The following is a 61824-nucleotide window of genomic DNA, read 5'->3' as shown; positions in this document are numbered from 1 at the left end:
TCCGTTTGGCTCTGTTTGGCTCTGTCTCACTGTGTTTTGCTCCGTTTGGCTCTATTTAGCTCTGTTTGGCTCTGTTTGGCTCTGTTTAGCTCTGTTTGGCTCTGATTGGTTCTGTTTGGATCTGTTCGGCTCTGTTTGGCTCTGTTTGGCTCTGCTTTCCTCTGTTTGGCTCTGTTTGGCTCTGTTTGGCACTGTCTGGCTCTGTTTGTCTCTTTTGCCCTCTGTTGGGTTCTGTTTTGCTACGTTTGGCTTTATTTGGCTCTGTGTTGCTCTATTTCACTCTGTTTTGCTCTGTTTGGCTCTGTTTGGCTCTATTTGGCTCTCTTGTGCTCTGTTTGGCTCTGTTTGGCTCTGTTTGGCTCTGTTAGGCTCTGTTTGGCTCTGTTTTGCTATGTTTGGGTCTCTTTAGCTCTGTTTGGCTCTGTTGGGCTCTGTTTGGCTCTGTCTCGCTCTGTTTTCCTCTTGCTGGGCTCTGTTTTGCTCTGTTGTGCTCTGCTTGACTCTATTTGGCTCTGTTTGCCAATGTTTGGCTCCGTTTTGCTCTGTTTGGCTCTGTTTTGCTCTGTTTCGCTCTGTTTGGCTCTGTTTGTCTCTGTTAGGCTCTGTTGTGCTCTGTTTGGCTCTCTTTGGCTCTGTTTGTATCTTTTTCGCTCCGCTTTGCTCTGTTTGGCTCTGTTTGGATCCGTATTGCTCGTTTTGGCTCTGTTTTGCTCTATTTCACTCTGTTTTGCTCTGTTTGGCTCTGTTTGGCTCTATTTGGCTCTCTTGTGCTCTGTTTGGCTCTGTGTGGCTCTGTTTTGCCCTGTTTGGCTGTGCCTGGCTCTGTTTGGCTCTGTTTGGCTCTGTTTGGCTCTGTTGTGCTCTGTTTGGCTCTGTTTGGCTCTGTTTGGCACTGTCTGGCTCTGTTTGTCTCTTTTGCCCTCTGTTGGGTTCTGTTTTGCTACGTTTGGCTTTATTTGGCTCTGTGTTGCTCTATTTCACTCTGTTTTGCTCTGTTTGGCTCTGTTTGGCTCTATTTGGCTCTCTTGTGCTCTGTTTGGCTCTGTTTGGCTCTGTTTGGCTCTGTTAGGCTCTGTTTGGCTCTGTTTTGCTATGTTTGGGTCTCTTTAGCTCTGTTTGGCTCTGTTGGGCTCTGTTTGGCTCTGTTTCGCTCTGTTTTCCTCTTGCTGGGCTCTGTTTTGCTCTGTTTTGCTCTGTTTGACTCTATTTGGCTCTGTTTGCCAATGTTTGGCTCTGTTTTTCTCGGTTTGGCTCTGTTGTGCTCTGTTTGGTTCTGTTTGTCTCTGTTTGGATCAGTTTGGCTCTGTTTAGCTCTGTTTGCCTCTGTTTGGTTCTGTTTGGATCTGTTCGGCTCTGTTTGGCTCTGTTTGGCTCTGCTTTCCTCTGTTTGGCTCTGTTTGGCACTATCTGGATCTGTTTGGCTCTGTTGTCCTCTGTTTGGTTCTGTTTTGCTCCGTATGGCTTTGTTTGGCTCTGTTATGCTCTATTTCACTCTGTTTTGCTCTGTTTGGCTCTGTTTGGATCTGTTTGGCTCTCTCGTGCTCTGTTTGGCTCTGTTTGGCTCTGTTTTGGTCTGGTTGGCTCTGTTCCGCTCTGTTTAGCTGTTTTGCTCTGTTTTGCTCTGTTTTCCTCTCTTTTCCTTTGTTTGGTTCTGTTTGGCTCTGTTATGCTCTGTTTGGCTCTGTTTGGCGCTGTTTGGCTCTGTCTGGCACTGTTTGGCTCTGTTCTGCTCTATTTGGCTCTGTTTGGCTCTATTTGGATCTGTTTGGCTCTGTTTGGCTCTGTTTTGCTCTGTTTGGCTCTGTTGTGCTCTGTTTGGCTCTGTTTGGCTCTGGTTGGCTGTGTTTGACTCTGTTGTACTTTGTTTGGCTCTGTTTGGATCTGTCTGGCTCTGTTTTGCTCTGTTTGGCTCTGTTGGGCTCCGTTTGGCTCTGTTTGGCTCTTTCTCACTGTGTTTTGCTCCGTTTGGCTCTATTTGGCTCTGTTTGACTCTGTTTGGCTCTGCTTAGCTCTGTTTGGCTCTGACTGGTTCTGTTTGGATCTATTCGGCTCTGTTTGGCTCTGTTTGGCTCTGCTTTCCTCTGTTTGGCTCTGTTTGGCTCTGTTTGGCACTGTCTGGCTCTGTTTGTCTCTTTTGCCCTCTGTTGGGTTCTGTTTTGCTACGTTTGGCTTTATTTGGCTCTGTGTTGCTCTATTTCACTCTGTTTTGCTCTGTTTGGCTCTGTTTGGCTCTATTTGGCTCTCTTGTGCTCTGTTTGGCTCTGTTTGGCTCTGTTTGGCTCTGTTAGGCTCTGTTTGGCTCTGTTTTGCTATGTTTGGGTCTCTTTAGCTCTGTTTGGCTCTGTTGGGCTCTGTTTGGCTCTGTTTCGCTCTGTTTTCCTCTTGCTGGGCTCTGTTTTGCTCTGTTTTGCTCTGTTTGACTCTATTTGGCTCTGTTTGCCAATGTTTGGCTCTGTTTTTCTCGGTTTGGCTCTGTTGTGCTCTGTTTGGCTCTGTTTGTCTCTGTTTGGATCAGTTTGGCTCTGTTTAGCTCTGTTTGCCTCTGTTTGGTTCTGTTTGGATCTGTTCGGCTCTGTTTGGCTCTGTTTGGCTCTGCTTTCCTCTGTTTGGCTCTGTTTGGCACTATCTGGATCTGTTTGGCTCTGTTGTCCTCTGTTTGGTTCTGTTTTGCTCCGTATGGCTTTGTTTGGCTCTGTTATGCTCTATTTCACTCTGTTTTGCTCTGTTTGGCTCTGTTTGGATCTGTTTGGCTCTCTTGTGCTCTGTTTGGCTCTGTTTGGCTCTGTTTGGCTCTGTTCCGCTCTGTTTTGCTCTGTTTTCCTCTCTTTTCCTTTGTTTGGTTCTGTTTGGCTCTGTTATGCTCTGTTTGGCTCTGTTTGGCGCTGTTTGGCTCTGGTTGGCTGTGTTTGACTCTGTTGTACTTTGTTTGGCTCTGTTTGGCTCTGGTTGGCTGTGTTTGACTCTGTTGTACTTTGTTTGGCTCTGTTTGGATCTGTCTGGCTCTGTTTTGCTCTGTTTGGCTCTGTTGGGCTCCGTTTGGCTCTGTTTGGCTCTTTCTCACTGTGTTTTGCTCCGTTTGGCTCTATTTAGCTCTGTTTGGCTCTGTTTGGCTCTGTTTAGCTCTGTTTGGCTCTGATTGGTTCTGTTTGGATCTGTTCGGCTCTGTTTGGCTCTGTTTGGCTCTGCTTTCCTCTGTTTGGCTCTGTTTGGCTCTGTTTGGCACTGTCTGGCTCTGTTTGTCTCTTTTGCCCTCTGTTGGGTTCTGTTTTGCTACGTTTGGCTTTATTTGGCTCTGTGTTGCTCTATTTCACTCTGTTTTGCTCTGTTTGGCTCTGTTTGGCTCTGTTGTGCTCTGTTTGGCTCTGTTTGGCTCTGGTTGGCTGTGTTTGACTCTGTTGTACTTTGTTTGGCTCTGTTTGGATCTGTCTTGCTCTGTTTTGCTCTGTTTGGCTCTGTTGGGCTCCGTTTGGCTCTGTTTGGCTCTGTCTCACTGTGTTTTGCTCCGTTTGGCTCTATTTAGCTCTGTTTGGCTCTGTTTGGCTCTGTTTAGCTCTGTTTGGCTCTGATTGGTTCTGTTTGGATCTGTTCGGCTCTGTTTGGCTCTGTTTGGCTCTGCTTTCCTCTGTTGTGCTCTGTTTGGCTCTGTTTGGCACTGTCTGGCTCTGTTTGTCTCTTTTGCCCTCTGTTGGGTTCTGTTTTGCTACGTTTGGCTTTATTTGGCTCTGTGTTGCTCTATTTCACTCTGTTTTGCTCTGTTTGGCTCTATTTGGCTCTCTTGTGCTCTGTTTGGCTCTGTTTGGCTCTGTTTGGCTCTGTTAGGCTCTGTTTGGCTCTGTTTTGCTATGTTTGGGTCTCTTTAGCTCTGTTTGGCTCTGTTGGGCTCTGTTTGGCTCTGTCTCGCTCTGTTTTCCTCTTGCTGGGCTCTGTTTTGCTCTGTTGTGCTCTGCTTGACTCTATTTGGCTCTGTTTGCCAATGTTTGGCTCCGTTTTGCTCTGTTTGGCTCTGTTTTGCTCTGTTTCGCTCTGTTTGGCTCTGTTTGTCTCTGTTAGGCTCTGTTGTGCTCTGTTTGGCTCTCTTTGGCTCTGTTTGTATCTTTTTCGCTCCGCTTTGCTCTGTTTGGCTCTGTTTGGTTCCGTATTGCTCGTTTTGGCTCTGTTTTGCTCTATTTCACTCTGTTTTGCTCTGTTTGGCTCTGTTTGGCTCTATTTGGCTCTCTGTGCTCTGTTTGGCTCTGTGTGGCTCTGTTTTGCCCTGTTTGGCTGTGCCTGGCTCTGTTTGGCTCTGTTTGGCTCTGTTTGGCTCTGTTGTGCTCTGTTTGGCTCTGTTTGGCTCTGTGTGGCTCTGTTTTGCTCTGTTTGGCACTTTTTTGCTCTTTTTGGCTCTGTTTGGCTCTCTTTCGCTCTGTTTTGCTCCGTTTGGCTCTATTTTGCTCTTTTTCGCTCTATTTTGCTCTGTTTGGCTCTCTTTCGCTCTGCTTTGCTCTGTATGGCTCTGTTTGGCACTGTTTTGCTCTGTTTGGCTCTGTGTTGCTCTGTTCGGCTTTGTTTCGCTCTGTTTTGCTCTGTTTGGCTCCGTTTGGCTCTGTTGTGCTCTGTTTGGCTCGGTTTGGCTCTGTGTGGCTCTGTTTTGCCCTGTTTGGCTCTGATTGGCTCTCTTTGGCTCTGTTGTGCTCTGTTTTGATCTGTTTCGCTCTGGTTGGCTCTGTTCCGCTCTGTTTAGCTCTGTTTTGCTCTGTTTTCCTCTCTTTTCCTCTGTTTGGTTCTGTTTGGCTCTGTTATGCTCTGTTTGGCTCTGTTTCACTCTGTTTTGCTCTGTTTCACTCTGTTTGCCTCTGTTTGGCGCTGTTTGGCTCTGTCTGGCACTGTTTGGCTCTGTTTTGCTCTATTTGGCTCTGTTTGGCTCTTTTTGGCTCTGTTTGGCTCTGTTTGGCTCTGTTGTGCTCTGTTCGGCTCTGTTTTGCTCTGTTTGTCGCTGTTTGGCTCTGTTGTGCTCTGTTTGGCTCTGTTTGGCTCTGGTTGGCTCTGTTTGACTCTGTTGTACTTTGTTTGGCTCTGTTTGGATCTGTCTGGCTCTGTTTTGCTCTGTTTTGCTCTGTTTGGCTCCGTTTGGCTCTGTTTGGCTCTGTCTCACTGTGTTTTGCTCCATTTGGCTCTGTTTGGCTCTGTCTGGCTCTGTTTGGCTCTGTTTTGCTCTGTTTCGCATTGTTTGGCTCTGTTTGGCTCTGTTGTGCTCTGTTTGGCTCTGTTTGGCTCTGTTGTCCTCTGTTTGGTTCTGTTTTGCTCCGTTTGGCTTTGTTTGGCTCTGGTTTGCTCTATTTCACTCTGTTTTGCTCTGTTTGGCTCTGTTTGGATCTGTTTGGCTCTCTTGTGCTCTGTTTGGCTCTGTTAGGCTCTGTTTGGCTCTGTTAGGCTCTGTTTGGCTCTCTTTTGCACTGTTCGTCTCTGTTTAGCTCTGTTTGGCTCTGTTGGGCTCATTTTGGCTCTGTTGTGCTCTGTTGGGCTCTCTTTGGCTCTGTTTCGCTCTGTTGTCCTCTTGCTGGGCTCTGTTTTGCTCTGTTTTGCTCTGTTTGACTCTATTTGGCTCTGTTTTCCAATGTTTGGCTCTGTTTTGCTCTGTTTCGCAATGTTTTGCTCTGTTTTGCTCTGTTTGGCTCTGTTTGGCTCTGTTTGTCTCTGTTTGGCTCTGTTAGGCTCTGTTGTGCTCTGTTTGGCTCTGTTTGGCTCTGTTTGGCTTTGTGTGGCTCTAATTGGCTCTGTTGCACTCTGTTTGGCGCTCTTTGGCTCTGTTTTGCTCTGTTTGGCTCTGTTTTGCTCTGTTTGGCTCTGTTTGGCTCTGTTTGGCATTGTTTGGCTCTGTTTGGCTCTGTTGTGCTCTGTTTGGCTCTGTTTGGCTATGTTTGGCTCAGTTTGGCTCGGTTTGGCTCTGTTTTGCTCTGTTTGGATCTGTTTGGCTCTGTTTAGCTCTGTTTGCCTCTCTTTGGTTCTGCTTGGAACTGTTCGGCTCTGTTTGGCTCTTTTTGGCTCTGCTTTCCTCTGTTTGGCTCTGTTTGGCTCTGTTTGGCACTGTCTGGCTCTGTTTGGCTCTGTTGTCCTCTGTTTCGTTCTTTTTTGCTCTGTTTGGCTTTGTTTAGCTCTGTTCTGCTCTATTTCACTCTGTTTGACTCTGTTTGGCTCTGTTTCGCTCTCTTGTGCTCTGTTAGGCTCTGTTTGGCTCTGTTAGGCTCTGTTTGGCTCTGTTTTGCACTGTTTGGCTCTGTTTAGCTCTGTTTGGCTCTGTTGTTCTCGGTTTGGCTCTGTTGTGCTCTGTTGGCCTCTGTTTGGCTCTGTTTGGTTCAGATTTCCATCATTCACAGTAGTTTGCTTTTATCTTTTTAATTTGAAATCTTGCTGCTTAAATAAAACACCAACTGATTACTGCGGCTCCTGTGAAACTTACATGGCAGACATTCATCACTGAAAGCAACTGACACACGTCAAATTCAAAGTACTTTCATGTCGCATCTCTTTCTGCTTCTGTCTCGCCCCCAGCTCCCTCTGCCCGTCTAGCTCCCAGGTCAATTAGCTGCTTCATGCAGACACGGTGAATTCGTGGGAATGGGTAAAACTCGTGGGGTAAAGAGACTCCTGGATCTCATCTTCCTGGTTCTCCCAGATACTGATTACAGGAATGTGCACAGTGCCGATTATCCACAGTCACTCCCCTCCAAGTTGTTCAGCTTTTTATTTGATTTTCACACTGGATTTCAATGTGAAGAAAGCAGAGCTGTGATAAGCTTTATATTGTTCAGCAGATGTAGTGCAAGAAGATACATGACAGGCCGATGATAACAGTGCTCTTTGGATGTGGTAAGCACCAGGGAAGGATTGGCACCATTACTGTGTCGCTCAATTAGTCTCGTGACAAATCTCGTGCTGGAAATGACAAGAAAACCCATTGAATTTGGTCCGTGTTTTGGTTTCAAAAGAGCCGAATACAAGGTAAGAAAGTGCATCTCGCTCGAGTGAATTATAAAATGGCAGAATGACCCGTGCTGTTGCTATAAAATTATAGAAAGTTACGGCACAGAAAGAGGCCATTCGTCCGGGCGTGCTGCTTTCAAAGAGCAGTAGCGATTGTTTGATCCATCAGGAGTGATATTTGTGCCGGTGCAAACAGTAGGTAGCAATATTCGTACTTGTCCCACCCATGTTTTGCTTCACACCAACATGTCTATACTCAGTGCTTTGCAACTTTTCCTCTTCCTTCATTCCCTCACTCCACTTGAACCAAGTGTGATGTTTTCCAGCTCTGAGGCGAAACTTAAACTCTCACTTCTCTGATTCTGGTGGAGCTTTCAAACGTTTCCAATCAATGAAAAATCAACATTCATTCCAACAAATTCAATAACTCGACATTCTCTGACCGGGAATCGAACTCGGGACGCGGCCGTGAAAGCGCCGAATCCTGACCACCAGACCACCAGGGAAGCTACGCCAGCAGTTTTTGATTTCGCTTATCTGCGCTGCTTTTGCCTATTGTTTTTCGGTTCAGATCTCCTTCACCACAAAACTGCCTGTTTAGGTTCAAGATAAACGACTTCTTCAGCCAATGAAAACAACGGTTTCTATGATCTGGAACATGAAATTGACAGTGAGGTGAAATAGCCCCACAAGCTGCTCATGTATAACTTTCAATTTCCAAACCCTCCACCCTATTCGCTGTTGATCCAATGGAAGCGCCGATTCCCAGTCACTGGACATCAGGGAAACTACCAACAAGGCTTGACATTTGGATTATGGAGGCAATTTATGACATTTTCTTTTTCATTCCCGATCTCTTTCACCAGAAACAACTTTCTCCGACCAATTAGTTTGTTTGGGTTGAACACAAGTGACTTCTTCACCAATGAGATGAACCATTGCTGATGGCTGGAACATGAAATCGATAGTTTCCTCCTTTAAGACACTTCTTAAAGCCTCCCCCTTTGACCGAGCTTTTAGACATCTGACCGGATATGTGTCTCGGTGTCACACTTTGATATATAATGCTCCTGGGGAACGTCCTATGACGTTTCATTAGGGTAAAGGCGCTTTATAAATCTAAGCTGTTGTTTTCGGATATATATGGAAAGGTTCAGACTTTTATCTTTTTACTTTTAAAATCTTGCTGCTTGAAATAAAAAAAAACACCAACCAATCACTGCGGCTCCTGTGAAACTTACAAGACTGAAAGCATCACTGAAAGCAACTGACACACATCAAATTCAAAACACTTTCATGTCGCATCTCATTCTGCTTCTGTCCCTGTCTCGCCTCCAGCTCCCTCTACCCGTCCAGCCCCCAGGTTAATTAGCTGCTTCATGCAGAGACAGTCAGTTCATGGGAATGGGTATAACTCGTGGGTAAAGAGACAACTGGATCTCATCTTCCTGGTTCTCCCAGATACTGATTACAGGAATGTGCACAGTGCCCATTATCCACAGTCACTCCCCTCCCAGTTGTTCAGCTTTGAAATTGATTTTCACACTGGCTTTCAATGTGAAGAAAGCAGAGCTGTGATAGGCTTATATTGTTCAGCAGATATACTGCAGGAAGGTACATGACAGGCTGATGATAACAGTGCACCTTGGACGCGGTGAGCTCCAGTGAAGGATTGGCACCATTAATGTGTCGCTCAATTAGTCTCGTGACAAATCTCGTGCTGGAAATGGCAAGAAAACTCGCTGAATTTGCTCCGTGTTTTGGTTTCAAAAGAGCCGAATACAAGGTAAGAAAGTACATCTCACTCGAGTGGATTATACAATGGCAGAATGACCGGTGCTGTTGGGAAACATAAAATTATAGAAAGTTACAGCACAGAAAGAGGCCAATCGGCCGGGCGTGCTGGTTTCAAAGAGCAGTTGTGATTGGTTGATCCATCAGAAGTGACATTTGTGCCGGTGCAAACATTAGGCAGCAAAATTCGTTCTTCTCCCACGCATATTTTGCCTCACACCAACATTTCTATCGTCAGTGCTTTGCAACCAGCCCTTCTCCTCTCCTCTTGCTTCATTCCACTTGAACCAAGTGTGATGTTTTCTAGCTCTTGAGGTGCCCTTGAACCCTCACTCCTCTGATTCTGGTGGGGTTTAAAACGTTTCCAGTCAACGAGTGATCAACGCTCGTTCTAAAAAAACTCAATAACTCGACATTCCCTGACCGGGAATCGAACCCGGGCCGCGGCGGTGAGAGCGCCGAATCCTGACCACTAGACCACCAGGGACGTTAAGCCAACCTATTTCGGTTTGGCTGATCTCCGTTGCTTTTGCCTATTGTTTTTCAGTTCAGATCTCTTTCACCATAAAACTGCCTGTTAAGGTTCAAGATAAACGACTTCTTCAGCCAATGAAAACAACGGTTTCTGTGATCTGGAACATGAAACCGACAGTGAGGTAAATAGTCCCACAAGCTGCTCATGTGAAACTTTAATTTCCAATGCCCTCCAGCCTATTCGCTGTTGGTCCAATGGAAGCGCCGATTCCCAGTCACTGGACATCAGGGAAACGACCAATAAGGCTTGACATTTGGATTATGGAGGCAACTTTTGACATTTTTTTTTCATTCCGGACCTCTTCCAGAGACAACTTTCTCCGACCAAATGGTCTGTTTAGGTTGAACACAAGTGACTTCTTCACCAATGAGAAGAACCATTGCTGTTAGCTGGAACATGAAATCGATACTTTCCTCCTTTACGACAATTCTTAAAGCCTCCCCCTTTGACCGAGCTTTTAGTCATCTGACCGAATATGTGGCTCGGTGTCATACTTTGTTGTATAATGCTCCTGGGTAACGCCTTGTGACGTTTCATTAGGTTAAAAGCGCTTTATAAATTTAAGTTGTTGTTGTAGGATATATATAGAAAGGGCCAGTCTCCTGTTTTATCTTTCATGCTGATACTTTTTGTCTGTGACATTTTAACATGAATTCGCACAACTAATGTGAATCAAGTTTGCGACGTTAAAAACGTTTTAACCCCCTGAGGGAACTGAACCACATTGAGAATCACAGAGGAAGAGACACAGAGAGAAAAACATCGAGATTAACAGAGGCGTAAAGAGAGACACACACCCAGAAAGCAAGGGTGTCACCAACTTGGCTCAGTGTTTGTTCCATTTCTGAAAGCAAATTTCCTGAATGTTGACAAATGAATGAAAATCAGAAAATACGGACGTATTTGGATGGGTTTCCTTGTAATTAACTGATAGTTAATTTGGTTAAAATCAAAAATGGTGAAAACTTTAGTCAGCAGGATTGCAACCGTCGTGTTCATATTTACAACAAACGGAAATTATTGAACTTTCACTCACTTAAATAAACAAGCTTGGATAATGCTCTTGCCAGCTTTCAAACCGCAGCTCCATCATATGTGAAGCGAATATGACCTCACTCGCCTCTATAAACCCTGCGCTGTAAAGAGCCCAATGGAGCTGTCTGGAATGTTAAGCGGTGACGTCATGCAGCAGCACTTTGGGTCTTTGTTTTGAAGAAATGGAATTCGGCTGTTCTCATTAGGAATGCTGGAGACAGACTGATCAACAATGTCATCATCAAATGGCACAGCTCAGTAAGAGGACCTTCCACCATGCTGTCTGTGTCAGTTTTGGACAAAGAGCTTTATAATTAATGACAATTTCCTTCTCTTTCTCCTTAGCCCTGTTTTTTTCGCTTTCAAGCCATTGAACAATTCCCATTTGGAAACTCGGTGTTAAGAAGACCAATATTAAAAGCTTCAGCTGGTTCCTCACCCGAGCAAATATGTCAGACTTGCTCCAGGGACTGACGTTTGCAGTGCTTTACTTTGGTCAGAAGTTCAAGGCAATATAATTTGCAGGTAAACCTGGATCTTGTTTTTTTATTCATTCACGTGATGTGGGCTTCGCTGTCTGGGCCAGCATTTATTGTCCATCCCTAGTTGCCCTTGGGAAGGTGGTCTGCCTTCTTGAACTGCTGCAGTCCATGTTGTGTAGGTACTTCCACTGTGCTGTTAGGAAGGGAGGTCCAGGATTTTGACCCAGTGACAGTGAAGGAACGGCGATATATTTTCAAGTCAGGATGGTGAGTGAATTGAAGGTGATGGTGTTCCTATCTATCTGCTGCCCTTGTCCTTCCAACTGGTAATGGTCGTGGGTTTGGACGCTACTGTCTAAGCAGCCTTGGTGAATTCCTGCAGTGCATCTTGTAGATGGTATACATTGCTGCTTCTGTGCATCGGTGGTGAAGGGAGTGAATGTGGATGTGGTGCCAGTCAAGTGGACTGCTTTGCCCTCGACGGTGTCCAGCTTCTTCAGTGTTGCGGGGGCTGCACTCATCCAAGAAAGTGAGGAGTATTCTATCACACTCCTAACTTGTGCCTTGTAGATGGTAGACAGGATTTTGGGAGTCAGGAGGTGAGTTACACGTTGCACGATTCCTAACCTCTGACCTGCTCTTGTAGCCACCGTATTTATATGGCTAGTCCAGTCCAGTTCCTGGTCAATGGGAACCCCCAGGATGTTGATAGTGAGGGATTTAGTGATGGTGATGCCATTGAACATCAAGGGGTGATGTTTGGATTCTCTCGTGTTGAAGATGGTCATTGCCTGACACTTGTGGGGTGCGAATGTTACTTGCCACTTGTCAGCCCAAGCCTGGATATTGCCCAGATCTTGCTGCATTTGGACATGGACTACTTCAGTATCTGAGGAGTCGGGTATGGTGCTGAACATTGTGCAATCATCAGCTAACTTCGCCACTTCTGACCTTATGATGGATGGAAGTTCATTGCTGGAGATGGTCGGGCCGAGGACACTACCCTATGGAACTCCTGCAGTGATGTCCTGGAGCTACGATGACTGACCTCCAACAACCACAACCATCTTCCTTTGTGCTAGGTATGACTCCAACAAGCGGAGAGATTCCCCCTGATTCCCATTAACTCCAGTTGTGCTCGGGCACCTTGATGCCACACTCGGTCAAATGCTGATCTCAAATCATCTCGGGAGTTCAGCTCTTTTGTTTATATTTGAACCAAGGCTGTAATGAGGTCAGGAGCTGAGTGGCCCTTACGGAACACAAACTGCGCATCAGTGAGCAGGTTATTGCTGAGTCTGTGCCACTTGATAGCACTATTGATGACACCTTCCATTACTTAACTGATGATGGAGAATAGACTGATGGGCTGGTAATTGGCCGGGTTGGATCATTCTCACTCTTTCTTTCCCAGTTTGGTCAGGAGAACGAGGAGAGACAGCATAAATTGCAGGGTTCCGGGGAAAAGGTCAGGTAATGGCAGTGACAGGACGGGCAGAAAGACCACGTTCTCCGCTGTAACCATTGCATGATTTCATACAAATAATAGTAGTGCGGGGTAGTTCAGTAGTCGTGGCCGAGTGGTTAAGGCGATGGATTAGAAATCCATTGGGGTTACCCCGCGCAGGTTCGAATCCTGCCGTCTACGCTTCTCATTATTTTGGATTTTATCGGCGCACAGACAGAGCTTATTATCGTTTGAATCAAGGGAAAGTGATCCAAACACACCCGTGTTCTCTTTTTTCCGTTCATTTGTCAGCCTTCTGCAAATCTCCAGTCGGAAATGGAAAACAAAACGGAGCCAATTTGGTGACATGATTTCACTCTGGCATTTGTCTCTCCTTGGACATCTGTCACTCTCGGTGTATACCTGTCTGTGTTCCTCTGTGTGGGTCAATGTGGTTCAGTTCCCTGAGGAGGTGAACACATTTTTACGAGCACAAACTGTATTCACATTAGTGGTACAAGTTCACATTACAATGTTACAGTGAAAAATATCAGGATGAAAGAGGCAAGAGTAGTTTGTCTCTTTCTGTGCATGGACTACAACAGCAACTTATATTTATAAAGCTCCTTTTTCCTAATGAAACTTCACAAGGCGTTCCCCAGGAGCATTTTCTGACAAAGTGTGACACTGAGCCACATATTCGGTCTGATGACTAAAAGCTCGGTCAAAGGGGGAGGCTTTAAGAACTGTCTTAAAGGAGGAAAATATCGATTTCATGTTCCAGCGAACAGCAATGGTTCTTCTCATTGGCTGAAGAGGACACTTGTGTTCATCCGACACAGACCATTTGGTCAAAGAAACTTGTCTTTGGTGAAGTTTGTAAAAGTAAACTCCAATACAGTTTGGCGGCCGATACACAACTCCCACCAAAGTTTGCTGCCTCTTGCTGTTTCTTAGCTCCACCCAAACTGATTCTACAGGTTGATCCTTCAATCTAAGTTCCTCTCTCACTAATGTACCGATCTCGTTCCTTATTAACAACGCGACCCCGCCTCGTGTTCCTTTTTGCCCATTCTTCCTAAATGACGAATATCTTTGAATATTCAGATCCACCAATCACACTGCCCTTTGAAAGCAGCACACAGGGCCGAATGGCCTCTTTCTTTGCTGTAACTTTCTGTCATTTGTTGTTTCCTAACACCACGGTTAAGATAACTTTTTTATCTTCCATGTGATGCTTTGAATTCAAGACAATAAGCAAATTCAGCGAGTTTTCTTTTTCGAGCACAGCATTTGGAACCGGACCTCTTGAACGACATTTAAATGGCCTCAATCGCAGAGATACAGCTCACCGAGTCCAAACAGGCACCGTGAGCATCAGCCTGTTATGTACCTTCTTGCTGTGCATCTTCTGAGCCATAAGCTGATCACAGCTCCACTTTCTGCACATTGAAAGAAAGTGTGAAAATATTCACAATTTCAAATCTTAACAACCTGCATATTTGTGATTTTCTGTGTGTGCCACTGTGGTTCAGTTTCCCATTTTCACCACCCAAACATTATCCATGTTAGTTCTCTGACTTCATATCAGCAAAAAAAAAGCAGTTAACAGGACATTTCTCTCTTTATTTTGAGTGGAGACTGTTCAGCAACTAAACTTCTGGATGTTACAAAGCGGAGGATGATTGAAGTTTTCAGATGATCTTATTAAGTAACTGAGAATGCTCGAGGGGCCGATTGGCCAACTCCTGAACATTATTTTTTATATCCTAATTCAGTGTCAATGTTTGTGCCTAATCTGAATGTGGTAGTGAGGCCGAGCGGGATCAGCCGCTGGTTCAGGTTTCGATCTCTCGAGTGATTTGGGCTTTACTCCCACTGCTGCCAAACTTTCTGGTGCTTTGTTATTTGAGACGCTTCCCAAAAAATCTCCGTGCGGTGAAGGAGCAGCTGAGCTGTGCCGTGTTGTATTTCAGTTGGAAGAATGAGGAGAGACAGTGTAAATCCCAGGGTGACTGCGAAAAGTTGGGGCAATGGCACGGACTGGAAGACCTTCTCTCACTGGAACTCCCTGTATTCATTCTATTCTGTTAAACAAACAACATGCAGCATTTACCCAGTTGTCCTGGCCGAGTGGTTGAGGCGTTTTTCCACGTGGTTCCGATCGTGCCAACTCCCCTTCTTCCCATTCCTGATTGACACAAACTGTCTGCAGAATAAATTATCAGTCAAATGAAAAAGAAAACCACCCAAACACCCCCGTGTTTCTGACTTCAGTTCATCTGCAAACATTCACTAGCAGTCTGAAATTGAACAATAATTGGCCAAGTTAGTGACATCCTTGCTTTCTGGGTCTTTGTCTCTCCTTCGGGCTCTGTCACTCTCGTTGTATGTGTCGGTGTTTGTTCCTCTGTGTGTGTCATTGCGGTTCAGTTCCCCGAGGGGATGGACACATATTCACCAACACAACCTTGATTAATATTGGTTGTGCAACTTCATATTCAAATGTCAAAGAGAAAAATATCAGGATGAACGATGCAAATGGAGTTTGCAGTGTTTGGAAAGAGGTGGAAGATGTGAATGATGTTATTGATGATTGAGAGGAAGGCATTACAACCTCGAGGATTTTGTAGGTCGATTACCTTCCACAGTTTGAAATTCAGAACAAGCTGAGGCTCCAGGAGGAAACAACATTGACCTCCCTGAATTTTCACATAGGAAATAATGCGCGTGCATGCCCGGCTAGGTTGTGACAGAGACAGGGCGGGCAGAAGGTCCTCTTTGTCTGCTGTAATCATTCTATAACTTCATATAAATACTACAGGCCTATTGCCAACATCTATAGTCGTGGCCGAGTGGTTAAGGCGATGGACTCGAAATCCGTTGCGGTTGCCCTGCGCAGGTTCAAATCTTGCGACTACGTTTTCCATTATTTCTGATTTTAACCCTTGTAAATGGGATCGACATTTTCACAACACCTGCAGTAGCAAAGATTGACCAGTGGGTGGCAGTGGAACCGTGATTGCTCACATCTCATGAAGCAGACGCGGTCTCAGTTATTACTGCATTTGGCACTGTCTCTGTTCATATTAACTTAGATGCCGTTTCTGTTTCTATTACACTAGGACATGTCTCTAATCATATTAGAGAAGGTCATCTCTCAGTTGTTTCTGTAATTGGTTCAATCTCAGTTGTTAATGTACTAGACTATGGCCATAGTACAGTTGGCACTATCTCAGTCATGACTGCACTGAAGCAGGTCTCGACCAAAGTTACAATAAGCCATGCCCCAGTTGTCACTGCACTAGAGCTTGTCTCTGGTTATAGAAAACTAGAACATATTTTTATTTGCATTTCACAAGACCCTGCCTCAGCTATTACTCCAGTAGAACCTGCCACGTGTCTATCAAACTGGACCCTGTCTCAGGTGATGCTGCAACAATACATGCCTCCATTCATATCACACAATTCCCTGTTTCTGTTGTTATTGTCCTAAACCATTACTCTCTTATTGCCGTACTAGTGCATGACTCTGTTTTTATTAATCTCGTACCTTTGCCGGTATTTAATTCATCAGTCACTGCGTCAGTTGTTGTTAAAAAGAGCCCTGAATTATGTGAAGCTGAACGAGACCGTGTATCAGTTTTCTTAAATTGGATCCCGTCAGTGTTATTGCTACACCAGGCTGGTTCGTATTACACAAGATCCTGTCTCAATTATTACTGCACTCGGCACTGTCTCACTTATGTTTCACTAGGTCGCGGCCCTGCTTATAACAAACTCAGCCATGTCTGCACTTATATTCCTCTAGACCGTATTTCAGAACAATTTACACTAGACTCTGTATCAGTCTGTATTACACTCGAGCTTGTCTGTCTTTTTAATTAAAATGGATCCTGTCTTTGCAGAGACGTTGTCTTTGTAACTCTGTCTCTGCTTCTATTCCACTCTCCCTTTCCCTGTTTTTACTCCACGAGATCATATCTGTCTCTCTTACACTGGTGACAGTCTCCGATATTACGGCCTTAGACTCTCTCTAGGAAGCAATTACTCTGTGCCCTGTCCCTGTAATAACTGCCCTATTTCACTTGATGTTGATCCAGGCCCTGTATCGGTAATTATTGCACTAGACCCATCTCCGCTATTACAGCAGTAGACCTTGTCTATGATAATATAGCACTCGTCCCCGCCCTTGTTATTCGTGCACTAGGTCACGTCTTTGCTTAAGTAACATTAGATGGCCTCTCTAGTAATGTCTCTGCTTAAATTGCACTAGCCCCTGTCTCAGTAATTACCACACCAGGCTCTGTCTTTGTTCTTACTACACTATTCTATGTCTCTATAAGGTGAGCGTTGAGTTAGAAATGGGCCTGTGACTTTGGCCTAAAACTACAGGTTTTGACTGTTTATTCCTCGCAGCTCTTAATATTCAGTTTCATTACAGCCAGCAGTATTACATATGAGACATCGCCTGTTCTGTGTGTCTGTGTGAAAAGAAATCATGCTGCGTCATTCCACAAAGATGAAAGATGTATCTTCACCAGAATGTTTCCTTTTATTTTATTTTCCCTTATTCAAACTGTAACTACAGATCGTCAAATTACGTAAATATTCATTGATAGTATATTCTGTTGTGTGCTCTTGTTTAGAAATTCATGTCATTCCAACCATTTCTTTGCTAAGACGGGCACGTTTGTCACCACAATCACTTAATGTCAGTCATATCTCTATCTGAGATAGCGTCTAACTCACTGAAACGTATTGATTTCTCTCTCTCAGAGAAAAGCAAAATACTGCGGATGCTGGAAATCTGAAACAAAAACAAAAATACCTGGAAAAACCCAGCAGGCCTGACAGCATCTGCGGAGAGGAGCACAGTTGACGTTTCGAGTCCGTGTGACTCTTCTTCAGAACTAAGGAAATGGACAAATGCGGTGAAATATAAGCTGGTAGTGGGGGGTGGGGCAGGTTGAGCTGGATAGAGGGGCAGTGATAGGCGGAGGCAAAGAAGAGATGTCATAGACAAAAGGACAAAGAGATGTTGACGGTGGTGATATTAGCTAAGAAATGTGCTAATAGGTGACATTAAGGGTAGAAATCAGGACGAGCAAGGTAGAGATAGCCCTAGTGGGGGTGGGGTGGGGGGAAGGGATCGAAATAGGCTAAAAGGTAGAGATAAAACAATGGATGGAAATACATTTAAAAATAATGGAAATAGGTGGGAAAAGAAAAAAATATATAAATTTTTGGAAAGAAAGGGGGATCGGAAAGTGGGTGGGGATGGAGGAGAGAGTTCATGATCTAAAGTTTTTGAACTCAATATTCAGTCCGGAAGGCTGTAAAGTGCCTCGTCGGAAGATGAGGTGCTGTTCCTCCAGTTTGCGTTGAGCTTCACTGGAACAGTGCAGCAGGCCAAGGACAGACATGTGGACATGAGAGCAGGGTGGTGTGTTGAAATGGCAAGCGACAGGGAGGTCTGGGTCATGCTCGCAGACAGACCGAAGGTGTTCCGCAAAGCGGTCACCCAGTCTGCGTTTGGTCTCTCCAATGTAGAGGAAACCGCATTGGGAGCATTAAATGCGGTAGACTAAATTGAGGGAAGTGCAATTGAAATGCTGCTTCACTTGAAAGGAGTATTTTGGCCCTTGGACGGTGAGGAGGGGGGGAAGTAAAGGGGCAGGTGTTGCACCTTTTGCGGTTGCATGGGAAGGTGCCGTGGGAGGGGATTGAGGTGTAGGGGGTGATGGAGGAGTGGACGAGGGTGTCACGGAGGGAATGATCCCTGCAGAATGCCGCAGGGGCGGGGGTGAAGGGAAGATGTGTTTGGTGGTGGCATCATGCTGGAGTTAGTGGAAATGGCGGAGGATGATCCTTTGAATGCGGAGGCTGGTGGTGTGATAAGTGAGGACAAGGGGGACCCTATCATGTTTCTGGGAGGAAGAAGAAGGTGTGAGGGCGGATGCGCGGGAGATGGGCCGGACACTGTTGAGGGCCCTGTCAACCACTGTGGGTGGAAAACCTCGATTAAGGAAGAAGGAAGACATGTTAGAGGAACTGTTATTGAAAGTGGCATCATCAGAACAGATGCGACGGAGGCGAAGGAACTGAGAGAATGGGATGGAGTCCTTACAGGAAGCGGGGTGTGAGGAGCTGTAGTCACGTTAGCACTGGGATTCTGTAGGCTTGTAATGAATATTGGTGGACAGTCTATCACCAGAAATTGAGACAGAGAGGTCAAGGAAGGGAAGGGAAGTGTCAGGAATGAACCATGTGAAAGTGATGGAGGGGTGGAAATTGGAAGCAAAATTAATAAATTTTTCCAGGTCCAGGCGAGAGCATGAAGCAGCACCGAAACAATCATCGATGTACCGGAGAAAGAGTTGTGGGAGGGGGCTGGAGTAGGACTGGAACAAGGAATGTTCCACATACCCCATAAAGAGACAGACATAGCTGGGGCCCATGCGGGTACCCATAGCCACACCTTTTATTTGGAGGAAGTGAGAGGAGTTTAAGGAGAAATTGTTCAGTGTGAGAACAAGTTCAGCCAGACGGAGGAGAGTAGTGGTGGATGGGCATTTTTCGGGCCTCTGTTCGAGGAAGAAGCGGGGAGCCCTCAGAGCATCCCGGTGGGGGATGTAGGTGTAGAGGGATTGACGTCCATGGTGACGAGGAGGCGGTTGGGGCCAGGGAACTGGAAATTGATGATATGATATAGGGTGTCAGAGGAATTACGGATGTAGGTGGGAAGGGACTGCACAAGGGGAGAGAGAGAATGGAGTCAAGATAGCAAGAAATGAGTTCCGTGGGGCAGGAACAGGCTGACACGATTGGTCTGCCAGGACAGTCCTGTTTGTGGATTTTGGGCAGGAGGTATAAGCGGGCCGTCCAAGGTTGGGAGACTATGAGGTTGGAAGCTGTGGAAGGAAGATCTCCAGAGGAGATGAGATCAGTAACAGTCCTGGAAACAATGGCTTGATGTTCAGTGGTGGGGTCATGGTCCAGGGGCAGGTAGGAGGAAGTGTCTGCGAGTTGACCCTCAGCCTCTGCGAGGTAGAGGTCAGTGTGCCAGACAACAACAGCACCACCCTTGTCAGCAGGTTAGATGACAATGTCAGGGTTGAACCTGAGAGAACGGAGTGCAGCAAGTTCAGAGAGAGACAGGTTAGAGTGGGTGAAAGGAACAGAGAAATTGAGATGATAGCTTCCCCGATGGTCTAGTGGTCAGGATTCGGCACTTTATCAGCAGTAGCCTGGGTTCGATTCCCAATCAGGGAATGTAGATTTTTTTATCTTGTTAAAATGAGTATTAATTACTTATTGATGGAAACCATTTAACAGCTCCACCAGAATCAGTGGGGTGATAGTTGAAGTTTCACCGCAGAGTTGGAAATGTCATATTTGGACAAGTCGAGAACAAAGACAGAAGCGGAGTGAAAGAAGGAGAAGAGAAGGGCTGGGTGCAAAGCACTGACCACAGAGATGGTGGCGCCAGGAAAAATATGGGTGGAAGAAGGGCAAATTTTGCTGCCTACTGTTTGCACTGACATAAATATCACTCCTGATGGATCAACCAATCACTACTGCTCTTTGACAGCAGCACGCCAGGCCGAATGTCCTCTTTCTGTGCTGCAACTTTCTATAATTTTATGTTTCCCAACAGCACGGGTCATTCAGCCATTTTATAACCCACTCGAGCGAGATGTACTTTCTTACCTTGTATTCGGCTCGTTTGAAACCAAAGCACGGAGCAAATTCAGCGAGATTTCTTGTCATTTCCAGCACGAGATTTGTCACGAGACTAATTGAGCGACACATTAATGGTGTCAATCCTTCACTGGAGCTCACCGCCTCCAAAGAGCACTGTTATCATCTGCCTGTCATGTATTTTCTTGCAGTACATCTGCTGAACTATATAATCTTATCACAGCTCTGCTTTCTTCACATTGAAATTCAATGTGAAAATATGAGCATTTTCAAAGCTGAACAACGTAGACAAGACTGGAAGGGAAGTGTGATTGTGGATAATCGGCACTGTGCACATTCCTGTAATCAGTACTTGGGCGAATCAGGAAGATCCTGGTGTCTCTGTCCGTTGCTATCTGTAAACCGATCACGTTCTGTTTTACGTTCGCACCATCTGACTGCGTTTGAATCAAGCAGCTAATTGACCTGGATGGGCAGAAAGAGCTGGAGGTGAATATCTGTCCTGCACAAGTTTCACAGCTAATTCAACAGCCCCGCCTTTTCTCCACAGCCATTTATATTTTATTGTGTCTCAGTATTTCTGTTAAAGTGAAACACCGCACACCTGCTTTAACTGTGAGTTGCCACTTTTTCGACCAATCGGGCAATTTTAGCAGCAGTGGAAGTGGTATTTGAAACCAAGCTTCATTATTACTGCCCATCGCCTTTCCTAGCATTGCTACTCAAATAGAACAGAAGCAAAGCAGCAACAATACGTCATAAGGCCCCACAAGCCTCCTCCGTCACTTTACAAGATCATGGCGGGTCTCCAGCCTCAACACCAATTTCTCACCCGATCCCGAGAGCCTTTCATTCCCTTAGAGTCCAAAAATCAGGAGAAGTTTTGGATGTTTTTTCTTCCATTGATCCGAGAGTTCTGTGGACACCTGGTTGAAATCAGCAATAATAAGAAGAACATTCGGTAAGATTGGAACTTTCCTGGGAAATCCCCAGTGGATTTTAAAAGCATCGTTTTCACCACTGGGACACGATGATTGACCAAGGGCCCCAGTGCTTTCCACTCAATCATCAATAACATCATTCACAGCTTCCGCTTCTCAGCTGCACCTCCTTCCAAACATTGGGATCCATTTTCCTCAGGATTTTCTCCTGGATTCAATATTTAGCCGCTTTGTAACCTCATTTTGCAAACAGATTCGCTTCAATATCCAACACAAATTGAATTGCAAGCCTGAAGGACAATCAGTGGAAAACAAGTCACTCGGTTACACAAACCCCATGGTGCTCATTTTCAGATTCACAACAGTCAGCTTTTCAATAAAATGAAGGAATTTGACAGTGAAAAGATTTAGAAAGTTTTGTGTGACTTTTATTTGTGACTCACTCACTCGGGTATTCTGTAAATGCTGCTCCGAGGTTTAGTAACCGGGATATAATCTACCTGTGTTTTCCTGAGCCTGTGGTCGGTGTATTGGGAGGTTTGGCCCGGGTTGGAGTATCTTGTGTCCCAGGGATGGGCAGTTACCCGCTGATTGAAGCTGCAGTCGCCGCTTTCTGCTGGCAGCGGGTGATTGGAGAGAGCGGGGCCGGAATATTGCTGCTTTTCTGCTCTTCCCTGTCTCACTCACTGTGGAGCTGAGGAAGAGGGTAGAATTGATGGGTTTGTTTGAATCCAATAAATCCATAAATTTCCAGTATGTTGGATATCAGTGCATGGTAGGTCTAAATGTTTTCTCATTATATTTGAAATTAATATTCGAAAAAAAGCCGCTTACCTGGGAGCTCACTGGATAACAGTGGAACCGGCAACATGTCCGGGGTCTTGACATTCAGCTCAAGTAGCCAATGACAACCGGGAACTGAGTGACAATGAACGCTGATGGGGGAAAAAAAAATGGGAAGCTTCGTCCCTGGGTGGTCTCGAACCACCAACCTTTCGGTTAACAGCCGAACGCGCTGACCAATTGCGCCACAGAGACTGACGAAAATTTTATGCAGGATATCAGTGAGGTAAAGTTTCAGATTGCTGCTATCGGAATGACAATTGTCTCTATCAGTTTTACTCTTCCAAAACAAAGAGTGGAGAATTCATTGTGGATACATGGAAACAGTCTCATCCCACCCACTGCAGACACATCCATGTCACCGGGAACCAGCTCTCCTACAACCGGTGCCGTCCCCCTTCGAGCCTTTGCGTGTCTTGACTGTTACCAAGTATTCTGATTGTCCCGAAGCTGATATTAGGTTTGAATTCCTGATGTGCAGTAACGAGAATCATTTCAATGTCTCAGATCAGTTAATTTCACTGATAACATCAGAGTCAATGTTCCAACGTCTTAAAGAAAGGAAAGATGCCTTGACTGTCTCTGGTCAGTCGGGCAGTTCACCCTTCATTCTCCTCTGATTCCGGTTCCCAAAGAGTTTCTAAAGATTCACAAAGCTGGAGACTGGGTTTTCTGTTCTGGTTCCTTCGCCATTTTCCCACCTGCCAACTGACAATATTTTCCAAAATCTCATCTCAATCCCTCAATGCAAGGCGCATCATGTCCAGGGATGAGGAAATTCAGTTTTGTGGAGAGATTATAGAGACCGGGTTTGTTCTCTTTAGAGCAAAGAAGTTTAAGTGGAGATTTCATGGAGCTATTCGAAATAATGTGGGTGGGGGCAGTGGGGACGGGCGGCTTGATGGCGCAGATGGGGAGAAACTGTTTCCAATGACGGGGATCAGTAACCAGAGGACTGGGATTTAAAGATAGTTAAGGAAAGACAGACTTGCATTTATACAGCGCTTTTCCTGACCAGCGGATGTCTGAAACCACTTTCAAGCCAGTTAAGCACTTTTTGAAATTAAAACAGAATATACTGGAGAAACTCTGCAGGTTTTGCTTTCCACAGACACTGTCAGACCTGCTGAGCTCTACCTGCATTTAATGTTTTTATTTCAGATTTCCAATATTTTGTTTTTATTGAAGTTCCTTCTGAAGGAGAGTCATTGTTTTTATGCTGGAGCACGGCAGCCAATCGCTGCTCAACAAACAACCAAAGCCAGGGACTTGACAATGCACAGATCTTATAACCTTGGTTGAAGGATAAACAGTGACCAGGACACATGACTGCATCCTGCTGTCTTTAACAAACTTCAATCTGCAAGTTTTGGTGATGGTTCTGGCCAATTTCGAACGGGGCAACTCTTCACGTATGAGGTAAACATGATAACCACTGCATTGCAGAAACAGGGGACAGGAAAAAAGCTCAATGGGCCTCACTAAAATGTTAAGCGGTGACGTCATGCAGCAACACTTTGAGTCTTTATTTTGAAGAAATGGAATTCGGCTGTTCTCTTTGGGAATGCTGGAGACAGACTGATCAACAATGTCATCATCAAAAGGCACAGCTCTACAAGAGGCCCATAGTATCGATGTCAGATTTTCACAAAGAGCTTTCGACTTAATCTCAATTTCTTTGTCTCGTTCCATAACTCTGATTTTTTTCTCCCTTTCAAATCATTGTCCAATTCCCTTTTTGAAAACTCTGAGTTAAGAGAAACAATACTGAAAGAGGTGCAGGAGCTGCTGCCGTGTCCATGCTCAGTGGGTGAAAATTAACAAAGATTCCCTGACTCGTTGAGATGAAGGGTTGGATTCGGAATTCTTTTACAATTATTCAAATTTTAAAAATAGTTGATTTCAAACCGAATTTTCAGAAAACAAATATCTGTTCTGACCAATCATCTCCTCATTTTCCTCAGTCGATACCTTTTACCAACATTTCATTGAGCAAACACGCACAGTCACCACAGGAAAAAAACACATCATTTGAAACATTGAAATAGTGAAACAATGAAATAATGAAGTTAATAGTGGAGATGATTTCTGTATGTTACAAAGTGCAGGTTGATCTGATTAACTGGCGGAGTTGGTTCGTGTTTCCCAATGACCGATTTCTGCTCCTTTGCTTCTGTTCTATTTCGATGATAATACCAGTGAAGGGAATTAGGAGCACCTGTAGGTAACGTCGTAGTGTGGCCGAGCGGTCTAAGGTGCGGGATTAAGGCTCCAGTCTCTACAGAGGCGTGGGTTCGAATCCCACCACTGCCAAGCGTTCAGGTAATGTACCTTTTGGGATCTGCAGCAGCCCCATTCAAACCAACAGGTCAGCAGATATCAGCTCACACCAGCGGAGTGTGCGGTGTTTTATTTTGATGGGAAGAACGAGGAGAGGCAATATAAATATGAATTTCTGTAGGGAAATGTCGAGGTGCGGAACTACAGGAGTTGACTTGCCCTTCCAGAGAGTCGACATGCTGAATGGCCGTCTGATGCGGCCGTCTATGATTTTATACAAACATCATTAATACAAATCTGGAGCTTGGATTCGTGACTGAGTGTTTAAAGCGGCATGTGTTGAATGCATTGGGATCTCCACAGGTAGGCTGGAATCCTGCCAATTACGCTTCTTATCATTCCTGAATTTTACAGTGTATCTGCACAATCAATTGTCCGAATAAGTAGAATAAAACCATCTAAAACCTCCAACGTTCTCTAATGTCTATTCGCCTGCAAACATTCACAAAAGTTGCAGCGAGAAATGGAACAAAAACGGAAACAGGTTGGTGTCAGGCTTGATTTCTGGGTGTTTGTCTCTCCTTAGAGACAATTCCTTGCTCTTTGTCACTCTTGGTGTATATGTCTGTGTTTGTTCCTCTGTGTGTGTCAATGTGGTTCAGTTCTCCAAGAGCATGAACATCTTTTTCCCATCACAAACTTTATTCACATTGGTTGTGCAGTTTCATATCAAAATGTCGCAGAGAAAAATATCAAGATGGAAGATGCAGGGGGAGTTTGCAATGTTTGGAAGGAGGTGCAGCTAAAAAGTGGAAGCTTCAGCGAGAAGTTTTCTTCTCATTTAACACGAGATATGGAACCAGACCTGGGAGGTATTTGTGTCGTTGTAAACAGTAAAGTTTCCCTTATTTCCGCTATATTTTGCCTTGCAGCAACATTTCTCTGGTTTGGGCTTTGCCACCTATCACAGCCCTTCTCTCATTCCCTATCTTCACCTCTATATTTGTTCTCCACCTGTTGCACGGGTGACATTTCCAGCTCTGAGGCAGAACTCCAGCTCTCACTCCACTGATTCTGGCAGAGATGAGCGTCTTCTGTTTTTCATCAAGAAACAACCCAGACTCATTTTAACAGTTTGCACGAGGTCAGTAAATCTCCATTCCCTGACTGGGAATTAAACCTGGACCACAGCAGTGAAAGAGCTGAATCCTCACCACTAGAACACCAAGAAAGCTGCTCACAAGCCTCACCACGTGGCTTATCTATGCTACCTGGGCCTTTTATTTTTGTTTCAGACCTCTTTCACCAGAGACACGTTTCATAAGAACAGAAGAGCATTAATAATAGGAGCAGGAGTCGGCCATTCGGACATTCGGCCCCTCAAGCCTGTCCTGCTGTTCAATATTATCATGGCTACTGTGCCCCAGGCCTCAACTCCTCTTTCCTGCCAGCTCCTCATAGCCCTCAATCCCCGATATTTCAAAAATCTATCTACCTCCTCTTTAAATACTCTCAGTGAGCTACCCTCCACAACTCACTTGGGTAAAGAATTCCAAACATTCACTATCCTCTGGGAGAAGAAATTCCTTTGCATCTCAGTTTTAAATGAGTGCCCCTGATTCTGTAACTATGTCCCCTAGTTGTAGGTTCCCCCATTAGTGGAAACATCTTCTCAACATCTACCCTGTCACCCTCCTCAGAATCTTGCACGTTTCAATAAGATCACCCCTCAGTGTTCTAAACTCTAATGAATAAAGTCTTCACCTGCTTCACAGTTCTTGATAAGTCAACCTCTTCATCCCAGGAATCAGCCTAATGAATCTCTTTTGAACAGGCTGCAATGCCAATATATGCTTCCTTAAATTTGGGACCAAAACTGTACACAAGACTCCAGGTGCGGCCTCACCAACAACCTGTACAGCTGTAACAAGATTTCCCGACTTTTAAACTCCAACCACGAGCAAAACAGGCCAAAATTACTTGCTGCACCTGCATGTCATTTTTGTCTTTCATGCATAGGAACACCCAAATCCCTCTGTGCTGCACTTTTTTGGAGTCTCCCTCCATTAAAATAATATTCTGCCTTTTGATTCTTCCTAACAATGTGTATGATCTCAAACTTCCCTACATTAAACTCCATCTGCCAACTTTCGCCCACTCACTCAACCTATCTATATCCCTTTGAAGATTCCTCAGGTCCTCATCACAACTTGACCTCCCACCTATTTTGTATCGTCAGAAAATTTGGATACATTACACTCCGTCCCCTCCTCCGTGTCATTAATATAGATAGTAAATAATTGAGTCCCTGGGACTGATCCTTGTGGCACTCCACTACTTGCGGCTTTCCAATCTGAAAATTCCCGGCCCTCTGCCTTCTATGTGTTAAATTGGGCTCTTTACATTGCAGGGTTTGTGTAGGGTAATAGGGATCACGGTCTCTCACACACGGAAAGTTTCCCGCTACATTGCAGGGTTTGTGTAGGGTAATAGGGATCACGGTCTCTCACACACGGAAAGTTTCCCCGCTATATTGCAGGGTTTGTGTAGGGTAATAGGGATCACGGTCTCTCACACACGGAAAGTTTCCCTGCTACATTGCAGGGTTTGTGTAGGGTAATAGGGATCACGGTCTCTCACACACGGAAAGTTTCCCCGCTATATTGCAGGGTTTGTGTAGGGTAATAGGGATCACGGTCTCTCACACACGGAAAGTTTCCCCGCTCGAAAAGGGGTAGAAGCATTAACAGAATTAAGTGTGAGGAAAGGTTGCATCTTTCCCGTTTGTTGTTAAACAGTAACCGGATGCATCTTCTCAAAACCACGTGACATTTATACTTCTCCAGGTTTCGAATTATATTCTTAAAAATGCATGGCTTGGAAGAAAGAGAGAAAGATGGGGACGGATTTGCTGTAAGGCCGTTCGTACATGTGTGAGGTGTTGAATGAGCTGCTGATGTGCTGTGTCATCTGATGATTCTAATTTTAGATCAATTTCTCTGCCGCATGGCTAAGATTTTCAGCCAAATTGTACTTCCACAAAACAAGGTTCTGAAGTGCAATAAGACAGCCCAGTTTGACATTCTACGTCGTTCTGCAAGGAGCTGCGTGTTGTTTTTGTAGTCTAGTGGTTATCAAATTTGCTTTACACGCCGAAAGTTTCCTGAATCGAAACTCATTGAAGAACAGTAGAACTGGAAACATTTGTGGAAAATGTTCTTACCGCCATTGACAACCCGGATCTGAGTGACACTGAATGTTGATGGGGGAAAAATATTCACGGCTTCGCCTCTGAACCACCAAACTTTACAGGTAACAGCCGAACGCGCTGACCAATTGTGCTACAGAGACTGATGCAACTTTCTGTGTTCTTTGTACAGGTACAGCCAAGTCTCTTTGAACATCAGCACAAGTTTCTCACCTCTTCAAACATCTTCTGCTTTGTTGTTTTTTCAAACTATTTTTATGACCAAGTGAGTAACTTCAGACTTTGCTACATTTTTCTCCGTCTGTCATCTTGTTAGCCAATCACCTCTTATATATTATAAAAACAGAAAATGCTGGCAAAACTCAGCAGGTCTGACATAATCTGTGGAGAGGGAAACCGAGTTAACGTTTCGAGTCCGTATGACTCTCCTTCAGACCTGAAAAGAAATAGAAAGTGATAGAATTTATGCTATTCAAGCGGGGCGGGGAGGGGGCGGGAGGGGGGCGGTGTGGGGCGGGTAGAGCAGGCGAGATTGGATAGAAGGTCAGTGATAGGTGGGGGTGGAGGAGAGATTGACAAATGTGTCATGGACACAAGACAAAGGGAGTGTTAATGGCAGTGGTCAGGGCTGAAGAAGGTGCGGATAGTGGCATAAAAGTAAGGAAGCAGAATGTGTGAATAGAAGAACAAGGGTCAGCACTTTGTGAAAGAGCAACATGGAACAAGTAACAGATGGCTCTATTTTGGGCTGGTGTGGGGGGAAGTGCGGTGATTGGGGAAAAAGGATAGAAAAGGAGATAAATGGGGGATAAAATAATGAATAAATTAATAAAAATAAGTAAATAAAAATAAAAATACATTTTTATAGCGAGATTTTAAAAAGGGTGAAATTAGAGGACAGAGTTTACGGTCTGAAATTGTTGAACTCAATATTCAGTCCGGAAAGCTGTAAAATGCCTAATCGTAAGATGTGGTGTTGTTCCTCCAGTTGGCGTTGAGCTTCACTGGAACATTGCAGCAGGCCAAGGACGGACATGTGGGCTTGAGAGCAGGGTGGAGTGTTGAAATGGTAAACGACAGGAAGGTCTGGGTCATACTTGCAGACAGACCGAAGGTGTTCCACAAAGTGGTCACCCAGTCTGCGTTTGGTCTCTCCAATGTAGAGGAGACCGCATTGGGAACAGCGAATGCAGTGGACCAAATTAAAGGGGGTGCAAGTGAAGCACTGCTTCACCTGAAAGAAGCGTTTTGGCCCTTGGAAAGTGAGGAGGAAGGCCCCTGAAGGGCCAACTGTCAATTGTTCTTTCACAGAGTGCTGATCCTTGTTCTGCTATTCACACATTCTGCTTTCTTGCCTTTATGCCACAATCAGTATCTTTTTTCGCCCTAACCGCTGTCATTAACACTCCCTTTGTCTTGTGTCCCTGACTCCTTTGTCAACCCTTCCTGATCCCCCACCTATCTCTGACCTTCTCACCTGCTCTACCCAACCCCTCGTATAACAGTATAAACTACATCACTTTTCTGCTTCCCTTTCGCTCTGAAGAGTCACAAGGACTCGATACATTGACTATGTTTCTCTCTCCACAGATGCTGTCAGATGGTGAGTTTTTCGCGCATTTTCTGTTTTTAATACAGATTTCCAACATCCACAGTGTTTTAAATTATTAAGTTGCTTCTTCTATATTGTTCTGCAGTCTCTCAGCTTTCTACATAACTCCACCATCTCAGCTGAAGGTTATCCATAGGTTCCAGAAAAGATTGAACTCGCACCCTCTGACTTACAAGACAAGTGTTGTAACCACTGAGCTATGGAGCCACCTATTAACTTAATCTAACGGAAAATCGACCATATTCAGTAAAACGAGGTGGCGGCTGAAGTTCCAGGTGGATGACATTTGATAGACCTGGAAATGTCTGAGAGGGAGAACAGGGAATTAAAAGATGCGACATGAAAGCGGCAGAATTTGATGTGTGTCAGTTACTTTCAGTGATGAATTTCTGCCGTGTGTCGCCTTGTCAGTTTCACAGGAGCCGCAGGGATGAAGTTGGTGGCACCTGGTTAAAATTAGGAATAATGAGAACTGTAGTCAGCAGGATTCAAACCTACAGGGGGAGAGACCAATGGATTTGAAATCCATCACCTTAAACATTCAGTCACGACTAACAGCAGCTTCCGAGCTCAAATGTGTTCTTGTCAAATCAGAAATGGCTACAAAATAAGTCACTCGGCCCATCGTGCCTGTGCTGGCTCTCTGGAAGAACAACTCAACCAATTCCACACACCCGCCTTTCTCCCACAACAATTTATATTTGTATGGCCTCTCCGCGTTTTTCCAAACAAAATAAAGTTCACAACCCGCCCTGTATTCAACTAGAATCTCCTCTTGTTCTCCGAAAGGGAATTCCTAAAGTTCCCCAAAGTGGGAATGTGACTTAAACTGTGGCAGTGCTGGGATTCGGATCCAATCCTCCAGGGATTTGAAGAAACCCAAGTCCAAATCTTCATGTTACTGGGTCGGGAAAACTTTGTTAATTAAGGGAAACAGTGCATGGATTCTGCAGAAACTCCTTCTTCAAAAGTGAATTAGACACTGACTTGAAATAGAGAAAAATTAGGCTTATGGAGAGAGAGAAATATATTGAGACAAATTGGTTCCTCTTTAAAAAGGAAGCTGGCACAGAAGAGATAATCTAATGACCATCCAACCTGCTGTGCCATTTGATGATGACATTGTTGATCAGTCTGTCTCCAGCATTCCTAATGAGAACAGCCGAATTCCATTTCTTCAAAACAAAGACTCAAAAATGCTGTTGCGGAACTGCATTGTAGTCAGATGCATTTATCAATGGAGTTTCTGTAGTGTAGTGGTTATCACGTTCGCCTTACACGCGAAAGGTCCCCGGTTCGAAACCGGGCAGAAACTTTACCGCAACTTACACATTTAAGTAAGAGGAAAAGCTGCGTTGCTCCTTCTTGTTGTTGAATATTAGCTGAATGCAGTGTCTCACAGCCGTATTGCACTTGCTCTTCGCCTTATCTGTTGGAACTCGCCGGGTAACAGGAGAGTTGGCGATTTCTGTCTTTTTTTGTCGCTTAAGGATCCAATGACAACCCGGGACTGTGAGACAATGAATGCTGCTCCAGCTAACAGCAATCGCTGTTGTCATTGGCTGAAGAAGTCGGTTGTGTTCTAGAGAAACGTGTCATTTTGTCGGAGAAAAGTGTCTCTGTTGAAAGAGGTTTGAAATGAAAATAAAAGGCACAGAAAGCATGGATAAGCCGGGCTGTAAAGCTGCAAACGTGGGGGTCTAGTGGTTAAGGTTTGGCGCTTATAAATGTCATGAGAATGATTAATATAAATATGCATTACTTCTTGATTGAAAACTGAAAACGCATATCAGTTCCGCCTGAATCAGTGGAGTGGGAGCTGGAGTATTGCATCAGCGCCGGAAATGTCACCCGTGCAACAGGCCGCGAGCAAATACAGAGGTGAAGATAAGGAATGAGAGAAGCGCATGGCAGGCTGCAAATCACTGACTATAGAGACGGTGGTTCACGGCAAAATATAGCGGTAATAGGGGAGATTTCACTGTTTACACTGACACAAACCTCTCCCAGGTCTGGTTCCGAATCTTGTGCCAAATGACAAAAAAATTCTCACTGAATTTACTCAGTCCCATGACGTCAGAGGAGCTGAACACAAGGGAAGAAGGTGGATTTTGCTGGAATGGGTTGAAGATGATAGAATGACTGTGAAGGCAGCAGCAGTGGGGATGGAAATGAAACAATTATAGAAAGTTACTTTGAAAGGGTAGTTGTGATTGGTTGATCAAGAGTGATATTTTTGCCAGTTTGAACAGCAGGAAGATAAATCTGTCCCATTCCCACCCACATTTTGCACCATCATCCCTTTCGTCAGTTTCTGTCTCATGCCTTGTAACCTATCACAGTCCTTCCGTTTTGTCCTTTCACTCCCCTTCGCCTCTGGACTTGTTTTCCATCTGTTACATCTGTGACTTTTCCAACTCTGATGAAAGATCATCCAGCTGGAAGATTAACTCTCTTTCTCACTCCACAGACGCTGCCAAACCTGGTTTCATTTAATCAGGAATTTCTGTTCATTGTGACAGTTCACACAGTGGTAAGCAAAAGGTTTTCCTTGACCGGGAATTGCCAGTGAAAGCACCATATCCTCAGCACTGAACAGTCACAACTTCCAGTGAAGCAGAGGGCAATTTTAATGCAGAAACAACCAAATCGATTTTTCACAAAGTGGGAAGGAGAAAGACTCAGTTTGAGCGGTGATACTGCTGGAGCAATGGAGAGCTGGGGATCACCCATGGAAGCTGCAAAGTTTTCAGGAATAATGGCGCCTAGCGTGGGGCTCAAATAGATGGCCCCGGAGTTTAGAGTTTCATGCTCTATCGATTAAGCTAACCGGACCAGCATTTAAAGCCGTTCATATTCCAAAATACATCATTAGAAATCCTGATTTCCAGTTGGTGTCTCAGCTTGTTCTGAGTTTAACTCATGTGAATAAAGCTTGTGATGATAAAAATGTGTTCATCCCCTTGGGGAACTGAAGCACATTGACACAAACAGAGGATGACAGATAGACATTTACACCGAGGGTGACAGAGGCCGAAGGAGAGGCAAACACCAAGAAAGCAAGGGCGACACCAACTTGGCCAATTATTGTTCCTTTCCAGACTCCAAATTGAGTAAATGTTTGCAGATGAATGGAAATGAATAAACGCGGAAGGGAAGTAGGTAAAGTACACGGGAATGTTGGAAGGTTTTTATTCAATTTAACCAATAACTAACCCTGGAGGCATCTAAAGGAAGATGTGCAGTTAGCCAGACTCAAACCTGCTTCGGGAGACCCCAATGGATCTCAAGCCCATTACTTTAAACACTTGGCCCCAACTACAGGCCTTACGGTGATTTTAATGTTGTTCATATAACATCCCCGAACGGTTCTAGCAGCGATAGAGAGCATTCGGCTCCACATCTTCCCGGTCACCCTGCAATTTACACTGACTCTCCTTGTTCTTCCTACCAAAATGAACATCTTAAAAGGACACCGACTTCGAGCCGATTCTGAGATGATGTGACTGAAAGGGCAGCACACACAGGAGACTGGAGTCTAAACCCAACCCCCTGAGACCGCTCGGCCATGCTATCTCCACTCAATGCACACTAACCATTGCCTTGAGTGGTGTTTGCACTGAATTACAACATAACCAACATAACCAAGATAGTCCATTTTACCTCCCGAGCCCATCATAGTATCAGGTTCAAAGTTACCCCACAGATAGAGGCCATTCAGCCCGTGTCATAGCAACATAGGGCTCAGGAACAGGAGCAGGAATAGGCCATTCAGCCCTTTGAGTCTGTTCTGCTGTTCAATAAGGTCATGGCTGATTTGGTTGTGGGCTCAACTCCAATTTCCTGTCAGCCCGCCATAACCCTTGACTCCCTTGTCTATCAAAAATCTGTCTAAGTCTTCCTTGAATAAATTCAATGACTCAGCCTCCAATGCTTTCTGGGAAAAATAATTCCACAGACTAACAACCCCCCGAGAGAGAAAAAGAAACTTCTCATCTCCGTCTGAAAAGGGAGACCTCTTACTCTTCTAGAAACTAACTCGCCTGGTCCCACTCCCTCGCCTTTTCCCCGGAGACCTGGGTTTTCTGTCCAATCCTCTCTTGAAATCCACGATTGAACCTGCCTCCCCTACACTCTCAGGTAGTGCATTCCAGATCCTAACCACTCGCTGTGTAACAGAGAAACCCCTTTAGAATTATTGGCTTCGGGACAATCAGAATATTTGGTAACAGATAAAACTTAAAGTTTCAAAGGGAGATAGCAACTGTTGTAGGAGAGCTGGTTCCCGGTGACATGGATGTGTCTGCAGTGGGTGGGATCAGGCAGTTTCCATGTATCCACGATGAATGTCCCAAATTTAATTTTGGGAGAATGAAACTGATAGAGAACAATTGTCATTCTGGTAGCAGCAATCTGAAGCTTTAACTCACTGACCCCCTGCTTTAGGGGATCTCGAAGAGTCAACTTTCATCAGTTTCTGTTGCACAATTGATCAGTGCATTCAGCTGAGAACTGAAAAAAATCGGCGGTTTGAGGCCACCCAGGGCCGAATCCGTCGTCGTTTTCTCCCCATCAACATTCATTCCCACACAGGTCTGGCTGGCTCTGTGGCTCTGAAACCACAGGAAAATATCGCCCAACGTTGCAAGCTCGACTTTTACCCTCTGAGTTCCCACATCAATCTTCATTTCTGAACTTTCATTTCAAAGAATATTCTGAATATTCATTTTATAGAAAATAAACGATCATGTACCTCCATCTAGCCCAATAGAAATCGATGAAGTTATTGGATCAAACAACCGCATCAATTTTTCTCTCTTCCTCAGCTCCACAGTAAGTGAAACAGGGAAATGCAGCAATTATCCAGCCCAACACTCTCCAATCAGCCGCTGCCAGAAGAAGCATTTTTTTAAAACTATTATTATTTTGCTGAATTTTATTTTGAGAAAGAATGAAGACTCAGGGAGGTGGTGGCTTAGTGGTATTGTCACTGGGCTAGTAATCCAGAGACACAGGGTAATCCTTTGGGGGCCAGGGTTGGAATCCCACCTGGAATTGAAAGTCTAATGGTGACCATGGAACGATTGTCATAAGAACTCATCTGGTTCACTAATGTCCTTTAGAGAAGCAAGAATGACACCAACCTGTTTCTGTTTTTGTTCTATTTTCCAGTGCTAGTTTCATGACTGTTTTCGTGAATGAACGGAAATATGAAAACTCTCGAATGTTTGGTTGGAGTAGATTCAATTTAGCTGATAATTAACTCTGCAGACAGAGAGTTAAAACCAGGGAAGATGGGAAGCGGAAAACCCCAATGGATTTGGACTCCAACGCCTTAACCACTCGGCCACGACGACTGGTCCTCTGCACAGTTTAATGTTGTTGGTATAAAATCATAAATGCCTACAGCAGAAAAGGAGTAAATTCGGCCCATTGTGTCCGTGTCGGCTCTCTGGAAGAGCAAGTTAACTAATTTCATAATCCCACCTTTTTCCCACAGCAATTTATATCGATCCTGTCCCTCGTCGTCCTTCCTGTAAAAATGAAACACCGCATACATACCCCTAAATAAAATTTGAGCTGGCACGTGTTCGACCTGCTGTTCGAACAGCTCATGTACAACTTGCAATTTCCAAAACCCACCAACCTCATCACTGTGGCTCCTGTGAAACTGACAATGGATCACACGGCTGACATTCATTACTGAAAGTAACTGACACACGTCAAATTCTAAACGCTTCCATGTTGCAGCTGTTTCTGCTTCTGTCCCTGCCTCGCCTCCAACTCCCTGTGCCCGTTAAGCTCCCAGATCAATTAGCTGCTTGATGCAGGCAATGTCAGTTCACGAACCCAATTTTTTCCTGGAAAGCAGGGAATGTAAGACACGAAGCTTTGAGTCGGGATGGGTTGACAGGAGCTCATTTTCCTGATTGTCCGAGATACTGATTACACGAATATGCACAGTGTCAATTATCCACAGCCAGACTCTCCTTCCAATCTTGTGCACCTTGTTAAGCTTTGAAACTGTTAATATTTTCACACTGGATTTCAATTGAAGAAAGCGGAGCTGGGATGAGTTTATGTTCAGTCGATGTACTGCAAGAAGGTACACAACAGGCTCATGATATAAGTGCCTATTTTGAAAGGGTTGCTCCATCTCCATATCATTATGTTTATGCAGAAGCCCTGTAAAAGGTGCAAGAAAGGTTTACTGGAGTGATGCCAGAACTGAAAAGTTATAATATTCAAGAACGATTGAACAGGTTAAACAGGTTTTCTCTGGAAAGCAGGGTGAGGGATGACTTGATCGAAGCTGTTAATATTAGAAAAGTGTTTGGAAGATGTTTCCTCTTGCGGATAGACAAGAATGAATATAACTTAGTCACCAATAAATCCAACGTCCATTTCAGAAGCAAAGTCTTTGACCAGAGATAAAGGCTGAAAATGATAGAAATACTCGGAATATCTGGGAATTTCTGTGGATTGAGAGTCAGAGTTATGTTTTAAATTCTGTGCACTGACTCAGTACAACCCTGCTGAAAAGTCACACACTTGAGAGGAAAAATATGTCTCTCTCCACTGACGTTACCAGTCCTGTTTCGAATTCCAAAATGTCCTGTTTTTATTTCAGATTTACAGCATCGCTTTTCTCTTTTCCTTGGATGAAAATGTAGAACACATTTCCAGAAGGATTTGAAATCCAAGTCGGAGTTGCACACTCCTGGGTAAAGTCACACGTTGAAAACATTATTCACCAGATGAATGTGGAAATGATTCACTTGATCATCTGATGAGTTGACACAGCAGCAGTCACATCTGATGGAGAAAATTCTGGTAGTTCATGTGTGCAAAGTTTGGTCACCAGTCACCAGAGGCTTTAAAAGTTCAAAAGATTTAAGCCGCAATAGGCACATTCTTACTGGCAAGACGGAGTTTAAATGTTCAGTGTGTGGAAAGAAAAATAACTTCTTCACCTCACCTGCTAAGAATCCAGTGAATTGACATCTAGCTGTAAGGGTTTGTTCTGTTGTTAATTACACCCAGGACAGAAGTGTGGTAGAGGCATGTGCACTTTGTTACCTCAATTGATATAATAATTTTATATTTTGACCCTAAATCTCCAGTCATTATCGGATCATGAAACAGTATCGGCTTCTAATGGCGGACCTGTCACCCAGCATTCACAGCGGGAAAGAATATGCCTGATACAGAGTCCAGCGTTCGGCGCATGCGCATTGCGTAGTGTGATTGTCACATGCGCATTGCTGTCTCCAACCTGCGAATGCGTGGTTCTGTCTTGTGACCAGAGCAGCAGAGAGCGGGTAAGCAAATGGCGAGGGCAGCAGAGTAACAGAGTTAGTGGGGGGAAGGGAGGAATGGAGCCAGCGGAGTTGTCAGGGAGGTTTCATAAACACGTGGTGCAGGCCGCAGAGCCTTAATCAGAAACTACCGGCCCCATGTTTGCAGTGAACAGACCGGAAATGGCTGGGTCTCTCCCTCTGCTCGGCCCGGAGGAGCGGCTGTGCAGCAGGGCGCATGCGCGGTCATCCTGGTCCAGGTGGCAGGAGGAGCGAATGTTGTGAATTTCTATCCTGAACTCTCAGGGATGGATTTTGGAAAATCCTTTTACAGGGGGTTAGAAGGGGAGAATTTACACACCGCAAACTCAAACCAAGAGGAATTTTTGTCTCTTGTAATTTCTATCTTGCACTGACAGTGATGGATTTTTTTTTATAATCTCCTTTTTACAGGATGTAAAATGGGAAGGATTTACATTTGGGAAACTCAAACCAAACATCACATCAAGATCTAACAGAGTCACCCGATTCATCAGGATCTGAATATTATCAGCCTCTGACTGTGAGCATTGAGTTTCAGCTCACTCAATCACTCACTGTGTAATTTTTTTTTCCTCACCCCCCACCCCGCCCGCCCTGCAGATCTTGCCTCAAATCTTAAATCTGTGTCTGTAATCCTTTTATGATCCACTAATGTGAACATCTTTATCTACCTTATCTCAACCTATCATCAACTTATACACCTCCATAAGAACTCCCCTCAACCTACTTTGCTCCAAGGAGAACAACACCAGTTTCTCCAAACGAATCTTACAACTAAAATCCCTCATCCCTCGACCCATTCTGGTAAATCTCCTCCGTACCCACTCAAGGACCCTCCCATCCTTCGTAAAGTGAGGTGATCACTGGTTTGCACAGACCCAGATGTTCTGTGCCCATGTGTGTGACACCATCACACATTGACAATTACATGGTGACATCATCCCGCTCCCTGGGTATTTCCTAAGCTGGAAGATTTTTCTCTGATTCCAGTGCTTCTGATATCTTTCCAGCTGCAGGATCCAGCAGGAAATTTTAAATTTAAAAACTGTATTGTTTCAGAGTTGAGTATTTTTGACTATTTATCTGCAGTTTAGAGCTTTTAGTGCTGTGCTCTGTTATCTGTTTCATGGCTCTAGGGCTGGTGTGGTTCCTTAACTGTGGATCTGAATCCATGTCCATCTATTGCTCTTTTTCATCCTCTGCCCTCCCTGATCACCTCTCTGCCATTTTCTAACTTTCTCTGTCACTAATTACGAGTGTATTTTAACTATGTTTAGGATTTTACTGTTCCTTCTGCCAACTGTGTCTAAATGAGGTTTCCACTGCTGCCCATCCCCTGACCATGTGCTGCTGGCTCACGAGCTTTATCTTCCCGCAGTATCTTTCAGGAATTGTTTTTCCTGCACTACAGTCCATTTCTCTTCCACTTTAGCGCCTGTGTTGACCATCAAATTCTTCCCACCCTGAAATGGTAATTCATTCATTCTATTGTGTAATGGAACGTACCAAGGTGTTTCACAGGAGTGTTAGAAAGCAACATTTGACACTGAGCCACATGAAGAGATATCAGGGCAGATGGACAAAGGTTTACTGAAAGAGGAAGGTTTTATGGATTATCTTAAAGGAGGAAAGGGAGGTGGAGAGGTTTAGGGAGGAAGTCCTAGAGGTTGTGGCCTTGGCAGCTGTTGGGGGAGACACGAAAAGTGGAGCAGTTAAAACCAGGAATGCTGAGCAGGTCGGAATTAGAGAAGTGTAGATATCTCGGAGGGTTGTGAGGCTGGAGGAGATTACAGAGGTAGGGAGCGAGAGACCATGGAGGGATTTGAAAACGAGGATGAGAAATTTAAAATTGAGGTTCTCCTTAACCCAGAGGCTTTGTAAGTCAGTGGATACAGGGGTGATGGGTGAACAAGACTTGGTGCGAGTAAGCAGAGTTTTGTATTACAGGGAGGTTGAATGTGGGAGGCCGGCCGGGAGTCTCTTAGGATAGTTACGTCTAGAGGGAACAAAGGAATGGATGACAGGTTGAGCAATTACATACAGGGCTATGCGGCTAGTGTGGGAAAATGACTTTGATCGGATTGAATGGCAGAGCAGGCTCGACGGGCTGAAGGGCCTACTCCTGCTCCCATGTCCCTATGAATGTCTGGTTCAGCCTCACACTGTTGTTAGGGAGAGGGATGGAGCCGGTGGTCAGGGAGTGGAGTTTGTAGCGGGGACTGAAGACAATGGCTTCAGTCTTCCCAATATTGGAATGGAGGAAATTTCTGTTGATCCAGACAAGTCAGGATGATGTGTGACTAGGAAGGGATCTGGGAGATGATGGTGTTCACATACACCTGCTACCCTGTTCTTTTAGGTGGTGGAGGTTGAGGTTTCTGGAGACTTTGTCAAAGTTCTTGTAGTGTTGTAGGTATCCCTTGACACCCTGCCTCTCCCACTTCTGTCTCCCTCTCCTCCCTTGTAGGCCAGAGTCTTGTGTTGGTCCAGACTGGGTGGCAGGTTCCCTTCCCTGAAGGACATTAGTGAACCAGTTGAGTTTTTATGACAATCCAGCAGTTTTCATGGTCACTTTTTCCTCGTGCCAGCTCCACAAATTCCCAGATTCGTTCAGCTCAATTTCACAACCTGCCTTTGTGTTTTTGTGGGTTCTCTTTCACTCCCTTTTTTCTGTTTTAAATCAATTTCACAGGGTGTTAGAAGGGGAGGATTTGCAGTCAGGAAACTGAAACCAAACATCACATCAGGATCTATCGAAACCTAAATATCATCGGATTTTGAACATGGAAGGAAAAGGCACCGTTCACAATAGGGAGATACCGTGGAAATGTGGCGATTGTGGGAAGGGATTCAGATACCCGTCTAAGCTGGAAACTCATCGCCGCACTCACACTGGGGAGAGGCCATTCACCTGCTCCCAGTGTGGGAAGGGATTCAGACAGTCATCCAGCCTGAAGACCCACCAGCGAGTTCACACTGATAAGAGACCTTTTAAATGTTCAGACTGTGGGAAGTGCTGGAAAGGGTCTGAGGAACTGATGCGTCATCAGCGTGTTCACACTGATGAGAGACCGTTCAGGTGCTCTCACTGTGGGACTGGATTCAGATGTTCACCTCATCTCACAGGACACCAGCGAACTCACTCAGGGGAGAGGCCATTCACCTGCTCTGAGTGTGGGAAGGGATTCATTACCTCATCCAGCCTGCTGAGACACCAGTGAGTTCACACTGATGAGAGGCCCTTTCAATGTCCAGACTGCGGGAAATGCTATAAAAGCTCTGGGGCGCTGATGTGTCATCAACGCATTCACACTGATGAGAGACTGTTCAGGTGCTCTCACTGTGGGACTGGGTTCAGGCGATCATCTCAACTCACTGTACACCAGAGAGTTCACACTAGGGAGAGACCGTTCACCTGCTCTGAGTGTGGGAAGGGATTCACTCAGTCATCCAGCCTGCTGACACACCAGCGGGTTCACACTGGGGAGAGGCCGTTCATCTGCTCCGAGTGTGGGAAGGGATTCACTCAGTCATCCCATCTGCTGACACACCAGCGAGTTCACACTGGGGAGTGGCCGTTCAACTGTTCCGGGTGTGGGAAGGGATTCACTTGCTTATCCCATCTGCTGAGACACCAGCGAGTTCACACTGGGGAGAGGCCATTCACCTCATCCGGGTGTGGGAAGGGATTCACTCACTTATACCATTTACAGAGACACCAGCGAGTTCACAAGTAACTACACTGATTAGATGTTGTTGTGAAATCACATCCAGGACTGAACCATGTTCATGGGGGTCTCTTTCTGCTGATGTTAATAAACTCCAGGTCAGTTATAGGGTGTAATATCCTGGATAAAAGTCAAATAAATCAGCTTTGTGTTAAACTCACCATGTGTCAAGTGTTTTTAATCTCTCAGACACAAGTTAGTTACTTTTGAAGGGTTCTTCCTCACCCCCGTCTCCTTCCTCACCTCCAACAACATGTGTGAGGAGCTCATGGGGCAGGAAATTACGCTCGGTGGGCGAGTGTCCCGACGTCATCGCGCAGTCCCGCAATATTTCACCAACAATTAAGAAGCCTGTAAGGCCACTAAGAAGTTAATTAAATTCAAATTTACGCTGCCCATCGTACCTAATGGTTGGCAGGCGGGCGAAAAGACCAAGCGGCCTTTACCTTTATCAGGAAACCTCATCCACGGGCGGGACGAGGTCACCTGAAGCAAATCAAATTTTACACTTGAATTAAAAACATGAAACAAAAAGAGAAAATGCTGGAAAAACTTAGCATGTCTGACAGCATCTCTGGAGAGACAGAGTTTTGTTTTTTTGCAAAAAGTATTTTGCAGTATTTCGCTTTTATCTTATTTAGTACACTTCTCTTCCAGGAATGCCTGTCTTGAAGAAGTACGGCCCTGCAGTATTTTGCTTTTATCTTATTAACTAAAAACATCTCCCTGATCATGTGACAGAGTGATATGAGGGGACATGTTTCATAACCTGTATAAAATTTATAATTTCTTTTTCAAATCAATTCATCTCCCGGAGACAGCTCTCTGCCTCAGGGAGATTATGTAGCTCGCTCTCGCGTGCATGCACAAAGGTCACACTCGCCCAGCTCGCACTCCTCCCCCCGCCCGCACAGGCAGCACTGAGCACTGCTGCTCACGTTTCACGCAGCGCAGGCCTTAATTGGCCCCCAGTATGAAATTGCCTTCCGGGCCTGATTGCAGGCAGCGGGCGGCTTCCCGACTGCCCCACTCGCCCCCGCCGAGCCTGCACGCCAAGGGCAAAATTCTACCCATGGAGCTTCTTTGTCACTAAGATTGAGAAAATCCAATCAGCTGCCTCTGCTGCTTCCCTCCCTTCCACTAGCCCACCAGGACAAATTGAACCCTGAACTCACATTTTCTCCAGTTTCTCTCCCATCTCCCCTCATGTCCTCTCAGTGCTCATCTTGTCCACGAGACTCACTTTCTGCTGTACTGACCCCACTCTCACCGATCTACTGATCACCCAACTTCTCCATGTTAGCTGATATTATTCACAGTTTTGTCTCACTCTCTTCTGGTACTGTCCCTCTCACCTTTTAATCCACCATCCTGACCCATCCTAAAAACAGGATGTCTCTTTGCCCCCTCCTATTTCCCATCTCCATGCTACCACTAGGTGACGTCATCCAAAAGCACCGTGTTACTTTACACATGTACACTGACAACGCCCAGCTCTACCTCACCACCATCCCTCTCCATTCCTCCACTGTTACTAAATTATCAAACTGCTTATCCCACATCCAGTACTGGATGAGCAGAAATTTCCTCCAATTAAAAATTGAAGACAAAAGCCATTGTCTTCAATCACCACTACAAATTCCATCCCATAACTACTGTGACCATCCCGATGAGTTATCATAAGGGTACGCTGTCCTATGTTTATCAACCCAGGAATCTTTCTTCCTATACAAGGAAGAGAGAGAGAGAGAGAACTATTTCTGTAATGTTCATTAAATTTCTGAAGATTTTATAAGGTTAATTAGACAGTTATTTCTCACAGATCTCTCCACCTTGAGAAGGGAATGTCCTTACTGACTTCTCACAACTGATTTCTGACTAACCTCACTATTTCTAAGCTACGAGGTTGTTTTCCTAATTTCTTGATGACAAACTGTAGATAACATACTAAACCTACTTGAATGATCAGAATCAGTAACACAAACACTTGAGCTTCCACCAAGAATAAATGTCAAAACTTTTCCGCTAAAATGTGATAACTATCGACTTAGATTCATCCTCCCCATCTGCTGATCATCCCACACAATTCTAAATTATTGACATATTGTAATTACATCTGGTTCAAACAAAAGTTTATGCACAGACTTTAAAGATTCTTCAGCTCTCTGTTAACCTACATCCTCTTCGTGGATATTTTCTAAATCCAGATTCTATTTCCTTCTTCAAATTAATTTGACTCACTTTGATATGTTCAAGGTGTTTAATTCTTTCCTGAATGTTTGAGAGACAATTTTTATCTGGAATAGGTCTTACTGTATTGATAATTTAAAACATTGTTTCATTCTACTGGCCACAATAATCACTCATGCCCTGTTTTTTCTTCTTCATTCATGGGATATGGGCTTCGCTGGCTGGGCCAGCATTTATTGCCCAACGCTAGTTCTGCTTGAGAAGGTGGTGATGAGCTGCCTTCTTGAACCACTGCAGTCCATGTGGTGTAGCTACACCCACAATGCTGTTAGGAAGGGACTTCTAGGATTTTCAACCAACGACAGTGAAGGAATGGCAATATATTTCCCTTTCAGGATGGTGAGTGACTTGGAGGGGAATTTCCAGGTGGTTGTGTTCCCATCTATCTGCTGCCCTGATCCTTCTAGATGTTATTGATCATGGGTTTGGATGGTGCTGTCGAAGGAACCTTGGTGAATTCCTGCAGTGGTCATCATCAAAGCCCATCTACTCTCATCCATTTTCCACCACTTGGCCCGTAGCCCTGTAAGCTGTGGTGTTTCAAGTGTTCATCTAAATACTTCTTAACTGTTGTGAGGGTTCCTGCCTCTACCACTCCCTCAGGCACTGAGTCCCACATTTCACCTGGGCCTGGGGATTTATCCACTTTTAAGGCCGCCATTAGAGACTGAGTCTCAGTTAATCATTGTCTGAATCTGGGGATGGGAGGGGCAGATTCTGTTAGTAAATGGATTGAAAAATAAAAAAGACCAAGTTCCAGCTCATACCATTTGCACCTTATGATAACATAGTTATGGGTAATCTTGAGGATGGATAGAGTCGTATTAGAAGCATTTCAGGGAAGGTTCACTCAGTTGATTTCTGGGATGAAAGCGTTGTCTTTCTTTTAAAATTCATTCATGGGATGTAGGCTTCACCGGCAGGTTCCAGATAGACCCCACCGTCTGGGTGAAAAGAAAATCCTCAAATCCCCTCTAAACCTTCTGCCCCTTAACTTAAATCTATGCCCCCCTGAGTATTGACCCCTCCACTAAAGAGAAAAATGTCTTCCTATCCGCCCTATCTATGCCCCTCATAATTTTGTACACCTCTATCAGTTAATCCCTCAGCCTTCTCTGCTCCAAGGAAAACAACCCCAGCCTATCTAGTCTCTCTTCATAGCTGAAACTCTCCAGCCCAGGCAACATCCTGGTGAATCTCCTCTGCACCCTCTCCAGTGCAATCACATCCTTCCTATAGTGCGGCAAACAGAACTGCACAGAGTACATCAAATGTGGCCTAACTAATTCTTTATACAGCTCCATCATAACGTCCTTGCTCTTGCATTCAATGCCTCGACTAATATGTCGACAATGTTTGACACAAAGCTGATTGATTTAACCTTTATCCAGGATATTAAACTCCAGCCCAGTGACAGGGATTATTAACATCAGCAGAAACAAACCCCAACTGTCGGAATGAGCATGGTTCAGTCCTGGATGTGATTTGCAGCAACAATAACAGCAGAATCCAACCCCGGGATTCACTTGTGAATACATTGTTCTGTCTGCAGGGTGGATAAATGAATCCCTTCCCACACACGAAGCAGGTGAATGGCCTTTCTCCAGTGTGAACTCGCTGCTGTGTCAGCTGGAGAGATGGATGAATGAATCCCTTCCCACACATGGAGCAAGTGAAATGCCTCTCTCCAGTGTGAACTCGCTGACGTGTCAGCAAACCCATTTTGCTTTTATAGCTTTTCACACAGTCAGCACGTTTAAAAAGTTTCTTTTCAGAGTGAACACGTTGATGTGATGTGAACCGGGTTAGTTGAGTGAATTTCTTCCCACACTTGGAGCAGTTGAATGGTTTCTGCCCAGTGTGAACTTGCTGGTGTGTCAGCAGAATCTTTTTGCTTTTAAAGCACTTTTCACAGTCAGAACATTTAAAAGGCCTCTTGTCAGAGTGAACAAGTTGATGTGAAGTGAGGGTACTTATCTGAGTGAATCCCTTCCCACAGTTAGAGCAGGTGAATGGCCTTTTCCCAGTGTGAACTCGCTGGTGTATCAGCTGATTCCTTTTGCTTTTAAAGCTCTTCTCATAGTCGCAACATTCAAAAGGTCTCATGTCAGAGTGAACAAGTTGATGTGAAGTGAGGTGGGTTAGTAGAGTAAATCCCTTCCCACACTCGGAGCAGATGAAAGGCCTCTCCCCAGTGTGAGTGCGCTGATGAGTTTCCACCACAGATGGGGATCTGAATCCTAACCCACAGTCCCCACATTTCCACGGTCTCTCCATGGTGTCAGTGTCCCCATGTCTCTCCATGTTGGATGATCAGTTGAACCCTTGTCCACACACAGAACACTTGCACAGTTTCTCCCCGCTGTGAATGGTGAGATGTTTTTTTCAGATAGTGTAACAGGTTAAAGCTCTTTCCACAGTCAGTTCACTGGAGCACTCTCACTCGGGCGTGTCTGTCTCGGTGCTTTGCCAGTCACACTGACATTTGAAATCTTTTCCCACAGACAGAAAAGACAAATATTTCTCCTTCCACAGTCAAAGATCAATGATATTCAGGTCCAATGTCTAGAGTTATAGACCAGTCAGCCTGACGTCAGTTGTGCGGAAAATTCTAGAGTCCATTACAAAAGATGTAATAGCTGAGCACTTGGAAAAATAAAGTGGCAGAATGGGACAGAGTCAGCGTGGATTTATGAAAGGGAAATCATGCTTGACAAATCTACTGGAATGTTTCGAGGATGAAAGTACTGGAGTTGATGAGGGGGAACCAGTGGATGTGGTTTACTTGGACTTTCAGAAGGCTTTCGAAAAAGTCCCACGTAAGAGATCAGCGTGTAAAATTAGAGCACATAGGATTGGAGGTAGTGTATTGAGAGGTATAGAAAACTGGTTGGCAGACAGGAAACAAAGAGTAGGAATAAATGGGTCTTTTTCCAAATGGCAGGCAGGCAGTGACTAGTTGGGTAGCGCAGGGATAGGTACTGGGACCCTAGTTTTTCACAATATATATCAATGATTTAGATGAGGGAATTAAATGTAATATCTCCAAATTTGCAGATGACACAAAGCCGGGTGGGAGGGTGAGCAGTGAGGAGGATGCAGAGATACTTCAGTGTGATTTGTACAAGCTGAGTGAGTAGGCAAATGCATGGCAGATGCAGTATAATTTGGATAAATGTGAGGTTATCCACTTTGGTAGCAAAAACAAGAAGGAATATTATTATCTGAATGGCTATAAATTGAGAGAGGGAAACGTGCAACGAGACGTGGGTGACCTCGTACACCAGTTGCTGAAGGTAAGCATGCAGGTGCAGCAGGCAGTAAAGAAGGCAAATGGTATGTTGGCCTTCATAGCGAAAGCATTCAAGCACAGGAGCAGGGATGTCTTGCTGCAATTATACGGGGCCTTGGTGAGACCACACCTGGAATATTGTGTGCAGTTTTAGTCTCCTTATCTGAGGTAGGATGTTCTTGCTATAGAGAGAGTGCAGCGAATTTTTACCAGACTGATTCCTGGGATGGCAGGACTGACATATGAGGAGAGATGGAGTTAGTTAGGATTAAATTCGCCGGAGTGCAGGAGAATGAGGCGGGATCTCATAGAAATCTGTAAAATTCTCACAGGACCAGGCAGGGGAGATGCAGGAAGGATGTTCCCGATGGTGGGGGAGTCCAGAACCAGGATATGGAGTAGACCATTTAGGACTGAGATGAGGAGAAGTTTCTTCACCCAGAGAGTGGTGAGCCTATGGAACTCGCTACCACAGGAAGTAGTTGAGGCCAAAACCTTGAATGTTTTCAAGACGGAGTTACAAATAGCTCTTGGAGCGAAAGGGATCAAAGGATATGGGGAGAAAGCGGGAGCAGGTTATTGAGTTAGATGATCAGCCATGATCATAATGAATGGTGGAGCAGGCTCGAAGGGCCGAATGGCCTGCTCCTGCTCCTATTTTCTATGTTTCCTGCTGAATCGAGTGACTCTGTCAGACCTTGATGTGATGTTTGGTTTAAGTTTCCTATCAGCAAATTATCTCCCTCTTGTACCCCGTAAAAGGAGTTTACAAAAATATTCAATCTAAGTACAGGATAGAAATTCAAAGCAGAAAATTCGAGTTTCTTTGGTACATTCTTCACCCAAACATGTGGTCCAATCAAACTGAATGAAATTCAGATCAGCAACAAAGTCCCAGCAAAAGCAAAGGGAGCCTTCCTAAATAAACCAGGATGTTGTTTCCAGTGTCTATGAGACACTCTGTACCCCGAGGTGCCCACCGGTTGTGGGAGGTATCAAGCGTACCGGTGGATACTGCATGTTCCCTCACCAGGGACACCCGAGCACAGACAAGACCATGGAAGAGAGGTCGGCAGCCAATGTGACCAGTCCCATCCTAGAAATCCCTGTGTTAAACAGGCCCATGAACAGTTACAGGAGAAGATTCTCTGATTTAATAACCCCCCCCCACCCCGCCCCCTGCCCGTTACACTGGGCAGCCAGAGATTTGGATTGTGGGGCTGAAGTATCGCCAGAGGTTGAGGATCAGCAACTCTCACCCTGAATATGTAAATGTCCCATGGACTCACTCACTGTTACATCCACAAGAAGGCCGCGCATGCGCCCTGCTCCCTGCTGAAACAGGATGGCGGCCGTTACCCTGGGTCTGGGTCTTGGGGAAAAAAATATATAAAAACTCAATAAAATTAGTGATCAAATTAGAGGGAAACATAAATGTAACAGAACATCCATTATCCACCGGAAAGATGGGGAGTGGGAATTGTCCATCTCAGTATCATCAATAGATACTTAATGAGGGGACATTATTCTCTGTGTCTTTCCCGGACCTGGAGATGGATAAGGGGCAAATGAATGAACTTTAAACACCTCGTCCACTTGGCACAGAAACTGTCTGAAACTCAGAATAGAAACCACATGGATCAAAACACTGACAAATACTCAACTGTTAGCTAAAAATAAATAAAAATATATATTGGGGGAGATGGTACCACAGTGGGGATGTCACTGGACTAATAATCCAGAAAACCAGCTTGATGCTCTGGGGACAGTGGTTTAAATCCCACCACAGCAGCTGGTGGGATTAAAAATCAATTATTAAATCTGGAATTGAAAGCGAGTCTCAATAAGGGCGACAATTCAGCCATTGTCGATTGTCATAAAAACCCACCTGGTTCACTAATGTCCTTTCAGGAAGGAAATCTGCCGTCCTTACCTGGTCTTACATGTGACTCCAGATCCACACTGAAATGTGGTTACTCTTAATAGCCCTCTGAAATGGTGTGGCAAGCATTTGCTTCAAGAGCAACAAATGCTGTCCCTGCCCACATTCCATGAAAGAAAGTTTTTAACATCACCGCCACTGAATGGCTACAATTTCGGAAGGAAGTGAAGACAGAGGGTCCAGAAAAGATGCAAGAAAACGGTTCCCCTTCCAAGGATAACAAACCCAACTTCACCGAACCTAATTGAAGTTCTGATCTCTTGTGGATCTTTCCTCCACACTCTCACATTCTTCCTAAAGCTCAGAATTGGACACAATGCTGCAGTTGGGTCCAAACCAGTGTTTTATTCAGGTTTATTCTAACTTGGTTGATTTGTACTTTATTCCCGTATTCATAAACCCAGGATTCCACATGCTTTATTCACTGCTTTCTCAGCCTGCCCTGCCATCTTCAAAAATTTGTGCACATAAAGCCCCAGATGACGCTGCTCCTGCACCTTTTTGCACTTGTATCCTTTATTTTATATTCCCTTTTCTTGTTCTTCCTACCAAAATGAATCACTTCACATCTCTCTGAATGAAATTTTATCTGCCACCTGTCTGCCCATTCCACCATCGTGTCTATGTCCTCTTGAGGTTTATCACAATCCTCCCCACTGTGAACACAACTTGAAAATTTGGTGTCGTTTGCAAATTTTGAAATGCAGCCCTGCACACACAAGTCTAAATCATTAATATATATCAAGAAATCAGTGTTCTGACGACCGACCCCTTGTGATCCCACTATATACTTTTCCTCAATTTGAAAAAGCAACCGTTCACCATGCATGTTGTTGCCTGTCACACAGCCAATGCTGCCTCTGCCCCATGGATTTTAACTCTGCTGACACGCCTGTTACTTGGCACTGTATCAAATGTCGTTTAGCAGTTCATGTGCACATCAATCGTGTTACCCTCATCAACATTCTCTGTTGCCTTATCAAAAACTCAGGAAATTTAGTTCAACACGATTGTCCTGAACAAATTGTACAAGTGACCTAATTTTGACTTGAATTGCCGCTTCTAAATGCTTTCCCACACAGAGGTTAAACTGACTGGTCTGTCAATGCTGGGCTGACCCTTCCATTTAAGATTACTAAGGATTTAATATTAACGCCAGGAAGTGTGGGGAAAACGTGAGGAGTTGTGAACTTGTAACATTTAAAGACACTGATAACTGATAAATAGCTCAATAAATAATCAGTTTTCAAGACATAAAGTACAGATAAATTAATTTATGAATAACTGAATTGAATTATTAATAATGTCAGGTAGAGTGCTTGGAATGGAGAAACGAAAATTACTGCAATGCTTAAAACATGAAATGAAAAGATTAAAAACTGGAAACACTCAGCAGGTCTGGAAGAATCTGTAGAGAGAGAAACAGAATTAACGTTTCAGGTCTGTGAGCCATTGAAAGGTGGAAGAGGAACAGAAGGAAAGGTCTATGAAAGGCTGCAGGGCGAGAGAGATTAACTGACAAAAGGCTTCATAATGCAAGGTCAAAGGGAGTAGTAATGGGACTATTAAAAACACAAAAGCTGCTTCTAGATTAGGTGTGAATGGCACGATAACAACAATCTGAATGCAATGTGAAGAAAATGAGAGAAATAAAAAAGGAAAACTAGGACTCAAAGAAATAAGGAACAAATGGGGGCAGAGATAATTACTTGGTTAAACAGGGATCCAGGGACAAAAGCAGAAGGTAGGATTCACTTTGAATGGAGCAGCGGGATAGAGACAAGTCAGAAAATCATAGAATGGTTGCAGCAAAAGAAGGAGGCCATTCAGCCAGTCGTGTCTGTATTAGGCCCCTGAAGGGACAATTTACCTAATGCCACGTCCCTGCCTTTGCCCCATAGCCCTGCAATTAAACAAGATTGAACAATTCTTAAACAAAACTTGTATGAAACAAGATATTTACGCGAAGGGACAGCAGAAAAAAAAGAAAAGCAACTTGTTTACAGAGTGTACCAGGGGCAGGGAGCAGCATAATGTACCTGTGCAGGTCAGTGAGGATCCCCAAGGTCCATCAGCCGTCTGCATGCAGTGTTTAGTGGGCCCTGGAGGAGGGGAGGATGGAACCATTTGGGACACAGCACAGGGCAGGAGGTCACCCCTCCCCCACTGTCCTGGTAACACGAAGGACTCACCTTGGACTGTCCCACACCTGGGCCGGGCGGGGTCAAGGTGCAGGAAGCTGCAAGCTGGTAGGTTGAGCTGTGAACTGGGCGGAGTTTGTCCCCTTCACTGTCAGGGCTGATGGCCTGAAGGTGCTGGGGATATGGTTCGCAGGGACCAGAGCATGCGTTAGAAACTGGAAGGAGCGAGTGTCTATGGTGAAAAGGAAACTGGGCATGTGGGAGCGATGCTCCCTCTCCATTGCGGGTAAGAACCTGGTCATCAGGTGTGAGCCACTCTCGCTGTTGCTGTACGTGGCACAGGTCTGGCCCATTCCATACTCCTGCGTGGTGGCGATCACTCGAGCCATCTTCCGCTTTATCTGGAGGTCAAAAATGGATCGTGTCTGCAGGGACGCAATGTACAAGCCTCTAGATAAAGGGGGAAAAAACGTGCCCAACATCGCCCTCATACTGATGGCCACCTTTGTGTGTGGCTGCATCAAGCGGTGCGTAGACCCTCAGTACGCAAACACCAAGTGTCACCACGTGCTGAGGTTCTACCTGTCCCCGGTGTTGCGAAGGATGGGTCTGGCCACGCTGCCGCGGAACGCTCCAAGTAGTTGGACCGTGCCGTACCACCTGTCCCTGGTGGAAAAATTTATGCAGAAAAACCCCTTTGACTACAAGTCCATCTGGCAGTGGTCAGCACGTAACGTCTTAGAGGCCCTGAGGGAAAAGGAGAGGGTGGATCCTGTGTGATGGTTCCCCGAGCAGACTGTCAAAGTCATTTGGCAGAATGCCTCATCGCCAGAACTTTCCAACAAGCACCAAGACGTGGCTTGGCTGGTGGTGAGAAAGGCCCTCCCCGTCAGATCCTTCCTACACGCCAGGAGTCTCACCCCCTCAGCACGTTGCCCTCGAGGTGGCTGTGGTGGGGAAGAGACCGTTGTTCACCTCCTTGTAGATTGTGCCTTTGCAAAGAAGGTCTGGAGAGAGATGCAGTGGTTGCTGTCGAGGTTCATCCCGAGCAGTTCTGTGACACAGGACTCTGTGCTCTACGGGCTGTTCCCAGGGACACACACTGAAACAAACATCAACTGCAGCTGGAGGATCATCAACTCGGTGAAAGACGCTCTTTGGTCTGCCCGAAACTTGTTGGTCTTCCAGCGCAAAGAGTTGTCACCGACCGAGTGTTGCAGACTGGCACATTCCAAAGTCCAGGACTACGTGCTGAGGGACACACTAAAGCTTGGGGCAGCCGCTGCAAAGGCGCAATGGGGAAGGGTCGCTGCCTAAGAACTTTCTGCCACAGCGCACCGAGGGACTGGGAACTGTTTAAATCCCCTCGGGCTGTACAGCTCAAAATGAATGTCTGCAAATGATTGTAATATTGTTTGTTCTGATGCACCTGGTGATACATGTTGTAAAAGTTGAACCTGATTGTACCTTTGTAATGGTGTTTTTGAAATGGTTTGGAATGTGGTTGAAGATATTTTATGAATAAAGTATATTTTTGCAAGAAAAAAAAAACCACGACTTTAATAAAGACTTCCTAGACACACCTCTGGGTTCTGAGTGTTCACTCCGTTTTTCCGCGACAGATGGAGACGAGGATGGGATCCGACTGAAGTCCAGTGGCCTCTTAAGTTGGAGAGGTATTTGAAAACCTGGACCATCGGATCTTTGAAAAAGAACCCTCGCGGAGAAAGGGAGAGACTCTCCTAAATTGGTGAGAATAGGAACTGCATCCTAGCTGAAAGGGGGAGTGCAGTTAAATAGCGTCCCAGCTACCTCTTAAGTTGGAGAGGTGGCCTCTTAAGTTGGAGAGGTGAAAGGGGGATGAACAAGCATCCTAGCTGAAAGGGGGAGTGCTTGAAAAAGGGTAGCTACCGACCGAAAAGATTTGAAAGACCCAAGGATTTGGAGGTATTGTTGAGGAATTCTTAAACACCGGTGAGTGCATAGGTAGGCAAAACGCACTGCGCTGTTGAATTGTGTTTCCATTCCAGATAAAATGGGAAATCGTGGCAGCAGAGAGGCATCTGCCGCATCTCCGGCTCCACGGGAATTCAAAAACAGACCAAAGCCAGAACCCAAATCGGGAACTTTGAAGATGGGCAAGAGAACGGAAAAACGCATGAAAATGGTAACCAGGGCTCGGCAGAAGGTAGGAGATCCACTGGTCCCTCCGGGGTCGCCAGCCGACGTTGTTATAACAGAAACGGGAGATGACAGGTATGCGGTGCCTTTTAGTAGTGACTTGTATGGCTGGACACAAGGGGAATGGCCGTATGGCGGCAGTTTGAAAATACCCCTCATCCAGACCTGGTGGGATGGAGTTGCGAATGGGGCCGGAGATCCTACTTGGGATTTTAATTATATGCTGGGTTGTTTTGAAAAATGGATGGAGGTAGCAAAGCGGCATCAGCCCCCCAAACAAAAGAGTAAACAGGAGGGTTTGGCTTCTGATAATGAGACCCCGACCAACCGAGGGGGTACACCTGATACCACCCTAAAGGAGAAAACTCCCTCTCCAGAGCCTGAAAACCCCTCTGCCCCTCCGCCTTATCCCACTAACTGCGGACTACTGGGGCCTTATCCCCAGTTCCCTAGACTCATGTCGCCCGTTTCTGACAGCCCTTGTCCGCCTCCTCTCCCTGATACCCTGACAGAAGAACTAATAGAGATGGTAGCGGCTTGGAGACAGTGTAATAAAGTAGCGAGACCGGGTGCGGAAGCTGGAGCTGAGGCAGAAGCGGGACTGGGACCATCAAATCCAGTCCCAACTGACGACCAGCGTGAACACCCGTCCCGATTCAGGGGGTCGGAATCTGATAGTGAAAGTAAGAAAGTGACTCAGCTAAATGGAGCCATCACACGAAGCCTTCTAGACAGATAGCAGCTGACTCTGCCTCTCATGCATTTCAGGCCCCTAAAATAATGATTGGAGACATGGCCGGACTTAAACCTTGGACCCCAGCTGAGGCTCGCGCCATGGTAGCCGAGGCACCCAACCCCATTAAGCGTCCCGCAGCCTTCCTCAATTGGTTGGAGCAAACGTGTGCAATTTATCAACCCCTTCCAGGCGACTTAAAAGCCTTATTAAAATTTGCTTATGGCAGCTCCTGGGCCACTCTGAGGGATACCATTCCGGTGCCACCTGAGGTAAATGGGGATTGGCGGTCCGATGATGATCAAGCTGACATGGGAAATGAAAGTTTAGAGCGTTGGTTACGAGGGAGGGGACGTATTGCAATTATGGGGGCAGCACAGAGACATGGGGACCTGGGGGAAGTAACTCGGTGTTTGTAGAGGAAAGATGAGGGCGCCCCTGATTTTATTGCCAGATTCAGTAATACCTGGGAAGAGTATGCAGGCGTTCCCTTGGAGGGCAACGGGCCCTTGGCTATTCAAACGCTGCTGAACTGTATGCTGCCCCAACAAGCCCAGGCCTTTAAGTTGCGAAATCTAAATTGGCAAACTATGCGCTGGTCCGAAATTACCACTACCTTGGTCAATATGGACCGTGAGGGACTGTTTGCTAGCCCCCGGGAGGGCCCCAAACAACAAAAAACCCAATTCTATCGTCAAGAATAGGGCAGATGTAAGGGACAGGCTAGGGGTCTGAGACAGGACAAATCCCAAGACATTTGCCGTAAATGCGGGACGAAAGGGCACTGGGCCAGGGACTGCCCATCTACTCCCCCCAAGGAGCCTGCTATGCCACACAGGCAGCCGATAACCGCGGTTCCCTCCTTTACTTATAATAACCCTTTTCCACAAAATTAGCGGAGCCCAGGGGAGGTTATGGTACAGGGAGCGGTTATATCACTTTCCCAAGACTCGGAAACACAACCTATGGTAACCCTTAGAATAGGAGATACACATTTACGAGCCTTGGTGGACACTGGCGCTACCCTGTCCTCTGTACCCGCCTCCCTGGGATTGCCCCTTAGTCAGAACAGGGTAGCGACTGTGGGAGTGTCAGGGTTTCCTTTATCAAAGCCCCTATCAAAACGGGTTGTTTTATCATTAAAAGACAACCGTGTAGAGGAGACACTGATAGTATCAGCAACCACTCCCCTACCACTGCTAGGACGCCAGACCCTGTGCAAATTAGGAGCCACTATTTACTGTACCCCTCAGGGCATGTATATGGAGGTACCCTCGCCCCAGACCCATCAGCTAATCAACTCCTTACCCCCGAAGCTGAGCCTGAACCGACCTTATACTGCTGACAACTTGAGGGTAACTCTTATGCGGCAAAGATGGGCCGCTTGTGGCAGGAAATTGATAAGCTACCGTTTTTAACTCCTGTTCGGACTCTGAAAAGCCTGTTACAGGTGGTGCAGTATTACTCTCGCTTACACTGTACTGCGTGGATTACAATGAAAGATGACCCTGAGTATCGCCAAAAGGCCAATGCTCTTGCAGGACAGTTAACCTCCGTCAGCCCCGACCCCTACCTTTATTTCGGGGAAGCGGGCATAGGCGTCCCGGTGCACCTAACCACAGAGCAGCAGCCCCTGTTCCGTATGGACCTTGATTCAATGCCCACTTGACACTCGCTATTCGGCCTCCCTTCCTGGCAAAGCACATCGGTCCCATGATTAAACGGTTACAGTCGGCCTCTACCTCTGAATGCATTTGATCTTTTGAGTGGTTTGGACCTGCTGAGGGTAGAATATACCTCCCTGGTATTTCCTGTCAGTTAATCGACCCTCTTGCTGAATTTCAGCGGCAGCAGCCCCCTGAGCAGCCCAGCCTCATTGGCCCTCCAGCCTTGGACATAATCAATAGCGATTTGTGGGCCCTGCAGAATACTCATGTAGGCCGAGTGCTCACTGCCCCGGACCACCGTGTCATACTACGAAAGGATGTTGTGCTGCCCTGCGTTCGACAGTACTGACTGACCCCTGAAGCTGAGGCAGGCATCGCATCAGTCATAGACTCCCTGCTCCAACAAGGGGTTCTCAAGCCTACTGTCAGCACCTGTAACACACCAACACTGCCTATACCTAAAGTTGGACGGCCAGATGAATGGCGTTTTGTGCAGGACTTGCGAGCTGTAAATAACATTGTGATTCCCATAGCCCCGGTGGTGCCCGATGTAAATGTGATTCTATCCTCTATCCCGTCTGAAGCTGCGGTCTACACTGTAGTTGACTTGTGTTCTGCATTCTTGTCTATCCCTCTCCACCCTGGATAGCCAGTATTTGTTTGCTTTTACATATAAAGGACGTCAATATACCTGGACACGGTTTCCCCAAGGGTATACAGAGAGCCCCGCTGTGTATGCAGCTGCTGTGAAATGTGATTTGGAAGAATGCTGTCTGAATGGAAACTCTACCCTGATACAATATGCTGATGACCTTTTAGTGGCCTCACCTACCTGGAAGACTGTGTAGAGGACTCAGTGACTTTGCTCCAATTCTTAGCTACAAGAGGCCACAGGTTATCGAGGTCTAAACTACAGTTCTGCCAGTCACAAATCCAGTACCTGGGATTCACCTTGAAGGCTGGAACTCGGCAAATAGGACCTGAGCGAGTACAGGCTATCCACGAATACCCCCTCCGAAGACTAAAAAGGAAATCCTTTCTTTTCTAGGCATGGTTGGCTATTGTCGACAATGGATACCCGATTATCGCCTGCATGATGCTGTCCTCTGTGCTGCTACTCTGAAAGAAGCACCTGCACTCGTTCAATGGACTCCAGAACGGGAGTCAGCATTCCGAGCCCTCAAGATAGCTGTAACAACAGCCCCGGCTTTGGGGCTACCTAACGATGCGCGCCCTTTTCAGTTGCACGTCTGTGAGAAGGAAGGAATCTCCATGGGAGTGCTTACACAGGACCATGGAGGAGGAAGGAGGTCAGTTGCTTACTACTCTATGGTTCTCCCTGCTGTAGTACTGGGAATGCCTGCTTGTCTCCGTGCCATAGCAGCCAGCACTGTCATGGTCGAAAAGTCTTTACCGTTGGTCCTCGACCACCCTTGTCAGGTGCGAGTAGCCCATGCTGTCATGTTACTTTTAAACTCCGCCGCTACACAACATTTTACTGCCTCACGACGTACGGGATACGAAGTAATTTTGCTATCACACCCCTATTATACTTACCGCCGATCGCCTGCAATAATCCTGCCACCTTTGTGCCGGAGCTTGACTGCCTCACAGTGGTCGAACAGTCCACTTCCCCCAGGGTGGATCTGCGGATAGACCCCCTGCTCGATCCGGATGTTATCTTTTACACTGACAGCTCTTCTCATCGACCAAGAGACTATTTACTCCTCACCGGTTATGCCATCGTGGACCCGCACCGCACTGTAGAAGCCTATGCATTGCCCCCTGGCACTTCAGCGCAGGCAGCGGAACTTATTGCCCTCACCCGAGCCTGCATCCTGGCCGGTGATCAGGCAGCCAATATTTACACCGATTCCCGCTATGCCTTAGGCGTTGTGCATGATTTCGGACAGATATGGAAAAATCGGGGTTTTATTACATCAGCGGGAAAGTCCATCAAGCATTCCCAACTTGTATTATACCTCCTCGAAGCAATTCAGTTGCCCAAGCGCCTGGCAATTATTAAATGTGAAGCACACACTAATTTAACTGATGATGTCTCCAAAGGGAATGCCCGCGCTGACCAGGCAGCCAAAGGAGTAGCTGCCGCACAAGTACCTCTCCTGCAAGCTCTCCGCGTCACCAGCCACCCTCCCATCCCTGTTTTAGAGTCTTCTGAACTACAGATAGCGCAACAAAACTCTACTCAACAGGAAAGCGGACATTGGAACGGGCACAATGCAGTTCTAAGGAAGGATTTTGGTTTCATCCGGATGGGCGGGTGGTATGTCCCCGAAGTCTGTTTTTGCCACTGTATCGCCTAGTGCATGCACAGGCACACATGGGCAAAGGAAGGATGCAACATGCGATTAACCAACAATGGTTTGCGCCAGGCATAACCCCAACCATACAAAAAATCACTCGCTCTTGTTCAATTTGCCAACAGAATAACAAAGGGCCAGCAGCCAAGTATGATCACCTCCCGATGCCCTAGATGCCCTTCGAAAATTTACAGATTGATTTTGTACATATGCCCCCGGCCATGGGATATAAGTATATGCTAGTGATAGTAGACATGTTCACCCGATGGGTAGAAGCTTATCCCACACGAAAAGATGATGTTCGAACGGTAGTGAAAATATTGTGGAAAGAAATAATACCTAGATACGGAATACCTATGGGAATAAATAGTGACCGAGGGACTCACTTTACCGGAAAGATAGTAAAAGACTTAGCGCAGGTTATGGGATTTCAGTGGGAATTGCATATTCCCTACCAGCCAAAGTCCTCAGGGATGGTAGAAAGGGTAAATGGGGAATTAAAAAACGCCCTGTCTAAAGTTTGTCAGGATAATAAACTCCCGTGGCCAGAAGCACTCCCAGTAGTGCTTTATGCTATGTGAAATAGAAAAAATAGAGCCACTGGAATAACGCCCCATGAAGCTCTTATGGGACATCCTATGACTACTGGAACCCAGCCCCCTGTATGTGCCGAAAAATTAGCCTTAGTTTGGAACGATGAACAGACTTTGGCTTACGCCCAAGCACTATGCAAAACTGCAGCTGAATTGCATGAGAGGGTAAGGCGGGCTCAGGTGACCGCAGAAGATACTCCTATACACAACTTCCAGCCAGGTGATCAAGTGTATGTAAAAAATCTAAATAAAGACTCTCTTTCTCCTAGGTGGAAAGGACCCTACCTCGTGTTGCTAACAGCTCGGACAGCTTTGAAGTTTGAAGGGAAGGAAGACTGGATCCACATCACCCACTGTAAAAAACATTGTCTGGCGACACTATAGCAACTGTTACCAAGTTATTTAACTTGCATTATGTATAGGATATTGTTCTTTGTTATATTCCGCAGAGTATGCCCAAGGGACCCTCGCCCAAACACCTTTTTGTCTCTGATTAAAACACAGAAGCAGATCTCAGCCAGCACCACTGAAATGATAGCATTATGCCTAACCGTATTACAAAACAGGATGGCCCTTGACTTCCTTGTGGCTGAGAAAGGTGGCCCTTGTGCTATGATAGGCTCAGAGTGCTGCACTTATGTCCCCGATGTCTCTGAAAATATCACTGACTTGGGAAAGCATGTCATGGACAAGGTACAAGAAATAAAGAAGGCTGGGGAAAGTTCGAGCGATTTCTATAAAAAAGATTCTCAGTGGTCTACATTACTAGGTTTGTTTTCCGGTTGGGGAAGTTGGTTGCTATACTTTTTAATTGGGATAGTCATAGCATGTATCATAGGGTGCTGTGCGTGTGTTACTTTATGAATTTGCTGCTCCCAGATTATCAATAGTGTCTCCACTGGATTAGGGGGTGCCCCAATCATTCCCCAAATGATGCACACTGGCCCCAGCGAAGCCCACTGGTGGGGAGAGAAAGTTTACCCCGAGGCTAACAAGGAGGGACTGTGGAGGAATAAAATACGTGTGTAATTGGGAATGAAATAAAATACACTTCTCATTGTGAATGAAATAAAATACACGTACAATTGTGAATGAAATAAAATACACGTATAATTGTGAATGAAATAAAATACACGTATAATTGTGAATGAAATAAAATACACCTATATTTGTGAGAGAAATAAACTTAAAATACATGTATAATGTAATTTACTGTAGACTGTCCCCAAACAGTCACGCAGCCAGCACATAAATTAGCAAATCAAAGGGCCAGTGCTACCTTCCCAGACTAAGGGGCTGTGGATGTCAGATACGGTGGCAAAATCTAAGAGAAAAAAACTATTGTGTGTGTGCATTGCCCAGGATATGTAACCAATTATCACTGTCTATTCGCTAAACCATTGACATTGTCCTGTCTATTTGCTAAACCATTGACATTGTCCTGTCTATTTGCTAAACCATTGACATTGTCCTGTCTATTTGCTAAACCATTGACATTGTCCTTTCTATTCGTTAAGCCATTAACACTGATCGCTATCTTTTGAAACCATTTGAAACTATTGTAATTGCCCAAGTTTCTGTCACGAACCTTTTGCTATATCTATGTGTGTAAAGAGGTGTTAGGCAGAGACTGGTTCGCTCCATTGTATGTGACTCGGCTCTCCGTGATATCACGACTTTAATAAAGACTTCCTAGACAAACCTCTGGGTTCTGAGTGTTCACTCCGTTTTTTGCGACAGATTCTGTGGTGACAAGTGGTCCTCGTGTTTTTATCTGAGACAGGCCTCAGCCCAGTCATTTGCCCCGAGTGTTGATGTGATGGTTCAAGTGAAGAGATGCCGGGTACCGGGAGCAGCAGGAACAATAAATAAAACCGAGGTGTCAGTAAATACTGATATAGTTTATTTGTATCTAGTTCCATTTTTATGAATTCTGCTGAATGTGGCCCTCACCCAGTGTCAGGATATTGGATCAGAGCCACCATGGAAAATGAATTTGACACTGGTGAGATAGACAATGTCAACTGGATCCTCAGTATCTCTGTAACCTCCTCCAGCCCCACAACCCTTCCTGTAAATACAAGGTGTTGTTCTTGGATTACACCCTGAGATAGACAATGTAATTATATTTTAACCTTTATTCTTCAAGTAAAGTATCTCTCTTCGGGCTGTTCTCAAGGTTGTGCAAGATGAAACCAAACAGTAATTTATTTGTACTTCTTGCAGTTTAGTTACTGTATTCACTGCTCACGATGCGATCTGCTCTACATTGGGAAGACCAAACACAGATTGGGTGATCACTTTGTGGAACAACCTCCGTTCAGTCTGTGAGCTTGACCCCGAGCTTCCGGTCACTTGTCATTTTAATTCTCCGCCACACTCCCACTCTGACCTCTCTGTCCTCGGCCTCCTGCACTGTTTCAATGAAGCTCAATGGGGGCTCGAGGAACAGCTCATCTTTCAATTCGGCACTTTACAACCTTCCACACTCAACATCGAGTTCAGCAGTCTCTGCACCAACAAAGAGTTGTCAGGATCTGGAACATTCTACCTGAAAAGATGCTGGAACCTGATCCAGAACTCACTGCCTACGAGCAGGCTGGAAGCAGACATGATCAATGCTTTAAAATTAAATTGGACCAGCATTTAAGAGAAATAAATATGCAGGGGGTTGAAGACACAGCGGGGCAATGAGACAGATTGGACTGCTCTACTGAAAGCTGGCATGGATTCAATGGGCTGAATGGCCTCTTTCTGTGCTGTAATTACCCTGATGCATTTGTTTGACCACTCCTCATAATTTAACCCTTGGAGTCCAGTTGTTATTCAGGTACATCTGCACTGCTCTCCCTCTAAGGCCAATATAGTCTATCCTTCCTAAAGTGTGATGCCCAGAACTGAACACAGTATTCCTGTCCTGATGAAAGGTCATGTTGACTCGAAACATTAACTCTGTTTCTCTCCACAGATGCTGCCAGGCCTGCTGAGTACTTCCAGCATTATTTATTTTTATTACAGTGGTTCAGGTGCAGTCTAACCAGGATTTTGAAAATGTTGGTGCTTTTCCCACAAACAGAACAGACAAACCTTTTTCCTTCCACAATCAAAGTCCGATGATATTCAGGTCCTGAGGAATCGAGTGACTCTGTTAGATTTTGATGTGAAGTTTGGTTTGAATTTCCCCGTCTCCAAATCCGTCCCATTGAAAACCCTGTACAAAGGAGACTATAAAAAATTCATCCCTGTCAGTCCAGGATAGAAATTAAGAGACAAACATTTCTCTGGGTTGGAGTTTTCTGTGTGTAAATCCTCCCCTTCTAACCCCCTGTAAAAGGAGTTTCCAAACACTCGGTGTAAACTGGGCTCCGGGAGTTTGTAATCCGGGTTTGGAGTCCTACACCGGGTGTTTGTGAATCCTTCCAGTCCACCCTCCGGCTCCATTCCTCTCCTGCACTCGGCCCTTTCTCACCCGCTGGACTTTCATTCCGACCGCCTTGATCCCGATCCCCACCCGCGCTGCGCATGCTCCAATTCAAGCCCGGCCACGCCCCTCATTCACTCCGATTGGCCGGAGGAACAGCCGGTCCCTCTGGTCCTCCAGGCCCGCCCCCTGTCCCTATTGGTCCGGAACTGCCGTCAATCATTGTGAGCTGGAGCATGCGCATAGCGTGAAATGAGGCGTGAGGAGAGCTGGAGCATGCGCATAGCGTGAAATGAGGCGTGAGGAGAGCTGGAGCGAGCGGATTTAAAAGGCGGGATTACAAGGACAGAGTGCGGACTGAGAGCTGGAAAAAAAAAGACCCGTGAGCATAGATAGGACTGGCGGGTGAGTTGGGAGGCTTTATGAATTCACGGTCTCTGCCCTAAACCCTCAATAAGGAACCATCCTTCCAACCACAGATTCGGCCATTTCTCCCGACAACCGCCGCCAGCTTTTTCGGGGGCAAGGAGCAGCAGAGCGCATGTGCGGTCACCATCTTTATAAGGGGCAAGAAGCAGAAGAGCGCATGTGTGGTCACCATCTTTATATGGGGCAAGGAGCAGCAGAGCGCGTGTGCGGTCACCATCTTTATAGGGGGCAATAAGCAGCAGAGCGCATGTGCTGTCACCATCTTTATAGGGGGCAATGTCCAACAGGGAGCATGCGTGAACGCCATCTTTACAGAGGCTGCAGACCCGGATGAATGACCTGCAGGCGGGACAATAAATCAGAGATCGAGTTTGGTGTGAAATCAATGGGTTGTTGTAAAACAGGAGATCAGGGTAACAGTCAGAAACAACAACAACTTCTATTAACATCATAAATCATCCCAGTGAGCTTCACAGGGAAATCATAAAATAAAGTATAACATTCAGACACAGAAGGAGGTGACCAAAATACTTAAATAGTCGCTTGTTTGTACGGAATTTGATTATTAACGAAAAAGCTGTCAAAGCTTTTCCTGTTGCACTCACCAGGACAGACGCAAGAATCCCAAATTTCAAAGGGAACCACAATTTATACTGCACGAGAAAAGGGTGCTGATTGGTTGGCCCGTTGGCTCTGATTGGTTGTTGCCATGGACAATACAGCCAGGAGCTGTAATCCCCTCTGCTTTTGTTTAATTCCACAAAAGACCCCGTGCCTGGACTTGTCCCTTCTGCCTGCAGAGGACAGGTCTCTGTAGATGAACATATGTAGCTTCTAACAAGTGTAAGTGAGCCACATTACAAGCCTGACTGATAATTTTTGAAATTTGGTATTCTTCCCTCTATCCTGATGAGGACAAGATAAAATGTTTTGACAGAATGTCTT

The 61824-nt window shown here is 45.5% G+C and overlaps 4 non-coding genes and 1 pseudogene across 4 annotated transcripts; 3 read left to right on the top strand and 2 right to left on the bottom strand.

Annotated features, from left to right (window-relative positions):
- Positions 1–9169: 9169 nt before the first annotated feature.
- Positions 9170–9241, bottom strand: trnae-cuc (transfer RNA glutamic acid (anticodon CUC)). Its single transcript has one exon. It is a non-coding gene; the product is annotated as a tRNA-Glu (tRNA).
- A 3131-nt stretch (positions 9242–12372) lies between these two features.
- On the top strand, positions 12373–12454 carry trnas-aga (transfer RNA serine (anticodon AGA)). The gene has a single exon. It is a non-coding gene; the product is annotated as a tRNA-Ser (tRNA).
- A 9408-nt stretch (positions 12455–21862) lies between these two features.
- On the bottom strand, positions 21863–21936 carry trnan-guu (transfer RNA asparagine (anticodon GUU)). Its single transcript has one exon. It is a non-coding gene; the product is annotated as a tRNA-Asn (tRNA).
- Positions 21937–30083: 8147 nt separating this feature from the next.
- trnav-uac (transfer RNA valine (anticodon UAC)) lies at positions 30084–30156 on the top strand. Its single transcript has one exon. It is a non-coding gene; the product is annotated as a tRNA-Val (tRNA).
- An 8808-nt stretch (positions 30157–38964) lies between these two features.
- On the top strand, positions 38965–39918 carry LOC144673674 (uncharacterized; annotated as a pseudogene).
- The last annotated feature ends 21906 nt before the right edge of the window (positions 39919–61824 follow it).

The sequence above is a fragment of the Cetorhinus maximus genome, unplaced genomic scaffold (assembly GCF_964194155.1).
Source record: "Cetorhinus maximus unplaced genomic scaffold, sCetMax3.hap1.1 HAP1_SCAFFOLD_431, whole genome shotgun sequence".
Lineage (NCBI taxonomy): Eukaryota > Metazoa > Chordata > Chondrichthyes > Lamniformes > Cetorhinidae > Cetorhinus > Cetorhinus maximus.
The sequence above is the reverse complement of the archived record's forward strand: the minus strand, read 5'-3'. Positions and strand labels throughout refer to the sequence as shown.